The 72,089-nt window shown below is 39.7% G+C and overlaps 1 protein-coding gene across 1 annotated transcript; it reads right to left on the reverse strand.

The window, feature by feature from the left end:
• Nucleotides 1-1,139: 1,139 nt before the first annotated feature.
• LOC124138508 (polycomb protein SUZ12-like) lies at nt 1,140-51,894 on the reverse strand. Its single transcript, XM_048382715.1, has 15 exons — nt 51,705-51,894; nt 51,413-51,459; nt 34,556-34,620; nt 24,525-24,596; nt 23,952-24,004; nt 23,695-23,762; nt 23,045-23,267; nt 20,200-20,405; nt 17,439-17,607; nt 15,186-15,412; nt 14,290-14,447; nt 12,303-12,392; nt 11,390-11,495; nt 10,414-10,493; nt 1,140-9,884 (listed from the first exon to the last, which is right to left on the reverse strand). The coding sequence occupies exons 1-15, from the start codon at nt 51,802-51,804 to the stop codon at nt 9,674-9,676; spliced, it is 1,875 nt and encodes a 624-aa protein (XP_048238672.1). The 5' UTR covers nt 51,805-51,894; the 3' UTR covers nt 1,140-9,673.
• Between the last annotated feature and the right edge of the window lie 20,195 nt (nt 51,895-72,089).

A 72,089-nucleotide genomic window follows, 5' to 3' on the forward strand; every position in this document is an offset into this window, starting at 1 on the left:
ACTGTGACATAACAGAAGGTAAATAAATGTATTATTAACCTGGCCAGTGACATGGACTTTTCTTGTACATCTTCCCAAGGCAAGTGTGTCCACTTGCCTAAGTCAAAGTCTAGTTTTCATCCTTGCCATTTCAAGCCAACTTTTCTTGGCTTGATCATGGTGCCACCCTGTGGGTAACAAGTTGTTTCCCTTGTGATATACGTCTTAAGTTGGCTTGAAATGGCAAAGGTGAAAACGAGAACTGGTGGATATGCTTGCTTGGGGAAGACGTGTCTTGTACAGTATTGAGCATGTTTTCCAAACCTGAAGTGATGTCATGAGAATGGAAGCATGAAAACTTTCTAATTAAGCTGAAGGCACAATACATGTTTTCTCACGCCTCTTAAGACCTTCACATTTTCCAGTCTACATAGTTTGCTGTATTTCAGTGCCTCTCAAAGGCTTTTGGATATAAAATGTTTACCTGGATAATCCCCAAAATAAGTATTGTTTGTTTGTTTGTTGTTTAATGCCGCACTCAGCAATATTCCAGCTGTATGACGGTGATCTGTAAATAATCAAGTCTGGACCAGACAATCCAGTGACTGACATCATGATCATCGATCCAAGCAATTGGGATTGATGACATGTATCAACCAAGTCAGCGAGCCTGACCACCCAATCCTGTTAGTCGCCTCTTACGATAAGCATAGTCGCATGGGTTGCTGAAGACAAATTCTACCCCGGAATCTTCACGGGTCCCGAAATAAGTAAATGAATTGATTCAGAATTCTGATAGAAAGCATATATTTTGTGTACTTTGATCTTCCTTAATGTTTTTGGTCTTGTTGAAAACCTAAGTGTGTTCCTCTATATAGAAACATATTTACAGTATCAACATGCAATCTATTAGTTTGGATGTCTGTTGTCTTTTTGTTTCTTGAAACAAGACCATCATAATCTATTGTTGCAAAGATTCTACACCAATACAGGTGAGCTACAGAGCTCTGTTGATTATTTTCTTGTTTTATTTGTTGCGGATTGAATTCCATTTTATTACTTGTTCAACAAAGAACTGGATTTTCTCATAGGTTATGGGACAGTAACACATTGTGATGCATTAACATCAGTTTCTGAAGCAAATAAATAACACATTTGGATTTCATATGAAAAGTTTAATGATAAAAATTTAAACAATGGTCCAAAAACTCTGTACATTCTCTTGAAATGTGCAAAATGAACACAGGGCATTCTGCAGCAGTCACATGACTTGATCACATGATCAATGTTATGAATGTGTCATATGATCAATGCTTTGAATGTTCAATGGAGGTATAACATCTTCATGCATAATGACTCACCCAACTTTTACAAGGGGATATATAGATAGAAAAATTTACATTTTCAAACATTTGTTCGGTTTTCACAACAAGCAAAGTCAACGGATATGCAATTTCCACATGCTCAAAATATTTGCCATTCATATATCAGTGGACTTACTAACAATTATTAAATTCAAACTAACCAAAATAACAAGAATTCAACACCTCATAAGTTTCACAATTTCCATCGATTACAACAGACAAATGCAACAATTTTTTCAGATTATTGGAATAAGACTGCTTCTTGTTTCATTGAGTCTGTTTTGTTTATGATGTATCCATGGAAACATACAATAAATATATGCTATGTGGTGGACAATACTTGCTCTTTCAACTGTAATTCACATGTCTACCACTGACGAATGCACAATGAATCAGAAGAGTGTTAAAGAGGTTGACTGATATGAATCCAACATCCCACTCATAGTAACCTAGAAGACTTAAAACCAATACTCAGGTGCCAACAGCTTGTCCACAAGCAACAAACACATATTCAAGGTTATTTCACTGCAAATAAAATGAAACATTTCAAATCAGCATTTTTAGTGCATGGACCTCAAATACCTCAAGTTTGGTAGTCATTTCCCACATTTCAAGTTTACTGAAGTAATCTTTTCATTAAGGTTGAGCAGCGGTGGTTGCCTAACACCTCACTTGGCACTATTCCAGCTGATGGTGGTCTGCAAATACCGGTAATCAAGGGGTGGATCAGACAGTCCGGTGACATTGTGAGCAATGATCCACTCCTTCAGGGTATGATGGCGTGCAGCGAACCAAGTCACGGAGCCAGACCAACCAATCCATTTGGTTATCTGCACAATATATATTATTCAGGACGGAAATGGTCCGCCAGTGCAGTACCGGTCCTTGTGGATCTTCCTAAACGGTGATTTCACATACCATTTTTATCAACTCAGGTATGATGGACACGTGATGGTTACCTTTGCTTCAGTGAAATAACATAAAAATCATGAATTTTATGACCTGTGGACAAATGTGTGGCAATTGAGTGTTCAGGACACACAGCTTACACACTGGAAACACGTATCCATACAAATTGCTTCCAAAATGACAACACTAGCTGCATATAAACTGTGCCATTTAGATGCTCTTTAGATTGATTTCTTTGTTAACAATACGGAACAAATAACAGTTTGCAAGAAAATCTGCTGCCACAAGTCAAGATGATACGTGACAATGCCATTATGATTAGCATGTTTGTATGGCACACACATTTAACATAATAAACAGGATATACAGACTGGTTAATGGATGCTCGGGCGGCTGGGAACAAGATAGCATCAGACAGGGATGTTGCATCACCATTACCCAATGGAAAGGTCTTGTGAAACCTGCAGCAGTATCAGGTGGAGGACACCAAGAACTGATGTCCAGATGTTTGTTTGTTGTTTAACACCAATCTCGGCGATATTCCAGCCATATGTCGGCGGTCTGTAAATAATGGAGTCTGGTCAAGATGTGCCTGTGGGGAGTAGAACGAAGGTCTAAGTGTTATGGGTGAACACTTAAACCACCAAGCTTCTATTTTCACAGAGGAAGCTGCTATGTCTTTACTTCCACGGCTCATGCTGCAGATACTTCAACATCAGGAACTTACCACTGTGCTGCATTAGGATTTACTTCAGAGTTTCATGGTTGACTGTTTATTCACTGCGAGTAGGGCAGTGTCCTAAGCATGCTTAGACTTATCTTACGGCCTAATACAACATGTGCCAGGTACCTCATATCTAATATCTATCTGTTTGTTTATTAACTTTCGTTTGTTGCTAAACTCACTAATATTACAGCCAGATGACGACAGCCTGCAAATAATCGAGTCTGGATCAGACAACTTTTTTTATTTGAATCTTGTATCAAAACCTACTTGCTGAGTAGTTTCGCTTTTAAGTATTACGCCAACTTCTTAATTTGGTTTGTAATTGTTGTATCATGATAATTCATGTCAAGGTGCAGTTTTGACAAACCAGTCTTCTAAAGAGATTTCAAAACTAGCTAAGACGACACTGAACATTTTGTATCATGTCCTAACTATCACATTAACATAAGTGCACTGGATTGGAAGGTCAGTCAGCAGCCGGTACCTATCAACAGTCATAACATAGCTTAGTGGAGAAAAGCACATGGGGATGATTTCCAACTTAAGGAGGTCCTGTGGATCCACTACCATATTTGAATCTTTGGACCCCTGCATCTTCAATTTTTAACACTAGGGTTATGAAAGATTTTCCTGCTACATTCCACATGTCATTTTAATATTTCTCACTCCAGCTAATTATACTTATCAAAGGCAGTGATTAGTGAATGGAAACTGCAGCAACTGGACACAAGGCAGAGTTTCATAGCAGTGGATCTAAACTTGTTCAACTTCAGCGATGCTTTGACAAGATCCCCATCTGGTGTCCTATCCTGACTATCTTGTTTCAAGCTCACCTTCACCACAACAGAAGGGGTAATGGGATGGAGTATGACAAGACAAGGGTTACAGTCATGGAGGATGATACAATGATTCCCTGCTGCTTGCGTCACAGTATAGGTGGCACATGGTAGTAGCAATGGATGTCTAAAATAGACAATCTCAATAAAATAATCCCATTTCTGCCCTGAATGTGTGGAATGGTTCTGATCTGTGGCACATTGATAGTATTGAGGTATCGGGTGTACATGCTTGTCACAACATGAATGCATGGTATCCATGGTGATAAAGGAAGGACCAGCTCGACTTGGTTTCCATGGTTGATGAAGAAGGACCAGCATGACTTGGTATCCAAAGTGATAGAGGAAGGTCTGACTCGGCTAGGTGTCCCTGGTGCTGAAGGAAGGACTGGCTTTGCATGGTATCCATGGTGATGAGGATTGTTTAGGACCAACTCTGCATGACATCCTTCTTGAAGGAATATGTTGGTGTCCATGGGTATGAAGGAACAGGCAGTCCACACACTTCTGACCAAGTTTACCTTACTGTCGGTGAATTCTGATGGTATGCATCTGTACATCTTTGAATAAACAAGCATGAAATGCCTCCATTCCTTGTCATATCATCTGTTTTGGGACAAACACGCAACTGACTTGGGTGGAGCATCAATACACACTCGATTGAGAACTTCTCAAATTAACATTCACTGGTCTTCAAAACCAAATAATCAATGAACATTTAATAAAATGGATGTACCTTGTTAAACCTAAGGTGTATCTGTGACATGTGCTTAATAGCATGACAGAATAATCTCAAAATTACAGTTGTCTTGTGCTTTAAACTGGGTCCAATCCACAAAGCAATATTAGCGCTATGACAGCAGTAAGTCAATGTTCCAGTAGGAGAGTTACGTCTCAGCACTAAGATCACTTTGTGAAACGGGGTCCTGGGTATAACTGGGTCTGTTATCGTAGGATTACATTACAGGGTTATACAAATAGGAGTATTGCCTGGAAACAGGAACAAAGTGATGCATGTTCATATAAATACATCAATGTTGGATGGACAGTAACTAGATCAACCATTGCTGAAAAATATGTCAACCACTTCACCCTGTTTTATCAAAATGCACTGAAAGATCTTCAGTGAGTGAATGGGGTTTAAACCCACATAAGCATAATGGAGCCCAAACAGCAGTGGCTACAAAGGCGAGTGACCACACTACCCACTTGGCTATCCATCCACTCCTTAAGTGAATTTAAGGGAAACTAATCTCAACTGTCTAGCATCCATTTTCAGTAAAAGAATACATGTTATTGTGGCATGTGTGAAATGCCTTTCCCTGTGAAAAGATGGTGATCAATATATCATGACATTTCAGTTTGAAGATGGTCTTCCTCATTTCTTAAACGCTTGAAATATACTTGAAGGGGCAGCCACTATAACATAGTCAATGGTTCAAATGTTCACCATCATGACATCATCCAAAGCTGATCTTTATGAACTGATTTCAATGAAAATAGCAAAAATAAGAGGATTTTCAACCGCAAAACCCAACTGTAATTTTCACAGCCCTAAATCCTGTTATCGGGGTAGATTATTAGCCAAGCCTTATAGAAGTTGTCATGTTTTTCAGCAGCTGTTGTGCATCAGGATCTTCTGGTATGGACATGAGGAACAAGGTCAAACTGATAAGGAATAAATCATCACTGTGGCAGTGGGGTCGGGAACATTTTCACAGAAGACATAATTACAATGATATCATGGTAACAATCGCTCTAACACTGACACTTCTAGAAAATATGGCACTTCTATGGGTATGGTACAAATGAATGACTTACTGTGTGAAGGTATCAGGTGTGAAGTTAAATAAATAAATACCTGTCCAAAGAAGTTGAAAGGGTTTGTTTTCTTCTGAAAATAACACAGATGGATTTGAATGGGTGCAGCTCTTAATTTCAAACAGATCATTTAGTATGAGGGAAAGGGTGGTTTGGGCTTGTGCAGGAAAGTAAAACTGTTTTACATACAAGAGTATCCCAAAGAAGAAAAATATTTTTCTGACATACGACTACTTCATGTAACATGCCTTAAAAAAAAAAAAAAATGTTTTGTTTTCATTGATACATTTTGAGCAAAATATTATCTTAATGTTTAATGATACTCCACCAAATTGCATATTTAGGGTAGGTGATTACCTGAGCATGTCCTGTTGTAACCCTTTCATCCTGCTCAAATAAATGACCTGTACTTTCTGAGGCTTAAAGAAAATAAAAGAATTGGTTCTCAGGCAATGACTTTTGAAAATATAGTGCGGGGGGGCGTTGTTATGTTGTTGTTTTTTTTGTTTTTTGGGGGGGCCTTGTAACCAAAGAAACAGTTGTGTACTATCAAACTGGGAAAGGGCCTCCCTAGATAAACAAGCAGCATACAAATTCGGATTGCCACCATTACAATAATACGAGATGTGCAGTAATAAAGAGTGCATGTAAAGGAAAGTAACTGTGTGCTATGTTGGATCTCACTGTTTTCAAGTCTTAGGATTTTTTGATTTTTTGAAAATGGAAATAAAACCGAAACGTGCGGCAAACTTTATGATGATGCGGCCGTTGCTGAGAACCAAGACTTATTTTATTGAGCCTAATACACTGAACCAAATAACATTTCATGTAAGGATGGACAAGAAACAGAAAAGTTGTGTTTAGGCATCTGGTTCTCATGTTGTAAATAAACAGATGTTGTATCAGCAATTTCTGACCAAAAACTCCCGTCACATTTAACACTGAATAATACAGCTTTACCTCTTGCATCTGCATCAACACTTCAAGGTGGATGCATTGAACTCTGTTTCACATTGCAACCTTAAACACAGACCATCTTGAACCCATAGCATCGGTTACAGCCATTATGTTAGGTACGCAGTACGTTAGGTTGAGACACATTTTCTTCTCCATGCTCTTCAGACTAACCATATCAATTCAGGAAATTCTATAACAACAAAGCCTAAATACAATCTCTTAGTTCATCTCAGAGTAGTCACTTATTGACATTAGCCCTATGTGATGTAAAAAACACCCAGAGCATACAGAAATCTCCAGATGCCAATCAAAGTCCACCTATTCCGCTTTTTTAAACCCTGTCTACAGTTAGGCAATCTCTCACCTCACAGTTAGGCAGTCTCTCACCTCACAGTTAGGCAATCCCGCCAATCCAAGAGGCAGTATTGTGACAAGGTAGGTCGATGGTGACACAGCTGCCATTTCATGTGACAGGTAAGGAGCAGCTGTACAAGTATGAATGCTGTATGACAAAGATAGAACTGAACTTGTAAAGACTATTAGCCCAAATAGTGACAAGACCAGCTGGGAGTTCTACCTGATATCATCTCAGGGAAGAACGCCCATCTGCGAGATCCAAATTATCTCTTGAAGACAGCATTTTCAACAACTGAAAATCATTCAAGTAGGAGCCAAAAACTTAATGCTGTTTCAGAATTATCTTCCCTCTCTGAGCAAATACACATGCGACAATGAAGCAGTGTCTGAAATAGCTGCCTGCCCACTGTCTCGTGGATGCTACCATTTCTGTTGGGATAGGTGAAACTTATACCTACTTGCCCAAACGTCTTGCAGAAAACATTTCAGTGACAGTGAAAATTTTGAATCGGATATATCCCTCACTAACCTGAGAGCAACCGCTATCTCTGATTACATAGCTGTAAAGGATAAAGACAAAGAGTGCAGAAAGTCTGATAAAAATAATAGTGATTATCTACCCCAGCATGTAGTTCCAAATGCTGCCTGCACCTATAAGGCAGGCCAGTTACATTTATGAACCGCCAGCATGGCTGCCTTGTTGGGGGTTACTAGTACTTCAGACACTGCTATGAAGGTTCTTTCAACACATTTCTCCACAAACTATTTTGGGCTACTGACTTCAAGTTTGTTCTCCCCATGTAAACAGGTACTGGAACATGCTTTGATGGTATGTACGTCCTGAGCAAAGTTAATATACAAATGCAGCCAGATTTTCTTTCCACATCCCAAAACAACAAAAACTAGCAACATTCTACTACAAGTGAGTACATGTCTTACCTACAGCCTATCATAGCTTACTCAAGCACCCAAGCTAACATCCATGTGTCAAGGGTATATCGGTTTTCTTTCACCTCATACAAAAATTGTTCTAGTGCGTGAGTATGGGTTTATCAAACAATGTCCCCACAGGGGACACCAAGAACAGACTCCACACATTGTACCCTAATGGAATCCAACCCAGGTCTTTGGTGTGGGAAGCTAATGTTGTAACCAGTAGGCTATCCTACTTCAATAGACACATGCAAAGTCGGACCTCGTAGCAACATTTTCTGTCCAGGACTCTGAAAGTAAGATGGCTGTATCACGGTAGTCACGAGATCGGGCAAATTCTTCCACTTCAACACCAGATATATTTACTAAATGTTATACCAGAATAAATCGGATCAAGAATTAAAAGAGTCAATTTTTGATCTGGTGTTCTTCTATATACCACTGATAACTGGACAATGCTCAGAGAAAGCTGATCAGTCCCATGTCAATTCAATGCATTGTTGACTTAGTAACACTTGGGGGAAAAACATTCTTCCATATGGAACCATTTGCAATAAATAATTGAAGCAAAACCACGATCACAGTCCATGAAATTGTATCGCTAGAGATCAGAAAACTGTTTGAAATTGGCTCAAATTGCGGCTGACACTTTGCTATGTATTTCGTATTTCAAAAGGAATCCTTTTTTTTCAACACAAAATAATTCGAGGAATATTTCATGTTAACATAGAGGAGAAGAGCGGACAGATATTGTTCATGTTGGCGGATCTGTGAAGCAACAAGAAAATTCATCTTGATTATCAAAAGACTGGGGCTTTTCAAACCAATTGTACAAATAATTAACATTTATCTTGTAACTATTACAGCCTTAAAATTGAATTTATTGATTCTCTATGTCCAAAGCTTGCAACTGTGATTATTTATAACTTTGTCATTGAGTATGTTACAAAGCACGTCAGCCATTGTTAATGTTTCACAAACACCTCGAAAGCACTTTGACAACCAGGAGATTATTTCTTCCCAATAAAAATGATCCAATACCGAATCCCACGACTATGTCACTGATTAACTTGACAAAGCTTCAGCCTCAAAAACGAACCTCACTATCTGCAAATTCCAAGTTCTATGCAACGGTCAAAAACATTAAATAATCCCTAGAATGAGCCATGACCAGTGCTTACAAGGACCTTTGATCCTGGAGAGCTAAAATCCACAATCAACATCTTAACTCAGTCCACAGATGAGTGCATCAAAGGATTACTTATCATAATAATCACGATAATCTGAACCTCACTATATATTTTTGTAACAGGGGTATTGCTCCAATCATGTCATGCAAATGGACCACTTAGGGCCCAGACAGCCTTTAATCCATCTAACTCCAGCACCACATCTTGAAGGATGCAATGCTTCATACAATATATACACCTCGCGCTAGGAGCACTTCTCCCATTAGTTCATCTGACTGTTAGGGCCTGCAGCTTCAAATCCTGCTTGCTTGCTTCAAACACCATCTTGCAATATCCCTTCATGTTGCCTCTTCTGCATATAAACCATACAAAAGGATATTCCAAAGATTCATTCGAAACTATATCCATTATAGCTGTGAACACTCGCAAAATCTTCAGCCACTCACTGGGATTTCTTCATTGTTAGCTCTAGGGCATTTCCTAGATTTTCAGAAGGAACTTGAACATGTTGTCCTTTCTGTGAATCTTAACCCTGTTAAGCTAGAGCCCTTGGTCCACTTCAAACAGCAATAATCCAACACAAAGCACAACGGATTCTCCTCAAGAAGTACTTTCAACCTTGATCCGGTGTTTCATGCACTCCAGCTGTCCCATGATGTTGTGGACGAGGTCTGGCTTGATGAGGCTGAAGTCAAATAGGTTGACCATGTGCAGCATGAAGTTCCTACACAGATCCTTCTCTATAACAATCTCCCCATTCTCCTCAATGAATGTCTTGCACGCTGTGCCGAGCTGGCAGTCTGCGATGTACCTGGGAAGACACAAACATTACAGGTTTTTGCATACAAAAGGAGTTTCCATAGAAACATTGCTTGAAAGACAGTATGGCTTTAGGCCTCTTTTGGAAGCAAAACAATTTTTTTTTTTAACCAAAAAGAGAGGAAAGAAATGTTTCTTACGTATAAACGCACTACTTAAAATCATGTATGTTAGTCAAGCAATTGCCCACCAATATTTTTTTCAAATTTCATATCATGTTCCTTGTTGTCTTGGCAACACAGTTACTAAGGTCCTCATAAAGTTGTCTCTTATGAAATTGGGTACTGGGCATCTGATTCTGCTCCCACAGGGCCAAGAAAGAGTGAGCAAGCGTGGTTTTACACCACTTTTAGCAATATTCTAGCAATATTCTAGCAATATTCTAACAATATTCTAGCAATATTCTAGCAATATCCTAGCAATATTCTAACAATATTCTAGCAATATTCTAGCAATATCAAGACAGGGGACACCAGCAAAAAGAGGAAAGAAAGAAGCAGTGTATATGTGAAGCAGCATACTCATGTTTGATGATGTGGAGGTTCCACAGCTTCATCAGCTCCTTCTCCCCCTCATTGACATCAGTGAACTCATCGATCATCTGCAACACAACCAAACAGTGTGGTTACTGCAACCCAACTGTCATAAAAATCCAAGGGACAGGGAGTGTCCAAACCGGCAAGTGAACTGACGTATTGCACACATTTGAACAAATCATAGATGTGTTCTTATAAGTATTAAGACTACAAGTGTGCTGAGATGTGTTCTTATAAGCATTAAGACTACAAGTGTGCTGAGTGAGTGAGTGAGTGAGTGAGTGAGTGAGTGAGTGAGTGAGTGAGTATGGTTTTACGCCGCTTTTAGCAATATTCCAGCAATATCACGGCGGGGGACACCAGAAATGGGCTTCACACATTGTACCCATGGCGGGAACAGAACCCGGGTCTTCGGCGTGATGAGCGAACGCTTTAACCTCTAGGCTACCCGACTGCCCCTTAGAGTGAGTGAGTGAGTGAGTGAGTGAGTGAGTGAGTGAGTGAGTGGTTTTATGCCACTTTTAGCAATATTCCAGCAATATCAGGGCGGGGGACACCAGAAATGGGATTCACACATTGTATCCATGTCGGGTATCGAACCAAGGGTCTCCAGCGTGACGAGCGAACACTTTAACCACTAGGCTACCCGACTGACCCGCAGGGGCGAGCGAGTTAAGTTTGGTTTAAAGATACTTAAACAGTCTCAGTTACTTCAGCTTAATACGGGAGGACAGCCCGAAAGGAAGAGAGATCTTTCATATTTACCACCCATGAGCATGGGTATGGAATGATAATCAGGGCAAATCTGATACTCAAACCAACAATCATCGGATTCTTGCACGACCAAGGGAGGCAACACAGCACAGCAAAGTGTGGCATGTTAGACAACTGGGCCATCTGTGACCCCATCACTGTGCGTAATAAAGATATCTGTGTAGAAGGAAAGCTCTGGAAAACTTACGTTTATTGTCTTCTGTCTCAGCCACAGAGGATCGTTCTCTGCTTCGTTGTCGAAGTCTATCTCCTGAGGTCGGATTGGTGCACAAGTTACCAGGTGATAATACAGTCTGGAACAGCGACACCAGGAGCAGTTGAAACACACATAAAATCACTCAATACTGGCCCATAATTAAGCCCCACTACATTCCCTAGAGATCAAAGCCATGGTGCATCTCACCCGTGCGAAACTTTTAAGTACTTACAAAGTACAAATTTCATTTTGTTCAAGTTGTAAGATGTCTGTGTAAATGTGCAACCACAACTTAAAAACAGACATTGTTCTACCACATTCTGAATCACCTCCCAAGTTAACGAATTTGGTTAGTGTGAATGTTCACATTTTAAAAGTGTAACTAACAAATTCAAGTACCCTAATAAACTGAAGTCTTCCAAGCTTGTGAGAGCCCTGTCAGGGTCAAAAAGACAAATGTTCCCACACTAACAATTAGGGCTGGGATGATACACCAACTGTGCGATCCGATATGTATCACAAGTTTTGCTCACAATCCGATACGTATCACGATACTTGCACGTGGTCTTATCTGTATAACTGTGGTGCGTAAGCCATCTTTTTCATAGACAGGATGGCCAAATACCTGGCACACTAACGATTTAGTGACAGTTTGCAGTGTCAAGTGTGGCACAATGGATGAAATTATTTACGTTTTCACTACTCATTTCATTTTCACTAGTAATTCGTGTTTGGTGTAACATTTATTAAAAATACATTTAAGGTAGGAATCTATACTTTTTACTTGTGTGCGATTGTGATCGATACTTGATTCGAGAAGTAAAAATCACGATCCACCGATGCATCGGTGTAACGTCCCACTACTAGTACTACTAACAATGTGCAAGTAAATATCTTTTCTCACCTATTATGTCCCTGAACAAACTGACGGTTGATCTGGATGTCATTTTCTGGTTCCATGAACTCTGTAAGTGATGCCTCTGGGCGCTTGGGTCTAAACACAATACATGATCAACAAAGTCTGTCAGTGGTGGGTTCATCAGTTGTCCAGTATACCTTCTCCATCACTGTCATACCTAGCAGACATTCCATTATCTTACGACATTAAAGGAGAAAACAGTTGAAAAATTACTTCTTGTATGAGCTATAGAAATTATTTGAATGTGTATTGTATGAAAGGTCACAGGCCACATGAGTGAGTGAGTGAGTATGGTTTTACGCCGCTTTTAGCAATATTCCAGCAATATCACGGCGGGGGACACCAGAAATGGGCTTCACACATTGTACCCATGTCGGGAATCGAACCCGGGTCTTCGGCGTACAGGCCACATGAAGTGCTTACAATACAGTGTAGTATCAGTTACACAGTCATGTTTCATTCAAGAACTTTCTGTTCTAGAAGAAATACCTGAATATAATGTGACAGATTATAAATCTCAACACTCTGTAGTGCTACAACACAAATAAATTGTTGGAGTCAAAGTTTAATTATATATTTGGTATGTATTGCTATCAAAGATCTTCTAAGAATGAATTTATAAAGGTGAAATGATACAGATCTTCGACAATGTTTAGGGTTCAGATTTAGATATTTAGTGGTGTCTCCTGGTATCAATATTAAGCCTTGTACAGGGCGAATCTAATTCCAGCACAAGTAACAATTGTACAACTATGCCCTTGACTCCCAATAGGGTCATCACTGACTCCGTTGTTTTCCAGTTCCTCCTGTTTAAAATAATCATGCAAGTGTCACTTTCAGAGTGCTCATTTATGCCTGTAGTTTCAAGATTTACAATTTTCTTTTAACACTTTTAAGTCTGAAATTTCCATCTGCCCCAACCATTTTCCATTGTGATATCTCGTATCCTGAGAGCGTGTTGACTTTCAAACTACCCCCACCCAAGTAATTACTGCTATGCTTTGATTACATCATCTAGATCACTTTGGAGGCAATCTCACCAAGATCAGATACTTTCACAAATACCTCTCTGTATGAAGATCGGACAAACCCTCCACATGAGGTTAGGACAAACCCTCCACATGAGGTCAGGACAAACCCTCCACATGAGGTCAGGACAAACCCTCCACATGAGGTCAGGACAAACCCTCCACATGAGGTCAGGACAAACCCTCCACATGAGGTCACATCAGGGGGACTTTATAAATATGCAATCAGTGCTGAAGCTTCTAAATTCTCGGTACGAGTGAGCGAAGTATTCAGCAGCAAATCTCATTTCTGTATCTTGTTTGTTTGTTGTTTGACACCACACTCAGCAATATTCCAGCTATATAATAGCGGTCTGTAAATAATCGAGTCTGGACCAGACAATCCAGTGACTGACACCATGAGCATCGATCCACACAATTGGGATACAATGACATGCATCAACTAAGTCGGCAAGCCTGACCACTCGGTCATACAGCAAGTATGGTCGCCCTTCACAATAGCATGGTTGCTGAAGACCTATTCTAACCAAGATCTTCACAGGTTTCTGTATCTTAAAAGTTACAAAAATTATCAGTTCTGAATAAAAATAATAATGGCATGTCTATTGTATGTGGATTTTTTTATACATCCTGACATCGCTGAGTCCAATGGCATCCACCCCAAGGGAGAATCATTAAAGGAATATTTGTATTCTGTGTGGGTATTCTTTTGTAAAAATCAAAATTTCTGAATAAAAAAAAAAAAAAAAAGGCGGATTTTTTTTACAAAACTGACATCTTCCTGGCTCAAGAACCCACCAATATGTCATTGAAAATGAGGTCTAAATTCACTCAGGTCCACCTGACCCAACCACATATGCAGGGTTACTCACATGGTCATATGGAATTGTATTGTATCAGAGAAACAGATCTGATCTCAAGGTCAATCCTTTCACTGCACTCACCGGTACACGATCACATGTGTGACTGGCGTTCTCCTGACTGGGCCATTGCGGCTGAATGCATACCCAATGTGGGAATGAAGATCCTGCGGGTTGCCCACATACGATCCATCGTAACGTTCATTTATTGACACATCAATTCTGGCATCTTTGGAATGAGGCTGAAAAAGAAAACGACCATTGTCATTTCATGCTTTGATGAGTGAGTGAGTGATTTTGGTTTTATGCCGCTTTTAGCAATATTCCAGCAATATCATGGCGGGGGACACCAGAAATGGGCTTCACACATTGAACCCATGTTGGGATTCGAACCCGGGTCTTCGGCGTGACGAGCGAACGCTTTAACCACTAGGCTCCCCGACCACCCCCATGCTTTGATGAAAAAATACTTGAAGTAAAAGCAATAACCAAAGGATATTTCAGTGCAGTCAGTACTCAGTCTAGCCAGGGCATCTTATTTTTTCATGAGTAGAAAGTACATCCATCACATTTTGGCACTTGACTCTTTTCCAACAATTACCCTGCTCAATGTGTCATGACATCAGTTAGTACAGAAATGTAGTGTTACATCTTCGAACACCTGAGGTTTATGGAGACCTGTCCAAAGACTGATATATTTGGTCCAAAGTCTTCAGCAATTGTCAGTAAAATTTCCCAAATTGGAATAAAAACCTTCCCATTTTTATCAGTCACAACTTATCTTATGGCTTTGCAGAGGTGAAGCTGTATTGCACTGACAACACATCCAATAAAGAAGATGACACCTTAATGCTTCGTTTCACATTAATACCTCTGAATTTCGGAAATTAAAAACTAAAAGAAATCCTTGTTTTTGAAAACACATAATTTGCCTGACAAGGACACTTAGTTTGGAATCTGAGATATATCCAGGAACTCACCACATAGAGGAAGTCGAAGCGGGCGTGGTCAAGGCGGAGGTGTTTGAGGAGACTGTAGAGTTGCATGCAGTTTATTGAGCACCATGGACATCGGAGGTCTTCCCTCGCCTCCGTCTGCTGCCTTGTGTTGTTATTGTACAGAAACTGGTAAAATATACGACTTCGCTTCCGGGGGGTTGTTTGATTGGAATCTTTCAACCTGTGGACTGGAGTGTCCTTGTGTTTCCCTGAACAGCAGACGTATATGGATGTAGCAAATATTGTTTAAGCATTGTGCTGGCAGGTTTTCACCTTTGTCCAGTCCAGTGAGGGTGATTTAGGCCTGCAGCCATAAAAAAAAATTCAAGTAATCTCACTTCAAGATCCTCCAATCGTACAATATATACTAACGACAAAAAGTAAGGGAACTAATAATTTGAATGTAGGTTGTCATTGAGGTGTATGCAACATCTAATCACATTGTAGTTTAACATCATGCATGAATAGCATGTGATGCACGTGCACACAAAAGCTAAAGTGGGTGCACCTGTAAGAGAATGCACAAATAGTAAGGCAATTGAGCTTAGCAGACACTTAAAAATGCCCCTGAGACAGATCTCAACATGCTTGTCGTAAGAGGTGACTATCGTGATCAGGTGGTCAAACCCGCTGACTTGGTTGATGCATGTCATCGTGTCCCAATTTCAGGGATCGATGCTCATGATACCAAACACTAGATAGTCTGGTCCAGACTCAATTATTTACAGACCGCCGTCATAAAGCTGGAATATTGCTGAGTGCGGCGTTAAACAACAAACAAACAGTATCTTAATGAACAGACAAAGTGGTGAATTGTGGGCATGATAGATGGGGGGGGAGGGAAAGACATCAACGTTGCCCGAATGTTTGGCAAATCCACAAGTGTAATTTACTCGACAGAGTGACAAGTATCGTAAAACATGTGGGGTTGCTATGAGACATGAGCGTGGCAAAAACCAACACAAGATATCCTCGTTACATAAATTGCACTTTGCAACCGATTCAGATCTGCTGCTGTTCTCAAAAGAAAATTCCATACGATAACAGGAAGCCAAATTTCAACATCTACCTTTAAGTGAGTGAGTGAGTCGGGCTTAACGCTGCTTTTAACTCTGCACAGTGAATTGCGGCGCCTTAGATGACTGGGCCACCCGTGACCCTGTACCGTTAAAATAAGGCTCTATGCAGTTTGCCCCAAACTAAGGCATCCTGTGAAGGGTGTGACCCTAACAGCTTACCACAGGTGGGGTGTGCTCGTCAACACCATGGGACTGGTGTTTATGCCCAATAGGACATCTATGGGATGTTCTCGGGCGGAGAGCGTACCCAGTACCCACCATCGTGGCCCAGCTTGTGGTAGCTCATCAGGTGGAATGGCTGGTTATACCAAGGTGTCGTGCATGTATTGCCCAACATGGTGGACACACCAAGATACTGATCTACATGCCCAAAATTAATTTGGCAGACATTTATGCTAAGACAAAGAGATAATGTTTCCCGACCGCGTCATGGTTGCATTTGAGTCATGGTCCATGATGGTTGCCCAGTGGGTCATGGTTGCCCATCTGAGTCATGGTTCATGATGGTTGCCCACTGAGTCATGGTTGCCCATCTGAGTCATGGTTCATGATGGTTGCCCATCTGAGTCATGATCCATGATGGTTGCCCATCTGAGTCATGGTTCATGATGGTTGCCCATCTGAGTCATGGATGCCCATCTGAGTCATGATCCATGATGGTTGCCCACTGAGTCATGATCCATGATGGTTGCCCATCTAAGTCATGATCCATGATGGTTGCCCATCTGAGTCATAGTTCATGATGGTTGCCCATCTGAGTCATAGTTCATGATGGTTGCCCATCTGAGTCCTGGTTGCCCATTTGAGTCATGATCCATGATTGTTGCCCACTGAGTCATGATCCATGATGGTTGCCCACTGAGTCATGATCCATGATGGTTGCCCATCTAAGTCATGATCCATGATGGTTGCCCATCTGAGTCATAGTTCATGATGGTTGCCCATCTGGGTCATGGTTGCCCATCTGTCATGTTTCATGATGGTTGCTCACTGATTCATTGTTGCCCTTGGACTCAGGGTTGCCCATTTGAGTTCTAGTTAATTACCTGTATCTAGTTAATTACCTTTTATGGTTAACTACTTGAGTAACAGTTGCCAGCCAAGTTATGTTTGCCAACATGACTGACGGTTGACCATGGGAGTCCTGTTTGCCTACCTGAGTTATCGTTATCCAGGATATGGTTAGCGAGCTGATTGTTGTTGATGAACTCTTCCTGAGCTGCCTTCACACTTGCATGGTCCCCGGAGCCCTCAGCAGTCTCCGTCCAGCGCAGGCTCAACTTGAGTGTTGGACATTTGTTAAAAACTTCAAATGGTCCCACTGCCTGTGCATGAAAATATGAATATCACTATGAGATTGTTACAATGATGATAGCGTGGGTTTGGTTTAAGCCTCTTTGATCAGTGCTTCAGGAAAGCTACAGGCGAGGCAGGTCTTATTCGCTCCCCACTTTGATGGACCCACGAGCACAGGTATGCAGCTGACAAACCAAGAAACATACTCAGAAAAAAGCTGAGATCCTCACCCATAATCATAGGATTGATGCATGTCTGTGGAACGCAAGTCTGCAGAGCAGCATGAGGGACCTTATGCCAACTGTGCCCCAAATTTAGATGAGTGAGTTATAGTATTGAAGTTATATCATATCTCCGTGTTCAGTCCAGGTCGGATGACAACACAAAATATAGATCTCCAATAGTTTTAGTCCACTAGTCCTTATAATGATAACATATACGAAAACACTTACAAATGGCAAATTTCTACTAGTCATTATGATACCTTAACTATTGGGCAGTTTTGCAAGGACTACAGGACAAGTGTCAACTTCTACCGCAGGGAATGACTTAGGCCGTGATTCCTCGATATTCTCGCATAGTTGTCGTAGATATCGCATCAACATTCAATCAGCGTGATTGAAAATCGCATAGATCTTTCAATAGTTTTATCTGCATTAACTCTCATTTTCACCTACAAAAATAGAAAATGCTGTATTGCTTGAATAAATTTATCTACGGTACCTAAAAATGTCAATAAAAAAACTTACACGCTAGTTTATTCGATCATCAAAAGTTGTCAATCATAACAGCAATTTGCATACTCGCAACATTGCATGCTATCTCTTACTGTGCATAACCAATTCCTATATGTAAATCATATATTATTTGCCAACAAACTGTATTACCTTTTACAACAGTCGCTATTTCATGTCATCACTCTAAATATATTGAATTACGATCTAAACACACACTGTTGAAATTTGATAACTGCAGATTGTTGTCTCAGCATGCCAACAAAATGTACAGCTGATGGTGGTAAACATGCCTCCTAAACAATCTATAATTGTCCTCGCGAATAATTCCCCATCAAGTCAACAATGAACAGAAACACATAAATATTAGTGTAATTTTTCCTAAAGTAGACAATGAACAGAAATATAAGTCGAATGTATTTTTTTGTTAATACTAATGCAAATATTTTTAAATACATGTATTCGCAGTGGAATAATTAATGCCTGAAAATAGGATATCCGATGATATATCCGATGATATATCTATATAATCTAGTAATATTACTTGCAATATTACTTGAGTCACAAGGACCAAAAATCAAATACAGTTTCCCCACCGTGTGAAGATGAAATATCTCTGAAAATTAGCAAAATCTCATCACATGCCAAAAAATCTCATTGCTTTTGGACCAGGGGAGGTTTCCAGGATAATTCCAGCATAGGCTATTTAGTTTGCACATATTTCCCCACCAGTCTTGCTGAAAGCGCTATTATTACACCAGTCACTAGATCAATGTGCACTCAAGAATCATTCTCAGCTCCCTAGTGAGTATACAACAGAAGCTGCCTGTTAGGCACTGGAAGGTTAACAGCCACATTACCGTCTCATCCTACCGGGTACCCACTCACTGCTGGGTGAACAGACACATTTCGAACAAAGTCACTTGCCCAAAGTGAGTGAGTGAGTGAGTGAGTGAGTGAGTGAAATTTAACGTCACATCGGCAATATTTCAGCCATATCGTGACGAAACAGTTATAATAATTATATTTTGATTTAATTAAAAAGCTGTCAACGATGGACAGTAAGATAACTAGAGTATCACAGTTTCGATTTTAAAACTAGTTGAGAACAGTTTAAAGAATACATTTTCATTCAACAATACAATATAAAAAAGGGCTAAAGATCACCAGCAGCCAAAGTGATGCCACCTCACTAGGGACCGTGGGGACTTACATTACTTTTGCTACCTACAAGGCTCCCCAGCAGGATTTACACCAACACTTCAGCTGCTGGTGATGGGATGCAATTAAGCCAACAATTAAAATAAACAAATATACTACGTTTAAAACCGATGTAAGAATAAATGTACTTAGAATGATGTGGTCTTACATACCCTCGTAGGGGACTTGCCCAAAGAGACACCACATGTGTTACATGAGCTTCAGTGTGGGGCAAGACCAAAGCCCTAGGAAACTCAGGAGCCAAGCTGCTGAAATGCAGTCACCCATCCAAGGGCTCCCTGCAACCACCGTTCCTTAACTTCACCTGATTTGTGACCTGTGTGCTATGCACAGGGCCACTTGCCACCACAAGCATACCTCTCAAATAGTACTGCGAAAAACCTCTAGCGAAAAACCTCTAGCGTGAGAACTTCCCTCCCCATCTTAATACGAAAGAGAAATATTTTCCAGCTAGATATTCATTCAAAGTCATCGAAAAATCCGACATTGGAAAAATATTGAGGGCTTACTCAAAAGGGGATGGTATTTTGAATGTAGATCTATTCTGAACTCTCGTTAGGAAGTGTTGTGTCGAGTTGGTGGTATACAGTCCAGAGTATGCACTATGTCATTATGGAATGGAGTGATAACACACTGGATAACGGAGACTGGCAAGAGCAACTTTACCTTTCCATCCATGACGGTCTCCCATGCTGCCTGTCCTTTAGGAAGAGGTTGGGAGCCCAGGTCCTGTAGGGCCACCTCGTAGTCTCCATCAGTGAGCAGACAGCGCCTGTGCTTATCATATATGACTAGTTCGGCCCCATAATGGAGGGAATCTTCATCATGGGAGAATGTTTTGCCATTTTTCCTACGTTTATGAGGTGGTTCATCTGCAAATAAGGAGTTAGTCGTCAACTACATAGACAATATTTGGAAGTATTTTCCTCACCTTTTAATATTTTTTTTCCATTTCCAGTTTTCTCAACAAACATGAAAACTTGTTCCCTTGGTGTACTTGGCTGGCCAGTAAGCTAATGATTCATCATCTTTTAGATCTGATTGAGACAATGACAAAAAACTTAACAATTTTTGGCAAATTATAAAACTACACTTGTACATAGTCGATAAGGAATTTAAAAAAATGTTTCATTAGAAAATGGAATATTTTGCTGTCATGTTATATACATTGCAACACTGCATAACAAGCCATTAGTCCAATAAAATCCTAACCAATAGTAGCAATCTAATTTGGCTGCCATATTTTACATCAACATGCATGGTTCTGATTGAATAACCTGAATCCCAATTACTAGGTGTCAAGGTGCTGTGCTCCAGAGACCAGGATGTCATTCAATAAGTAAAGAATGATAACAGAAAACCATGGTAAAAGTTCAGTTTTATTATTATCAGCTAACCATAACTGAAGAGGCACTGACCAATTGACACTGACAATGATCACTGATTAATTAAACCAAAACAAATCTACAAGCTGATTAGCTAAGCAACTGTATATCAGTTATTATGAAAGATAGCTAAATCAACACTCGGCAAGGCAATCAACAAGATGCATAGACAGTCAACTAAGTCGGCTGTGACCTGTTTACACCTTTGAGTTAATTAACTCACTCTAATGAGCGAATCCCCTCAAATTGGTTAGATAGGAAGAAATGAGCACTGAGGGCCTACCCCTAAAATAAGTCTCTTGGACAATTAAGATAGATGAAAATGCCTGAATAACAATATAACTTTATAGACTGAAGTAAGTTATACTGAGCAAGGAAATTCTAGACTTCCCGAAAACACAGGTCCTTGACCTACAGAGTATCTAGACTCATAACAATAAAAAGGTATTTGACAAAAAGAGTAATTTGATTCCCAATTATAAAAAGGTACTTGACCTAATCTAGACAATTCCGGGGTAATTGCTTATTCACAGAATACTAAAAATGAAACTTCCTAGCTAACAAGTTTAGCTCAGTAACACCAGAAGTAAGTCAGTACTAGATTGAAAACTGCCCCATAATTACTTACAAGTGAAACAAAGTTTCAACCTGACCACCCAGTAACAAGACAACCCGTATACGGTCCAGCGAAACCTGGCGGTAGATAAACATGATATCGCCAAGGGTTATAAACGTCGGAGACAGGAGACAGCAACCTCCCCTTGCTAGCCTGGAGAACGATAAAGCCTGGGGCAGCTAACAGAATGTGTTTCTTAAAATAGTGAGTGAGTGAGTGAGTTGGGTTTAATACCGCTTTTAACATTATTCCAGTCATATCACAGCGCGTCAGCTTAATGTTGGAGGAAAGCCTGAAGTGATGCAGGTCTCAGACGTTTACCACTTCGGTGAAACCCACAAGCACGGGTATGGTGCTGACAAACCTAGAAACATAATCGGGGTGAACCGGGATTCGAACCCACAATCCTAGGTTTCTGGCGTGTCCAGGGGACGCAACTCTGCACAGCGAATCGCGGTGCCTTAGACTACTGGGCCACCCGTGCCCCCGTTTCTTAAAATAGGGACAACCCGAATAGCAAACTAAGTACTAAAGAAATATGTGAGAAAAAGATACCAAAATAAAGGGCTGAACATAAGCTATCCAAAGGTTCCATTAAACATTTACTACCAGATATGGACAATTAGTGAGGTGGCACAAATGACCACAAATACATGAGAAATATCTACATAGTACTAGATAGTTTAAGTTACTAAAACACTTTCAATATAACATAACATGTTTCAAATCAATACATGACAAAAATATGCGATTAAACTGCTGGAGAATAAATTTAAGGACAAGAAATTCTCTAACGCTAATGAACAAAAGCACACAAACTATGCTGGACTTTGCCAAACACGCAGCTACGAGAGGAGGGAGGAACACTACTGTCACCATGACGGACTTGGTTTATGACCTGATGGCACTAGGTTTGCTAACTGGTTGGCACCTTTTACCCAATAACTACCAGGCCAGAGTCAGGTAAACCAGTGGCTTAGAGCATGAGCAATGATCCATGTTGTTGGGGCACCGTCAACCAGGGCACACACAAGAACAATCCAATCTGGTCAGGTGACTTAATATGCTGGGATTTAGTTAGAATTCCAAACAAGACACGTTGGAAAAAACAGTCATTATGTGTAAAATTGGGATTTCTTTTAAAAATTTATAAAGTTTTTAATAAAGTTAAAGGTATTTCTAATTGCATTAAATACAATAATATATGCTTGAACATTTCCGATCTTACTCTTCATTGGTGCTGCCATCAGAGAAATCTACAACTTTAATTATCACCAGGATATCAGGAACTGGAATAATTAAAAAATACCCAGGCAGGTGATCGAAAAGTCAGAGTTTGGGGTTGCAAACAGCCAACAATGGTCCATGAAAGTCTGACTTTCAAAATCACATGCCTGAATCCAATTTGGCAATTTCAACCAACTTTGGGCTGGTTAACATCTGATTAGTCCCAGAAATGAGACACCAACATGTAATATTCTACAACCACTATTACATATACGAAGCTTACCTGAATCATACAAATCTCCGTTACAGACACCATTGGGGAGATGGCGACGGACCGGGCAGACTACTTTGATGACCAGTACATAGGAGCGGACGGCATGACCATTATTGTGATGAAAATTGTCATGACCTATTGTCAGCGTGTTGGCAGGAGAGATGTCAACATCAGGGTTGAGGCTGACCTTCACCTTGCCCAGGACTGTTTGCATTACAGGAGACGACACATCCTAAAATAGAAATTTGTTCATTCATCATAAAAAAGGACATATGGTAAACATCCACAACATATTTGAGCAAACAGGAGAAAGGAACCCTAATTTCTTTTCAACCAGATACGAAATGAATGGTCAATCATTTTTAGGGTAGGGTCTTTTGTAACAAATAAGTGCTATTTTTTACAAGCGAAACAATTTAATACTTTTAGATATGAAACAAAAGAGTTAGCATAACCACTAGTAAATTCTTTTATCAAATAGACTAGTAAATTCTTTTATCAAATAGATTTTAATAGATCCTATGGCCTGAAATTCTACTGTGACAATCTTTACAAAGATCATAAAAAAAGACAATAGGAGTTAAATTTACTTGTATGTCTAAAATTTGTTTACCAATACATAAGTGGACATTATCAAAAACACAATATGGTGTACAAACCTTCCTCTTCTTGTGACATATTTTCAGCAATAGTATTTCAACATCAGCAGTGTCATTGTCACTTGGAACTGGAAGAAATATTGAACAACTGTTGGCTTACAGATGATATGTACCACATCTGAACTTATCAGAAATAAATAGGAAGAGATGTTGGGCTAATGCATGTGTAGATTCACTGTAAATAAATATCAGCAAACGCATTTGTCACTAGTATCCAGTCTAAATCATGTAGCAAAGAAATATAAAATTGAACTTACTCCCAGGGTCTGCAAATCCTTTAAAGGTTAAATTCATAAACTCTGACTTGTAGCTGAAAGTTTAACAAAATACATTTGATGACACCAAACAAATATTACATATATATAATAAAATTGTGCATTATGAAATGTTGATGTCATGAAAAGCATGTAGGTAATTTCATACCTATCACTAATGGCAATCTACTAACATGACTAATTGAGCTCAAACAATTAACTCATACACATCCTGAGCCTTGTGTGTCTACAGATAGAAAATGGACGAACGGTTTTGCAAAACAAATAGTATGATACACGTATATCCTTCTTTTTTTTTTAAAAAACACACCAATGACTAAAAGCCTTTGGAGAACATGTATAATTATTTTGGAATTGAGGTCAACCAATATTTGATTCAACAACACGTGCGCCATCCATGCCTACGAAGCGAAGCTCAAAGCAAACTGATACCTCAGTAACGAGGTATTGTTTGTCATTCGTATTTTGTTTGTGGGTATTATCACTATTTCGGTGGGACAAATTAACGCATCACATTAACATCAAATTACCCAAACAGACCCCCCAAAAACTTACTTTGTTATTTGTGCTTCTCGCCGGCGTTTTGCTTCAACTTGGGGCAATAATGAGTCTATCTTAAACGCTTTCCTGTAAACAAGAAACTTAATTTATTAACGTCTTTTTCACTTTGAATAAACCTTGTTTAAAATTTAAGTCAATATATCGATCAATATAAGACTCTGAAAGCAAAACGATCGCATGCAACATATCAAAACAAAAATGCGGAAGTGAATACTTTTAGCGTTGAAAGTGGCCATGCGTTTTCTATTTTTAGCACCACGTAAGAGGGACCACTGCATGCTCAGATCGTTACGGGTTGTCAGTTTTCATCTCATTTGAACTTCCATTGTCGATAAGGTAACTCCATCCAGATAAATTATTTGTATATCCAATATAATTTGTTTTAAATTCATCGTTGACATTGTTGACTCTTTGAAGGTATGCTGTATTTGCCATGATTTCTTTAACGACGAGCCCTCCCCAAACATGGCGTCGAAAGGCAATACTACGCGATAAAGATATTTCACGCATTTGTAAACCTGAAACGGCTGTATAGTTTCAAACTATAGTGGCAATATGTATGAACATGAGGCGAAGTACGTTTCTCAAAATATCAAAATATCTAATAAGATAGCATGAATGTTTCCCCCTGATGCCACAGTATATTATACAAACGATACGATTTAAAGGTTATATAAAAACGTCGACATTTCAAATTGTATCTGACATTATTTACTTAATGAAACCATACTGGATAATGGATATATAATACAAGTCGTCCATAGACTTAATAAACTGAAAACGAAAAACGAGTCGTCTACACCATGCTAAGAAAAGCGTGTACATATTAAATACGGAAAGTGATTATAAACCAAATGACAATGTACGTACTTTTGTGCAGCCATTATAAATAAAGCTTTTTCGAAAACGTAGTATTTTCAGGGTGTTGCATGAAACACGGTGAATAAGGATTTCGGTCTTAATTTAAGTTCACGACAGATCTAATTGCGGTGCACCATTAAGCAGTCCGCACACATAACCCTAATGCGCTGAGATGACAGGACCATCTCAAAGACGAACGTTATCCGATAACATTGCTATGACTGTAAAGGCGAGGATTTCAAGGTCGGTGACAGTTTGTAGAAAAAAATCCAATATTGACACATGTCCACTGACTGGGCTAAATAAGGCTGTAGACTAGAGACGCAAAAAGGCGTGCGTGTAATATGACCGAGTGTTGCTTTCGTTGTACCTGATGACTGATTGAATGTAAATAAATAAACAACCTCTCAAATAGTCGGCGATTGTCAGGGTTGCTGCAGAGAGCGGTAGGAATCTGGGGATCCTCCGTTTCATATAAAAATGTGACAGCAACGTTAGTCACACGTCATATTCTGAAGTAATGATCAGGTACCAGAAACGAAATTTACATTGGTGCTGTTATCAACTCAGGTTTTGTTTGTTGTTTAACGCCGCACATAGCAATATTCCAGTTATGTGATAGCGATCTGTAAATAATCGAGCCTGGACCAGACAACCCAGTAATTGATATCATGAGCATCGATGCACGCAATTGGGATACGATTACATGCATGCACTTAGTCGCTTCTTCAAAGCATAGTCGCCGGTTACAAGCATGGGTTGCTGAATACCAATTCTAAGCCAGATCTTCACGAGCCTATAGTATGCCAGGATACATACATACATACATACATACATACATACATACATACATACATACGGGAAACTCAACTTGAATACAAGCAATAGAGAATTTCTAAAAACGAGATTTAAGTTTTTAATAGAATAAACTACGAATACCATACAATAACACGCCCTGACCATCATGAACTGATGTTCCTTCTTGCAGCTGAATCTTTGTTTCAGTGTCATATGAAACTAAAGCTACATTTGGCAAGACGTTAAAACCAAAAGCATGCGCAAAAATTGGTCGGAAAACCCCTACAGGATCTATTCAAATGAAGGCATCTATAGTCTGGACCGAGACATTATACACTCACATCGCCTTACGTTGGCAAATCCATACAGAGATGAAACAAATCCCGACAATACATCCGAGTCACGCATGTTACGATATATAGGACGGGATTAAATGAAAACAAGCTGTACGTTCCTTCAGCCACCACTCGTTTCGATCTTTCCTTCTGTGAAGCAATGTACTGACGTATACAAGATAAGTACCTTGTTATCTTTCTGAAAGAACAGTTTTCTGCATCTAAGAGTTATGTAACGAAAACGTAAAGGCTGCATGTTATTTCTGCTTTGGTGATATGAGACAAAAAAGAACAAACACATTAAAAGAGCGTATTTGATATTTCCCTCAAAATGCAATCATGGCCTTGGTCAGTATGAGTAAAAAGTAAGTTTCCAGATATATCACAACAGACACCAGGTACGTGTTACCTTCAACTGTTATATCCATGTTTGGACTTTGGTGTGACAAGGGAATGCACTAACCGCAAGGTTTTCCCATCATTTTCCGAATGTCAATAGTACTTTATAATCATGCCAAAAAGATCAGCTTAAATGGTCACTGGATGGCCAAACTGATCAGCACAAATTGATACTGTCAGTATTTGGATAGGTGATCCCCTTGATGGCCGACTCTCAAATTGGTATAAAGTTGTTCGTCACAGTACCGCAGCTATATGGACTGCCACTCATACACAACCACTGGTTTGTCTGCAGCAAGAAGCCATTTCACAAACTGTTTCGAGCACTACGACCGTCGTATGTTTTATGTTGAAGTATGGGAATTGGTATAGACGATACGCCAAGAGCCCAGGCCATTCAGGTTCCAGAGCGCTGCCAGAATATAACTGAAAGGTTTCCCTGTATCACACCGCCAACCACGTGCTATTCTCGTCTGCGTTGACACGGTTTTAAATATGTATTTAACACTTTAATATCAAACAGATATTACCACTGCAATCACGTATCCTCCGTGTCTATGTCTATTAATGTTCTAACAACTGCCGCCTAAGCATTTGACTTAATTTCGAACATGAAAAGCGGCCGTACTGTTGACTATGGAGTTAATTAAGAGACCCGATAATTTTTTTTCTTGTCTGGTGTCGCCCCTGACATTTTGTGCAGCGTTCGAATAGACACGTTATTTTGAGGTATTGACAAAGATGGCTTCAATGTGCGTTGTACTTCTCACAAGAGTCGGCCGTAGTTGACATGCTCCTCATGAATTCAGAAATGCTGAAGCTCTGGTTCAACACGATACTGTCTGCACAAGAACTGTTAAAACACCACAGTAACGTCGTTAACAAATCGGCTAAAGTAGGCAATCAAAACCTTCAAATTATTATTCAGGCTCTCGTCTTCTGAGGTAACAGCATCATATCCGAGACTCCCGTTTTGGTGCATCCAAATAAAGGTCTGAAGTCCGTCGCCAAGTTTTTTAACATTGACATTACACACAGATAACAACAGTATGCTACGGAACTGGAACTAACGTTTTACTGAGAACGCGAACACTAACCCAATACCAAACATCTGACGCTCGTGGTGTTCATGCAACGCAAACGTGAATCTGATCGTAAGGAGTTACTCATGTGATCTCTTCAGCAACCAATACTTGCCGTGAAAGGCGACTATGCTTGTCGTAAGAGGCGACTAACGGTATCGGGTGGTCAGGCTCGCTGACTTGGTTGATGCATGTCATCGTATCCCAATTGCGTGGATCGATGCTCATGATGTCAATCACTGGATTGTCTGGCCCGGACTCGATTATTTAGACCTCCGTCATATAGCTGGAATACTGCTGAGTGCGACGTTAAACAACAAACAAACAAACAAAACTCATTTGATAAGTCGTTCTAAACTGATAACAAATTCGTTAAACATGACATCAAGACAACCATCATCTAATAAACACACAGTACAAAGATGAGTAACACGTTTCACGACTGTCCATTCAATTACAAGAGACCGCATATAGGAATACAATTGTTACAATGCTAAGAGATGTATTGATCAACAAGGAGCAGCCCGCTTGTGCAGTATCGTCACTTCAGATTTCTTAAAGACCTCCTATCTTGCTCTTGTGCAGCCTAATACGATCTATTAGCATCCGTAACTCATTCTAGAGCCGGTTTCATATCGCGGACATTTTCCATAATTCGCAGCAGGAATGAATAGAAACAAAAGAAATATCTCCGTCATTGACCGTACTCAACGAAACATACTCGACAGGGAGTCTACACAGAATTATATTTTTCCTAGAGAGGGTGTTTTTACCTATAGTCATAATCTCATTTATGTCATAATGACACGACATTAACTCATTTCAATACAGTTTTTTAAAACTGGATCCAACTTTCAAAGATGTCATAGACGTGGACTCATGTTCACGAGGATGGGTTTCTTAAATCTGACTAATCATTATCTAACGAGGTAGGTCCTTATATAGATGCATACATGTAGATATGGCAATGATTGGTTGTTGGCTGGTTTGTTGTTTAGCGCCGCACTCAGCAATATTCCAGCTATATGACGGAGGTCTGTAAATAATCGAGTCTGGACCAGATAATCCAGTGATTAATATCACGAGCATCGATCCACACAATTGGGATACGATGACATGCATCAACCAAGTCAGTGAGCCTGACCACCCGATCTCGTTAGTCGCCTCTTACGACAAGCATAGTCACCTTTGCTTGTCCTTATATAGATGCATACATGTGGATATGGCAATGAACCAGTTTGAACCTACATTAATATTCCTAGTAACACATTGGTGGGAAATTAGAATGGTATAAAATAAAGTATAATAACGCGAACAGTGGTGTAAATCACTTGACTTTAGGCACCGAACGTTCATGCCAGGAATCGAATCTAGCTCGTACTTCACATGAAACACTCAGCAATTCCTAGGGCGAAATGTAAGAACTAGATGGTGTCTAGGCTAGACTATTCAGTCTTATGTACATCAATTTACTGATGGATGGAATGCTGCACAATAGGCTACGACCATCAAATACAAACCTGTAACTAACTGACAGTCTATCACATCATGTAATTTTCCGATAAAATGACATGACAGCCAAGCTAAAAACAGAGCATTTGAGGGCAGCGTGGCGACAAAACTCATAAATTCCTACAAGGCATTCACTTCAATCTGAAACTGTTACACACAGACACCAAACGTAGGATGCTTGAATTCAGACATTTCATGTGGCTGGATAGCTTTTATATCGACATGAGGTTCATGAACAGCATCTACGTGTACGTGAAATTACTTCACTTTGAGAAAAGATTAAAATAAAAATGGTGAGGGCTGATACTCTCTACCATGTCGATAGACTCGTTATTATTCTGGTGCAAACCTTCTCTCAAATCACCCTGAAATATTGGCAGATTAACAGAGGATCGCGTCTCCAGGTAGCTATTATGCCTAATCGTATCAAAGATCTACAACATGATAAGTCGAGCAAAACCCCCTTTTGTCCTAGTAATCATGATGATATAATAAGTTCCGTATCGCCAATACAGCAACATTTTGTCCGCCTAACAAGAATCACTTCGTTCTCTTACAAGGTAATTGCGATTACCAAAATAGTTCGGTGGTTCTTTGAGCTGTTTTAAAAATGTAATCTGAAAACGTCACCGGTCCTATTCAGTAAACCACTTTGCAACTACTGAAAACCTTGAACAGACTGACGTCATTTCAACGTCCTGTTGTAGAAGAATGCATTGTCTACGACATTAAAGATACATTTTCCATCCACACGTCTCTTCATCACACGGACTAATATGTCGCAGAAGTTGTAGGTCTGCAAACAAGGACAACTGTTAAGCCAAAGCCAGAGCGCAGACTTATGTACATATTACAGACTATATGACAACACGCACTGAAATAGAACAAGGCTTTCAACAAAATGAATTGCAAAGATCAAATATTGTGGGATGACCTTGAGTTTTGATTTCATAGAAAGCTCGAACATCAACGCCATTCCATTTTCAAATGGCTTGGAATATACTTGGTTTTATTCTTCTTAAAAATGATAAAATGATAAAATGGAAATACAATCTCCGTATTTGAAAATCGACTGGACTGTAAAGACAAATACCACAAAGCACGTAATGCTATTTTATCTAGAGTATACAACCGATTTGCCCACAACAAAATACTTTTCAAGCGGATAAGAGTACTCTCAGATTTTGATTGTATCAGCTCGACTTGTAAGCATTAACGGCAATTTTCCACACCTACAACGTTTCTTTTGTCGAGGCCAGCCGTGGCGGACTGCCTTCATGCAGGTTTCTTGCAATAAGCAATAGGCAAACATATGTGTTTGGAACAACTGACGACGACAAACACGGACTGGTGCAGACAAACAATATTCATAGTTCCAATAATGACCTTCCCTGTTGAAATACGTTGAAATGTCTTTTTCATTGAATCTGTCAAACCTTGTATCAAAGTCGTTATTTCAAAGCATATTTTTCTATGTATATTTGAAATGTATATTATTCTCTTGTCTATGGGCACGACATGATAAAAAATAGAATAAAATGACATCCTGCTTTGTTTCCCCGAACGGATTAATTAGTTATACAAAACTCGTATTCCTGAGAAAAGGTTGAATCCGTGTGACATAAACATTAGCTTTGTGAAATGAGAAGTGAAGTAAAAGAGGGTTTAACACTGTTTCACTTCTGTGGTGACGGCTTGTCTTGCCTTGTGGCCATAATTTTGGACAGGGTAGAAGCAAGTGCCATCTGTTAACGTGCTAGGGTATGAAACGACCTGGGGATCAACCACGGACCCTACTGTTTTTGGCAGACGCTCTATCCACTGCACCAGTGAGTCGGTTCGTGATATGAAATATCTTATTTTGTTGATGTGATGTGTTGATGTCATAATATTTGATAACACACATCACATCAACAAAGCAATGTATTACATATCATGAACCACCTAGCGGGTGCAGTGGATAGAGCGTCTGGCCTGTCATATCAAAAGATGTGTAATGACACTGTTGATGTGATGTGCAACAAACTCACAATGTTGCTGTGATGCATAACATAATCCAATTGCTGATGTGTTATGAAGTTCAATCACTTTATTTCAGTAATTTTAGGCCTCAGGCATTTTGTGTACAAACATTATGCTACAGGTGGATTTGCTGTCAACCATACATTTTGCCATATGTGCATAGTACAAATATTCTGCTAGATTTGTAATGATGTTAGAGTTTGGCGATGACATTGAAATGTTACATTTATGGATGTTAGGATGAAGTTAAAACTTTGTGTTAATGTATACTTCTCTTAACTGTATGAACACTGGACACACTAAGAGAAAACAGAATTCATTTTCAATGCAGTTTAAGTTACAAAGTTTACATTTTCTTAAATTCCTAGGTATATTGAAGTGACGCCCACGCTCAATTTCCAGGTCATGGCAACTTAAAAGAAAACGAGAAAGAGCAATTTTGCATTTGCTTTCAAAGGTGGTTCAAACAGTTTTCACAATTTACAGAAACTTTAAGCATAAAAGGACATTTTGGAACTTGCAAGTAGATCACTGTGCCAAATTGGTTGGAAATTACCCTTTAAATGTTGCTGAAACATATTGAGAAATACATTTTTGTTACCATACATTTGAAATAACCATACCTCTATGGTATATCTCTAAATGCTAACCTACACAGTTATCAATGATACAGCTGACTATTGTTGACCTAATGCGACACTATTATTTTTTGCAAGTTTTCAATATTGCGGACATGCTCACTCTGGTAAGTCCCAACCTCTGAAAACTTGTTCCATCACAATATCCCTATTTGTCAGTGCTCTAGTGTCAGTCCTTGGGCCAAAATGTTGTCATTTGTTGAAGTTTCCTTTGGCATCTGCGGGTGGATTTTCAGGATTGTAAGTCCCAGTACCAAATTCTTGTCATAAAAGCTGTCTACAATATGTGAACTCGTAGATGGTTGGCTGATTGTTGCTCAAGCTGTCAATCACTTGTTTTCTTCTCCAGGTGGATTACATACAGGCTACTCTGTCAAAGCTGGAATATTCCTGATTGTTGCATTTTACTCAGCCCTTTGAAATCAGTGAGAAAAATCCCATCGATGGATTTGAAAAATCTAAAACAGTTGTTCTTGGACAGGAAGTATCACCAGTGAAACAAAGTCATGATAGGTACCTGCAAAGAGTGAGGTGAGGTGAGGTGAGGTGGGGTGTGGTGAGGTGAGGTGAGGTGAGGTGAGGTGAGGTGAGGTGAGGTGAGGTGAGGTTTCACTCCGCTTTCAGCAATAGTCTAGTAATATCACGGGGGAAACACCAGAAATGTGATCAATACATTTCACCCATGTGGGGAATCAGACAGGGTCTTTTGTGTTACGAGCGAACCACCACCCTGGTTGCTAGGGACCAAGAGTGGGAAACATGGAGGGACTGGAATTTGCTTTGAAAGTTATTTGTTGGTAAAAATCTGTTTTGCTGAACCCAATTACTGAATGTCCTGAAACAAAATGTGTTGTGGGAAAAAAAGAGAGAGTCAATCATTGGGTTCCTCCTTTGTCAGATAAAATCTGTTATGAGGCTGTGACCGAAAAAAATATTCCGTCTCCAACAGAAATCCCAGGCCCACCTAGAATATTAAATGGTGTGTCCCTCAAGTACCTTTTGAGCTGTGATTCAGTTACAGCAGTGATAATTGAATTTGGATGATTTCTTTACACTTCTCAAATTTTAGCATTCTTCACAGGAACTGTTTCAGGGTTGGTTTATTCTGGATGTAAACATTTATCAAAGAACATCTGTCAGGGGAAAAAAAGAAGGTGTTATTTGCTCACTACTCGGTGGAATAATGATGACATATAGGCAACAATAAATTTCCACTCGCCTAAGGATATATTTATCACTAAGCAAATAGTCTTAGCGAGGATGACTTACTTTCTGAATCAGCTTAACTTTTTTATCATCACTTCATCATTGTGTCACAAGTACTTTCTCTTTGTTTTTCTCCTTGGTACATGTGTGACCATGCTGTATGTGGTAATAAATGCAAACTCAATTTCCAAGGTTACCTACAAAATGCTGACCTGTTAAATTACCAGCTATACCATGGTCATACACATTCAGGATTGGTTCCTTTTCTAGGACACTGATTGTCAATCAAAATGTGCTATAATTATATTTTCAAGTTTGGTAATGTTATAGAGGAATATCACTTTTGATGAAATCATGGAAATGTCATGCTATCATTTGTCAGCAGCAAAAAATCTACATCGTAACAAGATTATGGGAGAAAACATTTGTCACTCCTGATTTTCACTTGTCTTGGAATAAAGGCCAAGTGGCCATATCGAATTGCGTTGTCATCAGGTTGTGTGGCCTCCTACAGTCTTCTACATCCATCAACATGTTCCTCTTGCAGGAATGTATAGTGTTTGAAATTATTGGGGTCCTAGGGTCCTTGAGATTTGCTGCAGTTGTATATGAATCTTAAGTTCCCCGAAATCTCATGTTATGACAAAGACTCCATGACTGTCATGCTTAATTTCAAACACGGTATACATCGGAAGTCATTTACCTCTCAATTGAAGCGATGGGGACGATATCCCTGTTTCATCTTTGTTAAGTGCTCGTGGTATAAAACCAAACGCGGTACGTAAAAACCACATACCTCTCATCATACTGCTACAACAAATACATCTTGCTGACATGTTTCAATCTGCCATTGTAAAACAAATTGAAAATTTATAAAAATACACCTGTTCATTTGAGCTGGGGTTAACTTGTGTCACGTGACTTTCACCGACTCATAAAAAAACATGCAGCCTTTTGCTTCGTGGTGGTGTATAAAGAATTTATCCTCCAGCTCAGAACTCCACATGCAGCCTGTTTTCTTCGTGGTAGGGTATGAGAGATTTATTCTTCCACTCACAAGGTTCCTTCCTTCCCAGGCGGGATAAAGGGTAATTTATCAAGATCAAGTGAACCAATCAGATCTCAACAATCTGTCAAGGAGGTAAGATGAAATGTGCTGTTTCTCCACCTACCTGCTAGCATTATTCACAGAGCGCCGTTGCTTCATGTACCAGAGAGACCGGTGCAGGAATATTGGCTACAACAGAAAATCACTTGGATTAAAATATCTGACAGGTGTGTTTGTAATCACCATAGGTTTCACATCCTTCATTTCTCAACAGAAACATACTGTCAATACATCTTTCCTGACCATGCAGACAACTGTGGGCTCTTGGGCGAGTCACTGCAAAACCCTGTAAATCTGCATGTTATTGTAGCAATTGAGAAAGGTATATAACACTGTACAAACATGACAAAATACAAACATACACCTTATATTATTGGATGTAGGTTGAGTTTTTAAACAGAGCTCTGGATACGTTTTTGGTGATTTGGGTATTTTACCCAGGGGTTTGATTTTGATTGGGAATCCACAACTTTTAGCATTGTTTAGAGGGTATTCCAAATTTTTTACCCACCTGTTTCTTGACATTTGTGTATTTTAACTTAAAACATGTTTTGTAACAATCCCTGTATATCATTTAAAACTATATGAATAGTAGTATACCCGTCTGCGTCCCTCTCTGGGAAACCATTTTTGTTTGCAAAACCTAGCATTGTAAGAAAGGCGTTTTTTTTAAATCACCAATCAGAGACCGTTAAGATACAATATGTACATAGACTATTCAATTGGCATCCATCAGTATGTTTGTCACAGAATCTTTTCTGAACGTTGGTAAGTGAATTTGGTGATTGGCTGATAAACAGTCATTTTATCTAATAGTTATAATATATACATTAATTTTATTTCAATAGGCTATTTATAGTTTTTGTTGCGTATTTGATATGCTAGGATTTGATTTGTCTGTGTATTTCAGTTTATTTCATGCATATTTTATGCAAATACGTTGCTTATCTCAAGCTCTGTTCAAGATCCAAATCCAGGGGGGTTTGCTAAAAATGTATAACCAAATTATTTGTATATATTTTCATGTACACCTGTCAATAGACAATAGATCAAGTTTGATGAAGTAAATGATTGAATTAGTTTGGGTTTGGTGCCACTTAGCATAATTGAGTCTGGACCAGACAATCCAGTGATTGAGATGAGCATTTATCCACGCAATTAAGATATGACATGCATTAACCAAATCAGCAAGCCTGACGACCCTTTCCGTTAGTCGCATCTTTCAACAAGCATAGTCACCTTTTACAGCAAGCATGGGTTGCTGAAGACCTATTCTACCCCGGATCTTCAGGGGTTTGAGACAAGTTAAATACCGGAAGGTCAAGTGACATCTCCTTGTGGACTACCACTTTTACCATTAGGTAGATGGCAACTTTGGATTTGATTACTTTCCGAGGACTAGTGAAAATAAAAATGAATTTCTAACCCTGTACTACTAACAAAACAGCATATCCTCAGTATAATATGATCAATGGTGATGACAAGTTTGAAATTATCAAACTTTACAATTATTTGCATTACTTTGGCCATATTGCATTGATATTGTGACGCTCTTGGAAATATCAGCTAATTCAAAGTTCTGCCACTCAAGTGACCATGAACACTGATGACAAGTCAGTGTTATATACAGGTTAAATTTGAGGTTAAAAAACAATATCTACCATGTCTACAGCATGCTGCCCCTACTTTCAATCCGTGCTACATATCACATTGCTATACCCGGGTACATAACAAGCAGAACATGGCACCAATGCACAAAGACAACCAATACTGAGTCATAGGTAAAATTTTGTGGAGAACATGCAAGGCAATTGACAGCTTCACTATCTCAAATCCATAAATTGACATGTCTTCAATCCTGCAATTTATCTTACATGTTGGAGTCACGAGTCGAGATTGGAAATCAATGCCAGTGCATTCTGATACATGTACTTTAATCACAATATTATACACATATGTGAGTGTGTGTGCTGCAGTACTTAATTTTAACAAATATACGTTTTCTTCAGTGTAGCCTTCAGTTCAACCACACTGGTTTGTTGAATATGAATTTGTTCCGGAGTGGGGACTGTATGAGGATGAGTACAGGCAGTTCAAATTATTTGAAATATTATCATAGAGAGTGAGTCAGGCTGTATTAGGAACATGGTGTGGCATGGTGTATCGTGGCGTGGCGTGGCGTGGCGTGGCATGGCATGGCGTGGTGGCTATCAAATGAAGATAACGACCTGTTTATCTGTAGCAAAAGAGTCAAATTTATATGCTTATATAAAATAGGGACAATTCTGAGATGGCGAAAAAGGCTATGGTTACCTATTTTAGCTTCCTGAAAAAAGGGATGTGTATTGGCTTTACAATGGTTTTGCAATATATATCCGATACAGGTATCTGTATTGCGATACTCTGGGAGATAAAGTGCTTGACAGTGATTGCACATGCAGATCCAATATTACAATTTCAACGACAGCATGGTGAGTTGCCGCTGTGAAAGCAAAATCACCACTGCATTTCCTATGTTTTGTCAATCAATTTCAAAGGGACACACCATTTGTGAACGAATTTCTGTGTAGATTTTAGGCCAAACTATACCAATCTTTACCCAATATTGCAAGATGTATAGATTGAAAAAAGTATTCATTTGCAAAATATACTCCTTTTGGTACAAAGTATTGTACATCCTATGATTTCAACACTTAGATGTGCATTTTGTCAAAAAGATATTTTTTTAAACTACTCAACAAGATTTATATGGATCAGGAGGCGTATCATATTGGACAAAATGTGTTGTATGTATAACTGTAGCATGCAATATTGTTGCGTCCCTAACATAACACATTGTCTGTTCTAATGTCCTATAGACATCACTTTGTGACTAAGTGTATCATTACAGCTGCAGTACTTGTGAACTACTTCTGCGCAACTAATACCCAGTCTTTGGGGAGAATGCTTAGAAGGCAATTGATAGCTTCACAATGTAAAATCCATAAATCGACGGATCTTCAATCTTGCAATTTGTTTCATATGTGTGAATATTGCACAGGGTGGGAAACGCTGGATGTGCTTGAAGCATCAACTTATTATGTGACACGAACATGTTTTCATGTTTTCAGTTTTACCATAAATATGCCCCAACAAGCTAATTATCAAATGAAACCATAACCATCACTTAATGAACTTAATAATCATGACATTTTTTCTTCTTATAAATACAAGAGTTATCAGTTATCCCCCGGCTCCCACAACAGCAAAAGTCACCACTTCAGCCCATGATTAATACATGTACAAATTTGGGTGAAAAATCTTTCAGTGTTTTCAAGATATGTTCAGGAAACGAAATACAGACAGACAGACCAGGTGATGATCATATCCCAAGAGAGAGAGAGAGAGAGAGAGAGACAGAGAGAGAGACAGAGAGAGAGAGAGAGAGAGAGAGAGAGAGATTTTGTATGGAGACTAGCTATATTTTCATCTACATCTTCAAAACCAGACATAGATACAATAGAGTTACAATAAACCTTCCACAACAATCTGAATGTCTTTTAATATCTGGGATGACATTGTGTTGTTTTTCAAAACAGGGATTGACAAGCATAACATTGTCTGTTAGCTAGCAGTGTTCAGCTTCAGCATCAATCAATTCTGATTATCAGTCTCATGAAATACACACTCGGGCTATACATTATATTTTCAAGTGTAAAGTACACAGTTTTTACAGAAAATACAGCTGTGCAGAGGGGGTGTATTTCATACACTGAGGTTTGATTTTGGCCCTCAAGTGAACACACTATTGCTGGCATGGAAATGTGAATGGCTGTAATACTAAGACTGCGGTTTTAAAGCCCTGGGCTTAATTACAGATTTTGCCAATTTAATTTGAGTAAAATTGTATCCAAATTTAAGCCCAGGGCTTAAAAACGAAAAAAGAAGGACAAAACCCTGATAGGTAGAATGAATATCCCAAGTTTAACAATAATCAAAAATGGAATGAGAGAGCAACACTTCAACATAAGGCATCATCTTTTTTTTTCAACTTGAAAATCAACACAAACAAACTTTAAAGAAAGTAACAACAAACCAACATGGCAATGAGTGTCTGTCATATGCGTTTAAAATGAGTCTGCAGAATATCACCTATGTTAGGGGTCCAATGTGTCTTGTAAATGTGGAAACCTCTAACAGTGCTTAAGGTGCAATATTGGTGCAACTGGTCACATAAAAACATGCTGTATCACTTGTTGAAGAACATTCAGTAAGGGAGATCAATCAGTTTTCCAATTTAATTTAAGCCTATGGGCTTTAAAAGCATTTTATTTTTCCGTTTGTAAACCCATGGGCTAAATAACGAGGGGGCTTAAAGTAAAAACGTGCAGTCTCGGTAGGGCCCCCTTCGACAATTTTCTAAGTGCCCCGGGTGCATATTACAGCTATTACAGCAACTATTGCTGGACAAAATGTAGGCGACACAACCAAGATAATAGTGCTTCAGGCAACTAAACTGTGCCTCAGGTAGATAAACTGTAACAAAACTGTTTCTCGCATTCATAAAACTGTTTCAGGTAACATTCTTTGGCACAATCATGCTTCTTATCATGCTTACTAAGTTGATCTAATCATTTAGCTCACAGGTGAAATTATAAGTCTATCAGGGCCTCGTGGGAAACTGAGTTAATTAGCGCCCTAGGTGTTGCAGTCAAGTTACAGCCATGGGACTGGCTAGCATGGCTCAAACAGAGACAAGCATTGAGAGGTGCGATATATATTTTATTACCAACATGACCAAGGTACTGATTTGAACAGGCTTATTAGTTCAACAATCATATTAATTCTTCTTTCGACATACAAGTAATTTGATCCACACAGTAACTTGCTGTGACATTTGTAAAATGTTACTGATGAAAAACCCCTGACTTGTTTGATTTGTTAGAACATAGATATTAATAATAACTAAATAACGTTGCTTCAAAGAATATTCAAAACAAGGCTGAAAGTGACTGAGTGAATGTTGTTTTACACCAAGTCAGCTATATTCCAGTTTTATCAAGGCAGCCTGTCAATAATCTGAGTGGGTCAGTCATGCTGTCACCCATTGTAACCACCCAATCCTTATTTCTAGGCCCTACTGACAAGCACAGGGTAGCAGGGACCTGTTCTTCCTTTGAATCCCTTCTCAGTGAGTTAAATTTAATGTCGCATTAGCATTTTTTCAGCCATATAACGACGAGACCAAGTAGATATATACACAGAATCCCCACTGAACAGAGTGATGACCTCCTAAAGCTGCCACGCTCAGTCGCACTAACCTAAATCAAAAAGAAAACTAACGTCATAATTGAAGTAGCTCTTGTACAACTGCTTACCAGAGTGAGTATGGTTTTACGCCGCTTTCCAGCAACATCATGGCGGGGGACACCAGAAATGGGCTTCATACATTGTACCCGATAATCGAACCTGGGTCTTTGGCGTGACGAGCGAGTGCTTTAACCACTAGGCTACCCGACCGCCCTGCTTACCAGAAATGTGTCCCTGGAATCAATGAGAAACCTGGGACTGTTGCTGGTCATTCTTGTAGGGCATTCAGTAATGACTGATGAGTATTGCAGTTAATTGTATTTGGTTTGTTGTTTAACTCCGCACTCAGCAATATTCCAGCTACGTGTGTCAAGTATGATTCACTTTGAAAACAGTGAAACCAAATTAACCCAGACGGTAGCGCTGAAATCATCTAGATACAAATGTATATGACGGCGGTCTGTAAATAATCGAGTCTGGACCAGGTAAGCCAGTGATTAATATCATAAGCATCGATCCACGCAGTTGAGATCGATGACATGCATCAACCAAGTCAGTGAGCCTGACCACCCGATCCCGTTAGTCGCCTCTTACGACAAGCATAATTGCGTTTTACGGCAGGCATGGGTTGCTGAAGACCTATTCTACCCCGAATTTTTACGGGTCTCATTATTATACATGCAGGACACCACCGTGAAGATCCGGGTTAGAATAGGTCTTGCTGTAAAAGGCGACTAACAGGATCGGTGGTCAGGCTTGCTGACTAGGTTGATGCATGTCATTGTATCCCAATTGCGTAGATCAATTCTTATAATGTCACTGGATTGTCTGGTCCGGACTGGATTATTTACAGAACACCGTCATAGAGCTGGAGTGCAGCGTTAAACTTGTGGACTACTTTTGGATGATGGCAGTGCATCAGGGACAGTCGGGTAGCCTAGTGGTTAAAGCATTTGCTTGTCACGCCGAAGACCCGGGTTCGATTCCCGACACTGGTACAATGCGTGAAGCCAATCCCCTGCTATGATATTGCTGGAATATTGCTAAAAGCAGTGTAAAATCATACTCACTCACTCACTGTATTGCATCATTTTTGAAGAACTAGAGAAAAAACAAAACCCTGGTATGATGCTCTCAATGGTAAATGCTCATGGCAAATCCACAAGCAGCAGATTTACTGATTATGTACAAGCATCACATTTGTACTGACCAGAAAGTACACAATTTATGTCTACCATACTTCAACATAAAGGAAGGGTAGAATACATTACATAATTCATGTGACACACAATCAACCCCTCTTTCAATCAAACAAAACCATGTCAGTTGCTTATTGACTTCATGACCTTGCCAGCAAACATTATGCACTGAATCTTTCACTGCCAGTTCTCTTGATAAGTTGGACAAGCTGGCCCATACAAAACAAATTCTGCATTCAACGATATTCTAGCCATGTGATGGCAGCTTGTGATTAACAGATGCCAAACCTAATTGAAGCTTTGGAGTAATCATGGGGGGAAAACAGTGTAATTTCATGGGAAAAAGAGTAACGTGAACAATACCACGATGCTGGTTTTCTTTGCGTTATATCTATACGTAACTGAAATACCAGTGTTCTCGTTTACCGGTAATTACCATTTTTTTACCGGTAAAACCAGGCTTGGACCGGTAATTCATGTTACTGCCAGTCCCTGTGGACCGGCAAATATAGCACCTTATAAATCTTTGTTGTTGAACAAAACATTGACGATATTCATATAAGTATATATTTCAAACAAAGTCAACTTGCAGTTGACTTCTTGGTTCCCCTTGTCTGTTTTTAGTGCTATTAAATAACATTTCGCTTTGCTTCAAGGTAAATATGTATTTGCAGTGATTTAGTCTTGAAATATTATAAAAAAAAGAGTTGAAAGAATTAAACCAGGTGATTTTCATACGTTTTTTCATTTGTTGAAAGTTGGGACTGACAAAAATTGGGGGGGGGGGGGGGGGGAGACTGGTAATTTTTAGAGTTGCCAGTCGTTGTGGACTGGCAGTTTCAAAAGCCAGCGGGAACATTGAATACACGGTCAAAGCTCCATAAACTTCATCATGTGTCTTACGTCAAATTAACTGGGTTTTTTTTTAGAAAGACAATGTGGTGTTTCGAGTTCCGAAATAAGATTGGAGTACATTTTAGTTCTCTGCACTCTCAAAGATCGACCGATTGATAAAACGATGAGTGTATTTTAACTTAACATCCAGCATGTCCAGAGACCTTACATCATGGAGTAATAGATATTTTAACACTATGTAAATTGTAAGCATGGCTCTCATTGGTCAACATAAATCTTGCTGTAGAATTTTTCATGCTGCCAACGCATTAACAATCTGCTATTCATGATGTTTCATAACTTAAATAATTCATGGAAATAATCAGACAAAAATCATAACTTGGGGGAGGACAAGCGTTCATAGAAACACTTTAGATTTAAGTGTTTACAGTATATGTAGTGATAAAACAAAATCATTACTAAATTTGATCTCAAATTATTGAGCTGAACTTTTACCCACAAACTAAGCATAAATAAATAAATAAATAAATAAATAAATAAATAAATAAATAAATAAATAAATAAATAAATAAATAAATAAATAAATAAATAAATAAATAAATAAATAAATAAATAAATAAATAAATTGTGGTCCAAGGCACTTACCTAATCTTACCTTAACATTTTTCATTTTTATGTATTTACATTTTAAACATGTATCTAGGAATCTTAGGCCATCATTAAAATATATTGTTTTTTTCATGCAATGAGAACTAGATAGATAGGCAGGTCAGATGTTTTTTTTGCATAGGTCACAATGATGAATTCATACTTAATTTATACGAGTTGATTCACAAAGTCCATGTTGAAGAATGGGAGTTACGATTATCACGCGGTGTGGCACAGGACAGATCTTTAACAATCCTTCTTTGCTTGGAGATCTGAGAACACCTCCATAGAAAGCTGCATCCTTCAATAGGTGTTGTCAGATCTACACTTAGAAAGAGAGGGATAAATGGGGTTTAACATCACGTTTAAGATTGTTGCAACATGGATGTGTGAATGTGTGGCTGCTTGGACAAGTCCGGACTGATGCCGGTTTTACACTGACCACTGACCATCCCTTCTCTGGGCAGCTAATATCCAGCAGACCACGGAGGCCACTCAGAAAGGGACCGTATCAAGGGTAAATCATTTTAATGAGATTAGATGAGCGAGTGAATGAGTTGGGTTTAACACCGCTTTTTTAACAGTATTCCAGTTATATCGGGGCGTGTCAGCTTAATGTGGGAGGAAAGCCCGAAGTGATGCAGGTCTCAGACGTTCACTGAGTAATATGTTGTGAAACAGGTGAGAGCCTTGTTTGACAATGACATAAATGTACTCGCCAGACCAGATGTAGTATACTGATAATCTGCATTCATATTGAAACAACTTCCAATGATTACACTGTCAGATTGGCAATAATATCTGAACCAGGTCACAGGTGTGTCTGTGATACTGCATCACTGCTTATTCAACAAGGACATGTAACAGTTATGTTAGTGTCAGAAGCAAAGGTAGCAGCTGTGATACTGTATATGACAGAGTGTGCGTCCCACTACTCATCATGCTCTTAATAATGCACTTGTGCATCATGCAGGAAGTGGTGTTTGCATTGATACCATGGTACCGTATTTGACCTAATAAACATGATAGTGATCCAACCATCAGTGTCTGAAAAATGCAGTGTTTGAAATTACAGCTGACCCTGGGTTCAGGGTACGATTTCTTTCTGTTTTATCACCTGCACCAGGTGCAACCAAGTAAATTAATCAGGTTGCACCACCTAAATATTGGCTGCACCAGATTGTCATAAATTGAAACACCGTAGGTTTCGTTATTTTGAATATTAATTAAATTCAAAGAGAAAATAAACTTGAGAATGTGCTCCAGTATTTTATTTTGGGCAAATCTAAATATGGCTTTTCATATTTGATATCCGGTTAACAACCCTCAAAAAGAAGTTTCAAAGTGTCTGTCTGTTGTGATTGTAACCGCATGAATGACTGTTCTAGTGGTAAATGTGGAGAATTAGTTCTGCAAGTTCACTGCATTCAGACCACCTGTGTATTTCACTAATTTCATGAACTTTTACTTCCTGGATTCAAAAAGATTTGCAGCCAGTTCTAAAAGAATTAAGTTTTCCACTTTTATCAAATAAAACTGCTACCGCGCACTTGTGGTGGGAAGTGTTACCTGCGTCGGGTGCATCCTGGCAATAAAAGTTACCTGCACTAGCAATGTTTTACCTGCACTGGTGCAGCTTGGATAGAGCGAAATCGATCCCTGCAGGTTCCTTGAAGTTTGCTTCTGTATATTGAATGTAGGGACCACCATTAATGTTGACATGTTAACATTAGGGTTAAGGCATGGAGCCTTTGATTTTCATGCATAATTTCAAAAACTGCAGCTGCTTTTATAATTTATATCTGTATAGCGACAGGTCAAAGTAGCAGTGCTTCCACTGCTGTGGTACCATCTTCAGCCACATAAGTGCCCTAATCCCAGTATCCTTCACTCTTGTATTAATTAATAACATTAGCAGTGATAAGGCCAAGAATAAAATATATTTGTGTTTCGGTTAACATGGACCCAAAATATATATGGTTTGGTAGGTTGGTTAAGTTTTTCGTATGTGACAAGGTCAAATGCGGCTATTATCAGTCACTCATCTCAGTGATAAAGGCAGCATTCAAATTAGTGGTTTACTTGTTCTTCCAAGGCCATTCAACAGCCTCGTCCTCATTAGCCCCTCATCTTGTCTGTCTAAAAATATATTTCAAACTAAATTAACATAATTTACAAAAATAATTGGAAACTTAATATTAATTCTATTTATTGCAATTGCCATTGGTATGTGCATTAGGTCTGGTGTCAATCATTATTAGCTTGTGATCTTTGCTGCGGGACTGTTCTCATAAAACGCTATTGATTGTCTCATCAGTGTGATACTTGACGTATTACACACACCAGGTAAAGGCAACAGTTCTGGGAGTTGAAGTCATACATTCAGGACTGCTAAATGAGTTTTGTTCTCCCAGTCTTACCAAGTTGATAATATTGTCGGTTGGATGCAGTTTGCATTTACACCGCATTAAGCACCATACCAGCAATATCACAGCAGGGGACATCAGGAAATGGTTTCACACATGTGGGGAATCAAACCCATGCACTTGGTGTCACAAGCGAATGCTTTAATCACTAGGATACCCCACCAACACCAATATTGCAGGAATATTATCCTGTTTCATTATATGAGTACAAGCTTTACTGACAGCACTGATATTCACATATTTCACCTAATTTGATGTTCTGTTAAAGATATATAATTCATCCATAATAGCAACATATCTCACATGAGACTGGATGGAATACAAGTAAGTTGACTTCGTTTTCAGAAAGTACTTTACATAGAAATTGTGTTTTTGTCAAATAACTATTGGGCAGTTTGGCAAGGACTATAGGACTAGAGCCAATTTCTTACAATGGTCTGAGTTAGAAAACTTGGGACACGTATAACCATGTTTATCAAATTTAAGTGGGTCCTGTTGTCCTTAAGGTTTGCTCCAAAATTATTTGAATCCATGTCTAGCAACCACCCAAAATCAAAATTTTAACAAAAAAGAAAGAAAAAGAAATGGTTTGTGCGGGTCAATTCAAACAAAGGAGGTCATTGCCATGTTTCCCTGGGTCCGAATTCAGTTATTCCTAATTTCCCCACTTTTGGGGTTTTAATCATCAATTAGAGTTATCTTTCCTTTACTGTGTGACAGCCTTGTTGTATACACAGTATTCAACACTTACCTTGCTGGAATAAAATACTCACTCTTATTTTAGTGTGTCTGGGAATCTGCATTTGTGACTGATTACAAGAGAAAAATTCAAAATGGTTTGCTTGGCATATTATTGGAAAATTGGTTGAATATTTTAAAAGTTGTCATGATTCATTGCAGCATTGCGAAATAACACCTGAATACACAGGATATACAACACACAATATGCATACGATGATCCATTTGGCATCATTTAATGACCAGCATAGGTTGCTGGGGACCAATTCTAACCTGGAATTTCCATGGGGTTGAATAAATGAAAATCCAGCTTATATATACATTCTTTGACCCATTACAGGTCTGCCATGCATTTGACACAAACATCAGTATAAGGGTTGATTCTGAGATAAAATTGGTTAACATGGTCAACTAGAATCAGACATTATGAAACCACTCGTATTAGGCAGCCATTGTAGTTTCTTCTAATGTCAATGAATGAACTTATACATAATAAATTACTCAAGCAAAAACAACTCCCAAAAACAAAACAAAATCAATCTTTCAAATTACAAGGCTTTTTCAATGTAAGACGTCATCATGAAGATTATTTGGTTAATCCAAATGCCGGGGTGTTAATAATACAGGGCTTGATCTATGGCACTTCATTTAAGTTGCACCACGTGCATGTTGACATGAAAACCTTGTTTCGCCAGACAAAATAAGGTTGGACTTTTGACCCATGAATTCATCAAAGATGAAACAGATGCAAAACTGTATAAGTACATCTCAGATCTCTGATGACTATTTTACATAAATATTGTTGTAAAATGTAATAGGATGTGCCAGGGTTCCCCCTAGACTCCAATATCTGAGAGTCACCTTGACTCAGCCTATGAATTTTGGGGAGTCAAAAATATTTTTTGAGAGTCAAATGTTTTATTGTATTATTAATGAAAAACTAGACGTAAATTTTAAGATGTTTGCATATATTGTCTTCAGATAATGTTTATAAATTAAGTTCATGTGAGTAATTGTAATATTTTCATTCCAAAGCTGGTAAACAACATAGATATTTTGAAAGTGCATCAGTCATGACGCAGTCATTTATTTCTGGACGTATTTTTCCTTAGTTGAGAGTCATATACGCAAGAATTCTGCGTCAGGGGAAACCCTGATGTGCACATAATCCTGAAGTCCCCACAGTTCGATGACATCATGCCCAAGAAAGGATGAAAAATTACATATAACCCAGGGACTGTTGATGTTTTTTTGGTTTGTTTGTTGTTTAATGCCGCACTCAACAATATTCCAGCTATATGAGGGCGGTCTAAAATAATCGAGTCTGGACCAGACAATCCAGTGATTAATGTCATGAGCATCGAACCACGCAATTGGGATCGATGACATGCATCAACCAAGTCAGTGAGCCTGACCAAAAAGCTTCGAGGTATTCACAGTGTTCTAATACCGTTGTTGTGTGGAAAAGGGTTACTCGACACAAAATTAATTTTTCTTAACGTGGACTTCGTGCATGTAGAAATATATATTAAGTTGCACTTTTCAATAAAAGGTTGCACTGGTGCATGTTTTATATAGCTCAATCGAGCCCTGATTACAATCCCCAAAATTTTTTGCTGTTGAGTAAAGTTGGATAGGTTAGCAGGCTGTGACAATTTGTGGCATTGCAAATATTGCTCTAAAGCGTTAGAAATTGGCACTAGTCCTGTAGTCCTTTCCTAACTACCCAATAGTTAAGGTACCATAAGGACTAGTAGCAATTTGCCATTTTTAATTTTTAAGGGTTTTGCTATATGTTATCATTATATGGACTAGTGGACTGAAAATGTTAGTTTCTACCGCTGCTCTAGTCAGAAACTATGTACACTGTTGCTACAGAACTGCAATAGATGCATCACTCATGTTATAACAGTAGTACTATACTCACAGAGCACTTTTGCCACAGATGGTATGAGGACATTTCCTAGTATCCACTTTCATAGAGCACTTAATCTGTCATTACCAAATGTGACAAGAAATATCTTTCTTGTAACTAAACCAATCTGAAGCCCTGAAACACCAATCTTTAAACAGCATGTCACAGCCAAACATGTCAGATATTCTGTCGGTTTCTTTGATTTGTTTGTTGTTAAACCCACACTCGGCAATATTCCGGCTATTCAATAACATACTGTATGTAATCAAGCCTGGATCAGAAATATACAGTGTTTGTTTGCTTTTTAGCGCCGCACTCAGTAAATAATTAAGTCTACACCAGACAATCCAGTGATTGACATCATGAGCATCGATCCACGCAATTGGGACTCAATGACATGCATCAACCAAGGATCCTGTTAGTTGCCTCTTACAACAAGCATTGTCGCCTTTTTCGGCAAGCATGGGTTGCTGAAGACCTATTCTACATGGATCTTCATGAATGAGCATACCCAGTGATTGATATTTATGAGCATCAATCCAGCATCGTCCGATAAATTGGCACGCAATCAACCAAGTCAACGAGACTCAGTGACCACCCAATCCACGAAGTCACCTCTACTTCAAACCTGGAATCGCCACATGGGATTCCTCAAAGATTATTACGACTTCAGGGATTCAGCTATGATTATGGTGTGAATTTCAAGGTATATCTTGGCACATATTTTTTGAGAGCTCTGATAATGTGGTCTTTTGTTTTTGTTAGTTCAAGACCCAAAATGAGTGATGATGGTTGTATGCTGCTCAAAGCCATATCCAAGCAATATCCTCGTAGTTGACACTGATAACCGACTTCACACCTTGTTTCCTAGGTGAGATGGGGTTTAACGTCGCATGAGTGCGCTCCTGTACTCTACTGATGCCGATTTATAGTGCTGAGATATCATGCCACTGTTTAACGTAAATACCTCACTCAGGCACTGTATACCGACTCTGTGCCGACCAGTCCTCGCTTTGGCCTCTTAATGCCAAACGTAGGGTAACAACAAGTACCATCTTTTAATGTCTTTAGATATAATGCGGTATGATACTCTACCACGAGACCACGGAGATGGGTCAGTCTTTCCTACGACTTGGACAATCAAATGTGTGATCCAATATGTATCATGAAACCTGGATCACGATAATTGCATGTGCTCTTATCTTTTTCATAGACACGATGGCCAATTTACAGTGTCAAGTATGGTGCAATGGATGAAAACACTCATGTTTACAGTACTTATTTTCACTAGTAATTAGTGTTTGGTGTAACATGTATCAAAGAATACATTTAAGGTAAGAATTGATACTTTTTAAGGGTGCGACTGATCGATACTTGTATTGAGAAGTAAAAAAAATTGTGATCCACTGATGTTTTGTCCCACTACCATGACTACTAGTGTTTCCATGTGTACAATCGAACCATCCCTGACGCAAGTCCCTCTAGCTCGTGAGTGAGACGAGTTTATCACTGATTTTAACAGTATTTCAGTTACATCACGGCATGTCAACTTAATGTGGGAGGAAAGCCTGAAGTGATGCAGGTCTGAGACGTTTACCACTTTGGTGAAACCAACAAACGTTGATATTGTGCCCTTCAAAGATATTTAACTTCTATATTACAATTTCATATAATGTTTATGTCTGTGTTGTTCAATTAACCAATGATGATTCCCCCCAAAAGGATACCTTGTTTGGAATATCTGTAAGTATTTTAAATATATAATTAAGGGCCTTTCTCATAATCATAATGTTTAAAATTAAATATTTAGTGAGTCCATGATCGTGGTCACTGCTTAGGTATATTTCACCATATTTTTTAATGCTAATTATTAAACAAAAAGTTTGTGAAGTAAGTTTGGTTGATGTAAAAGTTTGCAGCTTTAGTTTTGGAATATAAAGCCCCTCTAAATCTTAAACATTCAAACATTTGTAATGATAATGACCTTGACATTCATGCTTGATACATAATACAAATCTGTGATGATCAAGCTGCAGCGATTGTATTTCAATACAGATGTTTCGGTACATGTCACATGAACAATTCTCATAAACAGCATGGAAAACACTTCCAGCAGATTGTAGCATACGCTGCACTTGCAGAATCTGGACTCTGCCACGTGAGGCATTATAATCGTCAGTGTAGGCTTTCGTTCATTGGAGCAAGAAGTACTTTACTTGTCTTTGTTGTTGACCAATATTCGTTCTCCCTTTACATATAACATGGACCAATATTTGTGGTCCTTATCATGCTTCTAATTATAAAATGTGTACTTTCTCCTTTAGATAGTTTTTCATCCCTACATTTGTGGTATGTACCTAGCATAGGTAGTTTATTCCCTTGTATGTTTCTTTCCCCATCATTTTCAAAAGAGAATCATGACTTGTTCCCCATTATTTGTATAATTTCATGTGGAGGTAGAACAGAAGGTAGACACTTTATTGTCGTCTTTCACTGCATAACAACATATTTTCATAATATATCATTAGCTGGGTATCAATATTCTGCAACCTTTACAAATATACATATTTTGTTTCTACTAAATCATCAGGATGTAGAGTTTATGTTTCAACAAATGAAGTCAACGGGTAAACTATAACAAACAGTAGTAACAAAGTAATATTACTGACTGCAAAAAAGTCTCCCACTAGAACTGTTTGAAGTTCTGGGAGTTCATTGTTAACTAAAGTTGAAAGTCCAACATGAAGATACATTACTACAGCCCCAGAAATATTGGTAATTGCCATTTAAGTTCACTATACCATGTATATATCGTGATAACAAATGTCCCAATTTGGCTGGAGGAAGAAATACATATCTTCCGTAATTTTCTTGCCGTTAGCGGTGAGATGTTAACCTTTGCCAAAAATATTGGTGTTGTTTATATGAAATTTCTGAGATACAGATCATCTTCATGAAATATTCACTTCCACACTTCCTCACACGCAGGATTCAGAAACTTGTGATAACATGACGTAGTAATACAGTGTAATTCTGCAATTTTCATGGAAATCCTCAGAAGGATATTTTCAAAGGATCATACTTCTTGACACAAAATATTTTTCAGTTCTATTTCCTAGAAAAACATCAAAAGGACTGTAACATTTGCGTATACTATTTTCATTACAATACTTGTTCATGTTGTTTCAATCAAAAGAAGGATAATGATGTTCACTCAGACTTGCATTTCTAAACTCAAGGTTAAATAATTAATATATTTACTTATTTAAGTTATATTTTGTTCACAATATCTTGTTAGACGTCAAGCATGACTCTCTAAATTGGGTTGACTCTAAAATGTCATGATGACTCCCAGTCAACCTTCAAAGCAACAATCTGTCAAGTATTCTTGCTCATTGCAGTATGTACCATCCCAAATATGCAACATAGGTAAACGGTAACACTTTCAATGTTTTTAAATTAGTCTAGATATCAATTTACACTATCACTGCCTCGTTTTCGGTTACACTGCAACGTGAGTATAGGGTAAGATCTGATTTACAGTGTCGTGTTTGTTAGGCTAACAGATATGATCACATTAACACGACCTGGCGGCAAATATTAGGTCATATTATATTGCTTTCTTATCCATAACAAGGAACAAGAGGGAGGTCGTTGATTAGGTTTCAACAGATGATCACGTAAGACGAATTTGTTGGGCGTGTCTGATCACGAGTGCTAATCGATAAAGTTAAATTGCACCAGGCACACACTGATCAAGTTTTAATTGCATTGGTTAATCCAAGCATACCTGTGGTGTGTCTCGTTCTCCAAAGCGGAAGGGGTGAAAATATGCGGGTCTGTTTACTCACCAGAACGACATTTCGCGTCCGAAGGAAACGATATATCTGTGTTGGTTCTGAAAGGAAAGAAAATGTACTCTTAGACGAGTTTTAGGATTGAATCGGTGTTATTATCTGTCGTCTGACCTCTTTATTGGATACAATCATCAAAAATAATCGTTCGGAATTCGATCAATGATTGTCGCTACGCAATGTCGGGGGGAAGTTTACAACACACACACACTGCTATGCTGAGCTTACGTTGGGTTGTTTGAATCGACCCGACGTGGGGCTCGCGCTTCGGCCATGTGCTTGTACTTACTTTCAAATGCCTGAAGAAAGAGCTCGTGGTCTGCTTGAGGTGTTTCGTATAGGGGTTCCTGCGGTGCCTTCTTCTCCCTCTCCCGTTTCTTAGGCCGCATCTCTCCCCAAAATGCCGACCTTCCAGCCGACTCCAATTCCGCGGGAACCACCGTACACAAAGCACATTGGAGCGAGGCAGGCTGGGTAACTCTTTAAACCAGAGGTACACAAGGCGATACTAATCCATAAAACAGTCAGCGCGCGACAGCAACACGCACCTGTCGCAGTGTCGGCACACCGGTTATTGACTGAAACCTGTAGATAGAATATATCATGCTCAAGTCGAACTGGGATAGGAGTATTCAAAATAATTTATAACCACCATTCTGTCGAACAACACGTTTGACTGCACGGATGACTGGCGGTACCACGGTCAATTCAATATCATTCGAAAATGTAGCGTTTGTTATATATACATATATAGATCTACTCATGACAAAAAAATACAAACAGGAGTGGATGGAAGACACCTACCGTTGAAGAAGCTAATATAAAAAAATGTGTAGGCTGAGAGAAAGTAAGCATGTTTAATGATATAGAAAACAAACGAGACAAAGCGGGATTGGCCATGAAGTTGTTTACGTGCAGATGGAGAGACGACATAGCTTTTACCAGCGGAAACAAAACAACAACAGTAAAAGATGTCGAAGTACATGGGTGATGCCTTTCAATCACATTTGAAAAAATAAATTTCATATGAAACAATCAACCAAATGCAACCTTTTTAATATCTCAATATAAAGTTTAATTCGGAATTATGATCGAGTTTCAATTATTATAGGAACCTCTTACGGGATATAGTCGATATTAATTTATTTACGACATACGTTATCCTTTTGTTCTATATTCTTAATTTCAGCTGTATGTACTTTAATATGCCGTGGGGATTACGGGTGAGAATTGGCCCCAAGCAACCTATATACTGGTCGCAAGAGACGATTAATGGATCGGGTGGTCATGCTCGGTGACTTGGTTGGTGACGTGTCATCGTGCCCAAACATCGTGGATCGTTGCTTATAATAATTATCACTGGATTACCTGGCCCAGACTCGATTATTGACAGACCGCCGTCATATAGCTGTAACACTGTCGAGTGCATCGTTAAACAACAAACACACACCCTATTATCGTAATCTCCAGTGGGCATTCTGGGTCAGATAAGGTCCCCAATACTCCTTTACACTTGCGAAGAGCTCACAGAAATTATAGTCGTATGGTCACAGTTAATGTGTGACCCGGCTGTCGAAGGTTGATGGCGTGGGTCGTTGGTGAAGCTATTATTTTTCATGCAACCACTGATGTATGTATGTCCCAAACTCGATTATCTACAGGCTGTAACTGGGTATAACTGGAACATTGCAGCGTAAAACAACATTCACTCACTATAACGCATTAATATTGAAAAGGATATGTGTGTAAGAGTGAGTGAGTTGTGTTTAACGCCGATTTTAACAGTATTACAGTTATATCATGGCGTGTCAGCTTAATGTGGGAGGAAAGCCCGAAGTTATGCAGGTGTCTGACGTTTATCACTTCGGTGAAACCCATGAGCAAGGGCTGACAAACCTAGAAACATAATCGGGTCGAACCGGGATTCGAACCCACAATCATAGGTTTCTGGCGTGCCCAAGGGACGTAACTCTGCACAGCGAATCGCGGCGCCTTAGGCGACTGGGCCACCCGTGTGAAAATGTGAAAGAACAATTTGACGCTGTGACGTCAATTCATACTACCTTGGATAATCGAGGATGGGCGTTATTATGAACGCTTCGTCAGGAAGTCACAGGGGCTGTCGGTAGCCTAGTGGTTATAAAGCATTTCTTGTGTCCCCAGCCGGGATATTGCTGGAATATTGCTAAAAGCGGCTTAAACCATACTCACTCACCCAGGAAGTTACACGTGGAATGAATAGGTATAGGTCCAAAGCAACCGATTTTTAAGGTTCATCGTTTTCATGAAGCGACAAAATGTATCGGGTGCTCAGACTCGGAGACATGACTGATCGCGCCTTGGCATACACCGATGCCATGGTTCGTTGCTCATAACACCAATCATTGTTTTGTCTGACCCAGAGGCTGTTGACATGCTCCCTTTGCGACTTTTCATTCTGTAGCAAGATCAAACAGTCAATGCTTCGAATTATACTGGATAATGCCTCGAAGCATGTCAATTCTTGATATTTTGGGGATAATTGTTAACACTGGATTATCTGGATGAAGGCCTCTTGCATTTAAAAAAAGCTTTGTAATGTGACTAATTGATTTTGTTTTAACACCGAATGTTTTTTTTGCCTATGAGTTATACATTATGTATAAGTAAGTTGACTGTTTATTACGAGTGGTTTCATACTGTCTGATTCTAGTTCACCAATTCTTCCTCAGAATCAACCCCAATACTTATGGTGATATTTGTATCAAACGCATGGCAGATCTGTGATTGTTAAAAATATATACATCAGCTGCGTTTTTATTTATTAAATCTCCGTAGGGGTTCCGGGTTAGGATTGGTCCCCAGCAACCTACGTTGGTCCATCTTCCCGAGGCAGGGGTGTTAACTGACTAAAAGTCCAGTTAACACCCATGCCGAACTGGGCTGGAATTTCGGGGCTGGATTGTATCGCCACCAGTGGCTATTACGAGTTGTGTCCCTACGATGTTCCTCCTATTGAGCAATCGGATTCCACCTCTCACATCACTTGTATTTGCTGCAAACAAAATGGCTGCGCCCCGTCAAGACGATCTGAACGATAATCAAGATCTATATTGTAATTAAAAGGATCTTACTTCATCAAATTACACGAGCATCTTTATTTAAAAACACGAAAACATTTGGAAAATATCAGTTGACGATAAGTTGACGGTACACATGCTTTGCAAATCCTGCAATCGCCCGAAATCTGCGCGGCAGTTTACGAAGAGAATGTGGATTTCGTTGCTCGATTTTGATTGGGCTATGCATGGACTCGTTAGTCCAGCCAAAGTATAACTCCATAATTCCAGCCTAGTTCGGCAAGGGTGGAAACTGGACTTTTAAAGTCAGTTAACTTCCCTGCCTCTGAAAGATGTAGCTCTTTTCGTCAACACTGTCAGGTTATATGTCAGCATGGACATGTTTAACGATCAGATTCCGACTGACATCGATAACGTAATTGTAGCCCGCGGATACTTCGAGTCAGTGTTTACATGGCATTAGCATTGTCGTCATATCAAAGACGATTCAGTGAAGGCCTATTGTAGATAATGGCAGAATGTCATGTTATTGTGATGTTGCTGATCGAAAGACTTCGTGTTTTTTTGTTGTTGCTTAATGTCGCACTCAGCGATATTCCAGCTATGTGACGGCGGCTTGTAAATAATCAAATCTGGACCAGACAATCTAATGATTGATCTTCACGAACAAGTAACTATGTTACGCACTGGAAGAGAAGAACATTTTCTTCACGTTTCATCTGTTTGAACTCCTACATGTATGCACGTGCAAATGCATATACCTGGGTACGTGCAACTTCTATTGTAAGACGTACAAGCGGTTCACGGATATAGTTTTATCACGTAATGGGTAGGTTTCTCGGTAGGATAAAGCCAACGGGGTCATATACGGATAGAGATGCAAATATTAAAGGTCAATTTTTTTAAAGCAGGGACTACTTTCAGTGTTTACAAACAAACATGGCGTCGCCCTTGTCACTCGGGAACCTGGGGAAACTACTGGGATAATTGCTATCATTATCAATAGAATAGTCTAATATACTGAAAATCAGTGTCTAACTGTGAATTAGCTAAGGCATTTTACAGGTTTTGGTAACTTTGGAGATATAAATTGCGAAACAATTTAGGAAGGAGCTAAGGACAATATAGAGCCAAGCGGGATCAGTTTCCATACCCGTGCTTGTATACCTCTGCGGTTTAGAACCCTTTACCCAAATTAAAACAGTTGGATTTGGCCGAAGTATATCCGAATTGTTACCTTGTTTCGTTTTGTCGCTGTGTGTACATCTAACTGCACTTCTTACACGTTAGGACAGTACAGGCATACGAAGTCAACAAACGTGACGTCTCATAGACTAGGGTTAGAGTAACTTCCCTTTGATAAAGGGCAGTTACTCTAGCGGACAGACAGATGGCAAGTAGAACAATTGGTGTAGGCAATTATGGTTTTTGCTTATATGGAGTTACACCACTGTCTAAGAAACAGATTCCAGTTGGAACTATATTTTGACAGTTGTTATTGACCGACTGACACATCATTAACCTTCTGACGTAATACATATTAATGCGCACACCACAGTAAAACTTGCAATGTTTAGGTAATGTCAGTGAGAGATGGAAGAGATGTTTCGAGCAAAGAACTGAAGAATAACATCATATGATAAAGAGGTTATCACGCTTGTTTGTTTGGGGATGGTAAATATCCTGTATTAGGAATAAACACTATGTATTTAGCTCGACAAGGCTAGCTAAATACAATTTTTATTCCTAATACAGGATATTTACAAACCATATAGCTGGCATATTGCTCAGAGCGGCGTTAAACAACAAAAAACAAACGCACAACAAACTTTACTTGCGACCTATCTTCTTGCCAAGTATCAACATGAGACCTATCTGAAAACATCGATTTTTCTGCCTGTTACCAACCCTGTTTCCTGTAATCAAGAATGGAGTACGTGCCTCATACAATACATTAAGCGTCGACAAATTTGCGACATTCGTGAATGAACTGACTTGTGTAATAGGGTCTGTTGTGTATTGCTGCTGCTATGATTGTAAACCTAATCTTGTGTGTTTCAATAGAACTTGTTGATTGCTCATTGATCTTGATTGGTTATTTAGCGGTTTCACAGTTTTGTTCTGTATGTATGTACCGATATCTAGGCTGATGTTTGTCCAGATACTCATATGGGTGGTCATCTCGGTGTTGGGATAAGATATATGCTTTTTTCTTCTGGTCATCTCAGGATGTGTCACAGAACGTTTCGTAATACTTATCATGCATGTAAGGTGGTAGGCAAGTTTAACCAGAAAATCCTTCCTGCTCATTTGAAGAACCACTGATTAGAGTCAGTACTGACTGACTTGACCCGTTGCTCAAAACAAAGTCTGGCATACCCAACATTGCTCAGTGTAACCATGGGTCGAAATTTATGTCAGGGCTGTTTCAGCAGGTCATGTATGAGTTGAGAGGATGAAGGCCAAATCATGGTGCTCATCACCCTGAGCCAGGAGGTCAAATGGAAAGATTTCATCAGACTAAAATGTGGATTTATATATGGATGAAGGCATGCACCTGTTTTTTGCAGGGAGTCAGTTCAGGGATCTTTAGGGTCCCTTTGTGTTAGTCTTTGGTCACGCGGTCAGAGGACCTTTTAAGCATTAAGAACAGTGGCCAAATCACCAACCATATAAGACTATGTGTCTACTTCTGATGGCTACTGGAGTTACCTGGGAAAATATGAAGTTGTCGCATGACAGAATGAAAGCCATCTATGACAAAAAATCTAAAGATAAAAAAATAATTCCCGCCGATTGGGTTTTGATTAAGTTACCCACCCCCGATCAACAACTGAAAGCTACATACCAAGGTCCTTATGTAATTGATAACAAAGTCAGTGAAACTGTGTTCATTGTATAAATTCCAGGACGCGGAAAACAAAACTGGTCGAGTCCTTTGAACATGATCAAAGAATATAATGACTCTGTTATTGAATCTGTCCCAGGTGAGTGCAATTCTGAGTTTACTACTGAGTATGAAAAGTGTGATGATTTGGGCGAGAAAGCTTATTCTTGGCTTCACAATTAAACAATCTTCACGCGAAATTAGCTCATCCTTCTCCAGAACAACAGAGACAGTTAGCAGATTTAAATCCATCTTTCCGTGGCAAGGGAGTTAACTGACTATAAATGTCCAGATTCTACCTCTGCCGAAAGAGGATGGAATTCCGAAGTTACATTTTGGCTGGACTAACGAGTCTATGCATTGTCTAATCAAAATAGCATAATGAACAAGATCTCCGGTTCGTCAACACTACGGATTTGATCGTGCAGATTTTGATCGACTGCAGGATTTGCAAAGCATGTGTACCGTCGACTGGGCGTCGACAGATATTTTCCAAATGTTTTTATGTATTTAATCAAGGTACTCAAATGATTCGATGTAGTTCGCGAGGTAAGGCCCGTTTTTATTACAATATAGATCTTGATTATCGATCATATATATCGCCTTGACTGGGCACCATCAGTTTTGTTTAAAGCAAATGCAAGTGATGTGAGAGGTGGAATCTGACTCGTCGGTAGGAGGGACACAGAAGGGACAAAACTCGTTATAGCCACTGGTGGCGCTATAATCGAGCCACGAAATTCCAGCCTCGTTCGGCAACTGGACTTACGTAGTCAGTTAACTCCATAGCCTCGGGAAGATGATTTAATTCCCGAGTTTGTCCAGTTGCTTCCGGATGAACCTGGCCGTACTAGCTTAGTCATGTTTCCTCAATAAACGTTCGCAATTATATGATGGTTGGATACCACAAATCATACACGCAAAAATATATGAAATTCAAATGAATTATTTGAAATTTGTAAAAGAAAACTCTCTCTATAACATGTGTTACAACAAAAGGAGTCTACCGTGACACGAGCTGTGTGCGGTGGAGCGTTGTCCAATTGAAACAGCTCCCTCTGGCGGTCAATGATTGGAAGGTGAGCTTGAAGAATTTGATTCGTGTAGCGATTTGCTGTCAAATTTCCCTGAACCACAACCCAGTCAGATCTCGTGGTGTAGGATATGGCCCCCCCACGCAATGACACTGCCGCCATCGAAATTGTCGAATTCACGTACACAATGTGGGGCAAAACGCTCATTTCGACGACAACAAACACGTTGACCTTCATCTTGCCGGTGAAAATGAAATCGTGATTCAGCGCTAAACCACACTCGTCTCCAGTTTCTCAAATTCCAAGGCTGTAAGGTGTTGCACCAACGCAAGCGTCGCTGTCAAAGCATCTGTTGGAAGACAGGGACGGTAACTGGTTTTCTCGGTCGGATTCCAGCCTCGCGAAGATGGTTCCTGACAGTCTGGTCCGATATCCTCCTCAAACCAAGGATGCGTCCTGCAGTCTCTGTAGCTGTGGCATTGCGATGACGTAGGTGGAACAGTCGAATGAAGCGATCCTGTGCAGGGGTGGTAACTCTTGGTCGGCCGGTTTTCGGAATTGAACTGTGTGTATCGGTCACAAGGGCGGCAAATGGTGCTGTGGTGGTCGTTGAAGTGGCGTGCAACAGAAGACTGCGAATGACCTCTTTGGATACGTCCTATGGCGATGTACCTTTCGGCAGCGCTGAGTCTCGCCATTTTTTAACTTGGCTTATGCTTGTCTTTTAATAGCCAATACCACGAGTTACGAATGCCATAACTTGCACGTGCATTTTGCTTTACTGTTTTCCTCCATGATATTTTTGAACAATTGTGAAAACAATGCCGTTTAAGACATTGCAAATTGACAATGGCTGCGTTTTGCCGCACCGTTTGTCGAATATCAGGCAAACAACAAATTCCAATAACATATATCCATTTCATATACCGGATTCTTTTGTGTAGTCAGGTTCAATGAACTACATACTACCCGTGCGTTTCTTTTTTTGAAGAGTGTATATTCTGGGTTTAATCTCTAAGGGACTATGTTATTCATATACACTTTATTAAGTCAAATAACAGCTATATCAAAGGGGGTATTCTTAAAACAGATTAAGTTGCTATTATGTATTTGGGTTCTAGTTCTAGTTCTCGACATTCTCTACCCATGTTCCCAAGGCAAGGGAGTTAACTAGCTGTTGAAGTCCAGTATCCACCTTTGCCGAACTAGGCTTGAATTCCGTAGTTATAGTTTGGATGGACTAACGAATATATGCACAGACCAATCAAGATCTTCGCGAAGTAAGACCCGTTTTATCACAATAAAGATTTTGGTTATCAATCAGATTGTCTTGATTGGGGTCCGTCATTTTGTTTGAAGAAAATGCAAGTGATATAAGAGGTTGAATCTGATTGATCAATAGGAGGGATATAGAAGGGACATAACTCGTAATAGCCACTGGTGGCGCTACGATCGAGCCCAGAATTTCAAGCCTAGTTCGGCAAGGGTGGAAACTGGACTTTTATTGTCAGTTAAGGCAATTGCCCCGGGAAGATGATCTCGACCACAGGAAGGACGGGGCGATTTAATGCGATGAGGTTGAAGCTTTTCGTAATATACTTAATCTTCTTCTGGTGGACGATGGCTACATGCATGTTATTTAATCCAGCAGTAATTGTTTAACATTGCCTGATCATGTCCACTTAGGGGACACGGATCATTCGTCAACACTCGCATGTTTCCGTAACCTACAAGAAGGCTCCTTCCCCACGACATGCGACGGGCGAAAAGAAAACGACGGCACGATCAAATCAGAATGTGTGTCAGGATATGGGTACTTCTATAAATATAATCCCGATTTTCGAAATCAATTTTGTCAATATGTGTTTGTTTAGAACCTGTTGGAAAATCTTGGTTGAATGTATTCGGATAACAGAATTGTGTTATATAAAAGTATGACTGTTGTTACTTGACCATATTGGATAATACTTTCAAATGTACATGCACGTACGCTTGTTCACATCCAGGCATGAACTCACCTGCCCTGGGATATCCTTTACAACTGAGCGAAAACTTGATATGGGTTTTCTTAAAACTGGATTCAGTTCAATATCTATTTTGATATATTTGCCAATAGTTGATAAATGTTTTACAGTGATATCTAACCACCATTTCAAAACTAATTATTCGCGCACCTATTTCATTGAATTTCTCATTATTTAATTTTGTGTAGCGGACATTGAGTCCATTTAAGCTGTTTACATATTTGGTTGTAACAGATAAAGATAGCTAATGCTTAAGTAAAGATAATAAGTACTTTTCCTACTTTAGATTATCACTAGATTTTTTTAATATTTATATGTTGTATTGAAATATTACAATTTGTAAAATTCGGCAGGTAACTACTGAAAGAAGACATGACTGACTTTTCTCAAGGAATCCTTATTTATTTCTGAATTTGTGGAGTTTAGAAATATGTATCAAATTATAGCTTTGGTGTGTAACATATTTTTTTAGATATGATTTGTCATATATTACTAAGTGGTATAAGTTTAATGTCTACCATCAATCACGACAGCCAGCACTGACATCTGCACATACAATCCATGTTTCCATAACTAGTGCTGTAACAGTTGTGTTAAACATTATTTGCACATTAACGGGTAGAAGTGCCTGGATGGATAACAAATATCAAAATTAAGTGGAAAGTAAATTATACTTAAAACTGACTACATAGCTGTTATATTTGGCTGAATATCAAGTTCTCGAAGTTAATCTCCGTGTCAGATGCGTGTCACATATCTTTGTGACATTAACATGAGATGACATTGAATATTAAATTTTGTTTGTTTGTTGTTTACACGCCGCACTAAGTTTTATTCCGGCTATAGGGACTGTGAGATTCCGGGTTAAAATTGGTCTTCAGCAAACCTTTGTTTGTACGTAAGAGAGGAGTAAGGGGATCGGGTTGTCAGACTCGCTGACTTGGTGGAAGCCTCTCATAGTATGCCTGGACGAGAGCAGATCAGTTGACTGAATGATGAAATCTGACCAGAACGAAAGCAGACCGCATGTCTTAAGAATGAACCTGCCAGGGCGAGAGAAGACCAACTGTCTAGATAACGGAAACTAACGAGGATGAAAGCAGACCAACTGACTAAATAACGGAAACTAACGAGGACGAGAGCAGACCAACTGACTAAATAACGGAAACTAACCAGGACGAGAGCAGACAAACTGACTAAATAACGGAAACTAACCAGGACGAGAGCAGACCAACTGACGAAATAACGGAAACTAACCAGGACGAGAGCAGACCAACTGACGAAATAACGGAAACTGACCAGGACGAGAGCAGACAAACTGACGAAATAACGGAAACTGACCATGACAAGAGCAGACCAACTGACTAAATAACGGAAACTAACCAGGACGAGAGCAGACCAACTGACTAAATAACGGAAACTGACCAGGACGAGAGCAGACCAACTGACTAAATAACGGAAACTGACCAGGACGAGAGCAGACCAACATACTAAATAACGGAAACTGACAAGGACGAGAGCAGACCAACTGACTAAATAATGGGAAATGACAAGGACGAGAGAAGACCAACTGACTCAAAAACGGAAACTGACCAGAACGAGAGCAGACCAACTGACTAAATAATGGGAAATGACAAGGACGAGAGAAGACCAACTGACTCAAAAACGGAAACTGACCAGAACGAGAGCAGACCAACTGACTAAATAACGGAAACTGACCAGGGCGAGAGCAGACCAACTGACTAAATAATGGGAAATGACAAGGACGAGAGAAGACCAACTGACTCAAAAACGGAAACTGACCAGAACGAGAGCAGACCAACTGACTAAATAACGGAAACTAACCAGGACGAGAGCAGACCAACTGACTAAATAACGGAAACTGACCAGGACGAGAGCAGACCAACTGACTAAATAACGGAAACTGACCAGGACGAGAGCAGACCAACATACTAAATAACGGAAACTGACAAGGACGAGAGCAGACCAACTGACTAAATAATGGGAAATGACAAGGACGAGAGAAGACCAACTGACTCAAAAACGGAAACTGACCAGGACGAGAGCAGACCAACTGATTAAATAACGGAAACTGACCAGGGCGAGAGCAGACCAACTGACTGAATAATTGAAACTAACCAATACGAGAGCAGACCAACTGACGAAATAACGGAAACTGACCAGAACGAGAGCAGACCAACATACTAAATAACGGAAACTGACAAGGACGAGAGCAGACCAACTGACTAAATAATGGGAAACTGACCAGGACGAGAGCAGACCAACTGACTAAATAACGGAAAATGACCAGGACGAGAGCAGACCAACTGACTCAATAACGGAAACTGACCAGGACGAGAGCAGACCAACTGACTAAATAACCGAAAATGACCAGGGCGAGAACAGACCAACTGACTAAATAATTGGAAATGACAAGGACGAGAGAAGACCAACTGACTAAATAACGGAAACTGACCAGGACGAGAGCAGACCAACTGACTAAATAATTGAAACTAACCAATACGAGAGCAGACCAACTGACGAAATAACGGAAACTGACCAGGACGAGAGCAGACCAACATACTAAATAACGGAAACTGACAAGGACGAGAGCAGACCAACTGACTAAATAATGGGAAATGACAAGGACGAGAGAAGACCAACTGACTAAATAACGGAAACTGACCAGGACGAGAGCAGACCAACTGACCGAATAACGAAATCTGACCAGGACTAGAGCAGACCACCTGACCGAATAACGAAATCTGACTAGGATTAGAGCAGACCACTTGAGCGAATAACGAAATCTGACCAGGACTAGAGCAGACCACTTGACCGAATAACGAAATCTGACCAGGATTATAGCAGACCACTTGACCGAATAACGAAATCTGACCAGGACTAGAGCAGACCACCTGACCGAATAACGAAATCTGACCAGGATTATAGCAGACCACTTGAGCGAATGAAGAAATCTGACCAGGATTAGAGCAGACCACTTGACCGAATAACGAAATCTGACCAGGACTAGAACAGACCACTTGACCGAATAACGAAATCAGACCCGGACTAGAGCAGACCACTGGACCGAATAACGAAATCTGACCAGGACTTAAGAAGACGAAGTGCAACTGCTGAGCACAAAACGAATTTCAAACGGGATAAAAGTAGAACAACTGATAAATATGATAAAGCGGATTTCAAACAGGATAAAAAAGCAAACTAGCCAAATATGTAACCAGGAACGACTGGATACGTAACCAAGACAAACTCTTCATGTTTTGGACTTCCGACTGACGAGTGTAGACATGAAACCACTCGACAGAGTGAAGTATATACTCCCACGACAATATGACGCCTTCTACACGCACCATTTTGCCAAAACTATTCAGTATGCAGTACTTGTTTGTGAACTGGTCGTCAATTTTAATCATCGGCGATCCTCATTATCGACCTTGATCTCGATCACTGATATTCATTATCGAATTCATCATCGATCTTCACTAGCATCAATTTTCATCTTCGAATTCATCATGTGGGCATGGATTCCCTACCAAATCACTACGGATTTTTCTGTTTCTCTCGTATCAAAATAAAAATAACAAACCCTTTAAAATAACACAGTAAAACTCGAATCGCAAATTAACCATCGACACTAATTAGAGTAGGACTGCCTGACTCTGCGTTATCGATATTAATTATACATATAGTCTGTGTCCATGTTGAACTCGATATAACCAGCAGATTGTGGCGACCTGTTTGCCTTTGCCTCTTCGTCTAGACACATGATGTTCGTTCATGTGATTGAAATGTCAGGCGTCGGCGCTATTTTCACAATGTATTATCACCTCATAACAAATCTTAGCTGCTGTATTTATTTCTATGCATTCGGTAATATCCTTTCACTCACTCCTTCAAAGCCCTGTGACCTCTCATGATTAACCCCGGTGTAACAGACAACTTCTACCGGTCCATTATGCAAGACATTACGGCCATAGAATATTTGTGTCCAAGTATAAAAACACAGAATATACGCCATCTTCGTACCTGGTGTATCGCAGTCCGAGACAACATGATCGAATAAGCTATGCTGAATTCAACCTTTTGAGTTCGTGAGTGAGTAACCGAAAGTCCAGTCACATCACGACAGGGAACACCCAGAGAGATAATCGATACGGACCTTGGTCCGTGACGCGCGAGAACTTTAAGCACTACCTCGTATTCATTTAGCTTGCTCTCGTGTACGTCCAGTTTCAATTAATGATAGGTCATCGCTTCATTTCGCACAGTTATGGTAACACTTCACGTGTCATACCCATTTTCTTTAAGCTACACAAGGCGTGACTGATGGGACTGACACTGTATGATGCCCTGCCGTATCTTTATAATATGTGTGTGTGATGAACAGTGGAATTGCGGATCTTATGCAAAAAAAACCCCACATTGTACAAAGTTACCAGACGGCGGAGATTAACATTGTACCAAGTGACCAGACGGCGGAGATTAACATTGTACCAAGTGACCAGACGGCGGAGATTAACACTGTACCAACAGACCAGACGGCGGAGATTAACATTGTACCAAGTAACCAGACGGCGGAGATTAACATTGTACCAAGTGACCAGACGGCGGAGATTAACACTGTACCAACAGACCAGACGGCGGAGATTAACATTGTACCAAGTAACCAGACGGCGGAGATTAACATTGTACCAAGTGACCAGACGGCGGAGATTAACACTGTACCAAGTGACCAGACGGCGGAGATTAACATTGTACCAAGTGACCAGACGGCGGAGATTAACATTGTACCAAGTAACCAGACGGCGGAGATTAACATTGTACCAAGTGACCAGACCGCGGAGATTAACATTGTACCAAGTGACCAGACGGCGGAGATTAACATTGTACCAACAGACCAGACGGCGGAGATTAACATTGTACCAAGTAACCAGACGGCGGAGATTAACATTGTACCAACAGACCAGACGGCGGAGATTAACATTGTACCAAGTGACCAGACCGCGGAGATTAACATTGTACCAAGTGACCAGACGGCGGAGATTAACATTGTACCAAGTGACCAGTCGGCGGAGATTACCCTTTTACAAGGTGACCAGAGCGTTGAGAAATACTTTAAACAAAGTGACCAGATCAGAACATGAGAAATAATCAATATATGTACGATTCAGTGATGTGCACAATTACAATCAGTTCTGTTAATGAGCATGTTAATGTATTGAAGTATAACACATTGATTTGGTTCACGGCCAAATGTGTAGCACCAGATGAAGTCCATCCATCTGTTAAAGAAGAGCCATTATGAGAAGTGTTAAGTATCAAGGGCATGTCAGGCAAAAGGATGTGCGTAATTTCCTATACAGTAGAGAGATGTAAAATATGGATATTTCCAATGCAGATTTTGGAACTTTGGTCAATCATTCACCTTTCTTGTTTTAAATCAAACTCATTTGAATGCACATTTTACAGATCTATGAACATGTTTATGAAAAAGACAATGATATATTAAGTTACCCGGAAACACGTAACAGACGAAACAGTTATTTGCCGGAGTTCGTGTGGATAACCAGATCGCCATCCAACACCAGAACTATGTATCCATGACAACCAGCCCGATATGATTTCAGTCAGTATAGCATCACATCCCTGACTATCATTTAGCAAGCAGCGCTTTGCAATGAACATGTGAGTGAGTGAGTGAGTGAGTGAGTTGGGTTTTAACGCCACTGTTATCCAGATCACGGCGGGGCATACCAAAAATGGGTTGCCCACATTGTACTCATTGTACATGTTGTACTCAGCTTGTCACTTCATCCTTGTTGGATCATGTGTTGCCCTATGAGCAAAAGAGCTGCAATTTGCATCCTTGACGTATTACGGTAAGAGGCGACTATGTTTGTCGTCAGAGGCGACTAACGGGATCGGCGAAAACCCCTGTGAGTGAGTGTATAGCTTTCCGAGTCCTTTTGACATTTTCAAGCGCTGTTATGGCGGTGGCGAGTGCTCTGTCTCATCAGTGTTCGAATTTCATCAGACAAACGGCACCATATCTGTGCAACGTGTTCCAAAGCCTTGCGACCATTTACGAACTCGTTGCTTCAATAGCAGGCAACGACAGGGTTCTCATAAAGTTTATGCAGGGAGTTGGGTTCATTTGACTTGTCTGTGAATCATATATTCGGCTTCATTTCATTGTTGGGGTGGTCGGTTAGCCTGGTGGTTAAAGCGTTCGCTCGTCACGCCGAAGACCCGGGTTCGATTCCCGACATGGGTACAATGTGTGAAGCACATTTCTGGTGTCCCCCGCCGTGATATTGCTGGAATATTGCTAAAAGCGGCGTAAAACCATACTCACTCACTCATTTCATTGTTTGACTGACACGTTACAACTATATCGCAAAGCGGCCCAAAGTATTCGTTGGTGATGGGGACCGCCTCCGTGATCTTGTGGTAAAGCCTCAGCCCGGAGAGCGGAAGGTCCGGAGTTCGATCCCCGGTCGCGACATACCAAAAGACGTTAAAATATAGTACTTGTTGCTACCCTGCCTGGCGCTCGGCATAAAGGGGCTAAAACAAGGACTGGTCAGCTCGGAGTCAGTACACTGTGTCTGAGTGGGATATTCATGTTAAGACTGAGACATGGTATCTCAGTGGGCTAGCACTATAAAATCGGCATCAGTCCGGACTAGTGCAAGCAGTGCCAGCGAACGCTTTAACCAGGTTAACCCTCGTCGTTCAGTTTTGTTTTGTTTGTTGTTTAACACCGCAATATTCCAGCTATATGACTGTAAATAATAGATTCTGGACCAGACAATCCAGTGATTGACATCATAAGCATGGATCCAAGCAATTGTAATACGATGACATGCATCGACCAAGTCATCGAGTCTGACCTCCCGAACCGTTAGTCGCCTCTTACGACAAGCATGAAGACCAATTGTAAACCGGATCTTCACGGATCTCGTTGCTAAGTACAAACACGTGATAATGGAATAGTCCAACAATGTTTGGCTTTGCTAAATAGTATAGTTTACTTGCTCCCCATGCAGGGCCTCGTTTCACAAAGCGATCGTGGCGCTACGACACTTGCAAGTCTATATTAAAGTATACCGCTCACCTTCGCCCTCACACTCAATCGCAGTGGTGACTCAGCACAACACCACTGCCACAGGCTAATTTGCATATCACGTGACCGGACTTTTCTCTTGTTTGAAAACAAAAGCGCTTTTTCAGAAATCAGTATAGAACGGACTAATGAAAGTATTTTGGGGCGCTTTACATATTGTTTTGCATAACTATATAGATATGCTACTACAACTGCGACAGTGAGTTGCATGACAATATATATTTATGCATCAAAGTGACCGTGTCGCTAGCTCTCCGTTGGGCTTCGATGACAGCACGTGGAGCCGTACAACCAATGTAAACATAGGATAACTACGCAAAAACAAGTAGATTTTTACGTATTTGCATACTTTCTCGATGAAAGTTAACCATTCGTTGACATTTGTTTATGAAAATGTGTAGACTTGTCAAACATGAAACGGATGAAAAGCATATGCAATATCTTGAATGGACTGTGAAAGATGTGACGAATCGTCACATGGCGCCGGCCTGTGGCAGAGGTACTATGCTAGCTGGCTGCCGGCCGCATGGAACTCTGGGTAGGAGAGTGCTTCGCCCTACGATCGCTTTGTTGAACTGGGCTCTGGCTATTTAGGTGCCGGAGCCACACTCGGTTATCAGCATGGCGTTTTGATAAAGCAGGAATATTGCATGCCGCGGCGTAAAACAATATTTACACACCGATTCACTCGCTTCAAGCAGTTTATCGCTGGGTTAGCCTTGGGGTTTTAGCGATCACTCGTCGAGATGAAGACCCGGCTTCGACTCTCACACGGATACAGTGTGTGAAGTCCATTCTAGGTGCCCCGTCGAAATATTGATGGAATACTTGTTCTTTTATATAACACAGCTGTAAACCCACACTTCTTCCAACCTCGATTATTCAGGGTGTTTTGTCTCTATTGTATCATGATAAATATCCTGGACCCATTCGTCACCATAGCTGCTTTACGAAAGTGACGCAAACATCTCTTTAGCTAACTTGGCAGAGACTTTCTCTCGTCCATGACAGTAATTTGATTGGACGGCTGTTTTTAGCCGCGTGCTACGTGATTTGGGTCAAAACGAAGCTCCGGTGCGAATGAATCCATTATTATCCTCCTCCTCCTCCTCATCATCATCAATAATAATAATAATAATAAAACAGATTAAAATAAGTAAATGCAGCAAAGAGGGTTTGGGTGATCCTGGCACAGTCAGGATGGTTAGGCCATTACCCTGACAGCAAATGCGACTTCTCCCAGTCGAACCCACTCAGAAGTTCTGCATTACCCAGATTGTCAAAAAGGCTGTATTCTTGGCTGCAACCCCTGGTACTCTCCAATGTCAGTCAACAGATTGGGAGGTATCAAACCTGAGGCACCGATAGCAATAGGCAGTGGGACAGTGTGGTACTTGGGATGCAAGCGTGAAATTTCGAAAGCGAGGTCCGCATATTTGCCATGTTTTTCTTAAATTTGTCAATATCATTGGTGTCAAAAGGGACAGTAAATTCAATAATATCAATGATTTCATTGGATTTATCGAAAAGGACAAGATCATTATTACTGATAATCGAGGATGTACTCATTCCGCAATGAAAGGTATACTGGAGACGTTTCGGTTACCATACTGCTGATCTAAAAACGGTTTAACTCAATTCTTTGATAATTCATGTTCACAATTTCGTTCAGCAGAGATTCCCACTATACGAGTTCGTCAAAACGTTCTGCATAATAATATGTGAATGCACACACACATACACGCGCACACGCACACACACACGTACGTACACACGTACGCAAACACACACACACACACACACACACGTACGTACACACGTACGCAAACACACACAGACAGACACACACACACGTACGTACACACGTACGCAAACACACGTACATACACGTACACACACACGTACACACACACGCACACACACCCACAGAGCTTTTGGTCCAGACTCGATTATAACAGGCCGCCGTCAAAGAGCTGTAATATTGACAAACAAACAAACAACACAAAGCCTGTGTGACAGATTTTAGCCCTACCTATACATTTCGTCTTGTTACAAGTAGAAAACGTGCAAGTGTTGAAATGAACAAAGACACTTTAATATATATTTCACATAAACTTTTTAACGATTTCTATATGCTATGTATACAAACCTGCGAGCGTGACTTTTTTTCTGTGATTCCCATCTCCCGCCCACCTTGAATGTTTATTCTGACGTGTAATAAAAAAGTTATCTTATCTCAATTTCTCCGCCGCTTTGGAAATATATTCCCGGTGTGATAAACAAATACTTCTACCATTGCACACTCCAAACATCCAGGTCAGCTTGATCTTTCTTCAGCTATATTTATTAAAACTTTGTTTCCGAATAGATTAATCTAAAGACTAATACCAAGTGTTTTAAACTTTAAAATTAAATAAATAAGTTACACAATTACATTGATATTTCTTATATTTTTTTCCACTGCCCGTCTCTGGTTGGTTGATGTTGAAGATGTGAAACACATAAAAAATATGGACGGCCTTAGGGGCAATGACATATTTGATGTTCGAAACATAATGTTACGTCCAATGAAATGTGTTTGGTTCCTTATTAGAGAAAAAACAAACAATTGTATGTTTTACAAAATCCCATCTCCTCTATTTAAGAAATAAACGACGAGTGGGAGTTGTTTATCGTACAATAAAACACTGCAGGGAGAATAAACCATGAGTGAGTGAGTGAGTGAGTTGGGTTTTACCCCGCTATTAACAGTATTCCAGTTGTATCACGGCGTGTCAGCTTAATGTGGGAGGAAAGCCCAAATGATGCAGGTCTCAGGCGTTTACCACTTCAGTGAAACCCACGAGCACGGGTATGGTGCCGACAAACCTAGAAACATAATCGGGGCAAACCGGGATTCGAACCCACAATCATAGGTTTCTGGCGTGCCCAAGGGACGCAACTCTGCACAGCGAATCGCGGCGCCTTAGACGACTGAGCCATCCGTGTCCCCGAATGAACCATGAGGCGCGCAGTCGTTATGTACAGCCTCTTTAAGGATGATGATAAAATGTATAAGCTTTAAAAATATTAAGCCGTATTTAAGTAATAATGACTTCCTCAATAGAATCCGACCTCGGCAATGTCGGACAAGTCCATTTTATGCACAGGTGGGTATTTCCCGCATATTCTCACAATTGTCACGTCGATAACCTGTCCCTTTTCTCCCAATACCCATTGTCATATCTCTCCACCTTTTGGATATAATTGTTCGGCCATCGCCTTTATCTGCGTTGCCTAGCTACATCTATGGGGAACAACTCACTACACACTCCCCTCTCGTCCAATATACGACGTCGTGAAGTTGCGAGCGCTTGTTCGAATCTCCAGAAATGACGTCATGATAGAACACTGTTTTATGATTTGTGATCATTAGTTTCCAAAGAAACTTCCAATGTCTGAAATCTATATCGATTAACATCATAACCATAGTTACATAATTTTTATAGAGATGCACACGGACTCTGATTCAGCACAACTGTCTGAAACACACAGACGAAACTCGATACTGAACATATTGCTAATTGGTTTATGTTTGATAAGCATGTCGCCCTTTTCCCGACGTTACATCAATTTGTTTCCCTGACTTCCTGTATTAGGAAAATCAAGATTCTTCAATCTTTTATATTCTCTGCACGACTGATGCTACGCCATTTGGCAATATGGAAATAATTTTTCATATTGTGACATGCTACTCGGTAATTATATTACATAACTTGACAGCGTATGATGATATATGTCTGATTGTTGTTTTATAGATCGACTTTTTTCTTATTGCTTTCAGCAATACACCCGTGCTCGTGGGTTTCCCCAAGGTGGTGAGCCTGCATCATTTGGGGCTTTCTCCCACATTAGGCTGACACACTGTGATATAACTGGAATACTGTTTAAAGCGGCGTATATCTGTATACTGACACAGTCACTGCCATATCCGACGTAATAAGCGCCCCGCTCAAATAAGCGCCCACGGTAATATTTGCTCACATATTGGCTAGTGAACAATCCCAATTAGCACCTCCTCCGATTGATCAATGTAGACTTATTTATTCGTGTGTAATACGCACCCTTGTGTTATATTCACGCTTAATTATGGGCAATTAAATCCTTAAAAATATATCTGTCGTGTATAATACTCACAGACTTTTCTTTTGTATCATTTCAGGTACATAAACTTTACGATCTTTCAACTCTGATTTTGTTTCACCAAAATTAGATTCTAATAAGAGCCCCCTATTTCTAATTTGGAGAGCGCCCTGGGCGCTTATTACGTCGAATACGGTAAATAAACGCACAGTGAATTTGGGAATCAATAAGCTGACGGAAAACAATGAATTTGGAATGTGGTACTGAAGTCTGAATAAACGCAGCATTGCAATAATGTTGTCTGAGTTTGAATCCTCATTCACGTTGCCATACCTGAACATAAGCTTGCAGTCATTTGGTGCTCATATAGAGTCAAAATCCACTATGCGTTTTCAAAGCGT

The sequence above is a fragment of the Haliotis rufescens genome, unplaced genomic scaffold (genome assembly GCF_023055435.1).
Source record: "Haliotis rufescens isolate VD_foot unplaced genomic scaffold, xgHalRufe1.0.p SCAF_40, whole genome shotgun sequence".
NCBI classification, from domain to species: domain Eukaryota; kingdom Metazoa; phylum Mollusca; class Gastropoda; order Lepetellida; family Haliotidae; genus Haliotis; species Haliotis rufescens.

Coding starts and splice junctions, on each gene's coding strand:
- LOC124138508 (XM_048382715.1), bottom strand. CDS start 51,804: ATGCGGCCTAAGAAACGGGAGAGGGAGAAGAAGGCACCGCAGGAACCC. Junction 20,406..23,044: donor CGGAGATTTGTATGATTCAG/GTAAGCTTCGTA, acceptor CCTTATTTGCAG/ATGAACCACCTCATAAACGT. Junction 11,496..12,302: donor TTTGTTCAGGGACATAATAG/GTGAGAAAAGAT, acceptor TCGCTGTTCCAG/ACTGTATTATCACCTGGTAA.